The sequence below is a fragment of the Miscanthus floridulus genome, chromosome 7 (assembly GCF_019320115.1).
Source record: "Miscanthus floridulus cultivar M001 chromosome 7, ASM1932011v1, whole genome shotgun sequence".
Taxonomy (NCBI): domain Eukaryota; kingdom Viridiplantae; phylum Streptophyta; class Magnoliopsida; order Poales; family Poaceae; genus Miscanthus; species Miscanthus floridulus.
Window position 1 is genome coordinate 48,896,534 of NC_089586.1, and position 72,089 is coordinate 48,968,622.

The following is a 72,089-nucleotide window of genomic DNA, read 5'->3' on the forward strand; positions in this document are numbered from 1 at the left end:
AACAAAAATTTTTGGCCCAACTAGGCTATCCAGGGTTCGAACACGGTCATGGGGTCAAGAGTGCGGTGCCTTAACCGCTTGTGCTAGTTGTACAAGTCCAAAAGGAACTTAAAACTAAATCTACTTAACGGGTAGGTGGTACCGGCACTACTGCAGCTCATCACTGTCGGTTCTAGGCCAACACCGGCAGTGATGAGCCCTCATCACTGTCAGTTCTAGGCCAGCACCGGCAGTGATGAGCCCTCATCACTGTCAGTTTGGCTTGGCCACCGGCAGTGATGCATCATCACTATATAAACCAAGTGCGCGCTGGCGAATTATTTGACTTTTTTTGAACGCTCGTGCTGCTCTCGTCCTCGACGCTGGCGAAGCACCGCCTCCACTCGTGCGCCCCCATCCACCACCCTCGAGCCCTCCTCTTCCTCCATGCTGATAGTCGTGCTTCACGGTGCGCCCCGCCCCAATGAGGAAGTCGCTCGACACCATCCCTCACCCCGCGGTCCACCACACCAGTGATGCTCAACGCCACTGGCCTCAACACCCGTGGGCCTCCATGCTACCATCCCCCATCTAGTGGTCCCCCATCCCATGGTCATCCACGCCAGACATTCAATGAACTTAGGAGCGAGCGGAAAGTGACTTCTCCATGCTACACGGTGCGCGCCGCCCTCACTGCCCCACCTCAGTTCGATGGAATGCCCATGAGGATAACATGCTCCTTCTTCATGTGGCGCGGCCTCTTCTCTCCATCACTGGCAGTGAGGAATGTTGCTGCCACCATCCCTGCCACGACTAATACCATTAGCCGTGCCCGCACCCTTGTCTTCCTCGACGCCATCGAAGCACCGCCACCACCCGTGCCCTCGTCTTCCTTGTCCACCCCCACCACCACGCCTGCATCTGCTAACTGCCGAGGCCCTCTGGAGCGTGTGGAGAGCTGCTACCGCACCCCCCACAGTGAGTGCATCTGGCACTACAACTTAGGTGTTCATTGTAATACCCGTGAGGATAACAGTAGCCTGTTTATCCATTTTTCTCTACATTTCGTGTAGAAACACTTCAAATTTTCTTAGTAGAAAATGTTCTTTGATCTATGGTGAACAAATTTGCTTAAAATACTATAGTCATTTGTAGCATGATTGAAGACATGCTAGTGCTCAAAGTGGGATTGAAATGAGTTAGATGTTGAAATTCATGAGTTAGTTGTGTTGGAAATTGAAGTTTGAATATTTGAATATAGTCTACAACTTTGCTTACTCTACAACATGTTTGAATGACATAGCACTATCAAACTAATTTGGTTAAATGTATAGGCAACCATGGCATGGTATGTAGTGCATATTGGTCGGGTGCCCGGGATCTACCTTACCGGGAAGATTGCTATGCTCAAGTCAATCACTACCTAGGGAATTTGTACAAAAAATACAATACATAAGTTGAAGCTTTTAGGGCGTCTATGGTGCAAGGAGTGCAAACCATGGCCATCAGCCGACACTGGAGATTGAAGAGAAGCCACCCGCCAGAGATATGAAGATTAGGAGAATTGCTCCTTGGTCTTGGAAAGATGTCATGCTATTATTTATGGCTATGGTCATTACGTTTCTTGTTTGGAAGTTAATGTAGGCTTAGTTTCGTAGAACAATAGGTGGACTTTGTTATATGCAACCAATCAAACAATAAATTTGTTCTAGGCAAATAGTATTTGGACTTATTATTAGACTTTGCATTAAAGCTCTATTAGTTGGGTAATATATATATGCACAAATGCTACTAGTAGTTGTACGCAGCCAAAACTGACCACGATCATGTCACAGCCATGACTCGTCATCGCCCATTAATCTATCGCCCAAGAACTGATAGGCAACAAGAAGCATCTGATATCGGTGGGATGGAAGAGCAGCATGATGCGACAAATGGTGGCGGTAACAATTAGGACGGTGAGAATGAGGTACCATGGACCCCTACCACTCTTCTCAAGCTGGATCAAGATGACCAAGGTGACCAGGTAACTTAGGTATCATGTGACTAGGTAGCCACACATGCTAATTAATTGAGAGTCTATTAGCTTACTTGGTGTCTCCAGCAGGAGGTTCAGCTGACCGAGCAGCCAGATGGTTCGGGTAGCAGCAAGGCCAGAACCAAGCGAGGTGTGTCATAGCTTCCTACTGGTAGGAATGCACACTAGGCACATCACTGAGTTTGACCAAGTCGGTGAGCGCCTCGCACCTCAAAAAGCTATGGCCAAATACAAGACTATCATCGAGGCACTTGTAAGGGACTACATCCCGATTAAGTACAGAAAGTGGATTGGGAAAGATGATGACCCATGGAGGGTTCCCAAAAGGGAGAAGGATGACATATGGGAGAAATGGATTCCACAGTATTTCACTTTCCCACAGGACTATGCCAAGGAGCAAGTTACAAAAAAGCAAAAGAAATCATGGGGACATGCTTCAAGACTTTCAAGGGGACATTGTACAAGAAATTTATCCTCAAGGATAAAGAGCCAAATTGGGATGGTGGAGAGTACACCAAGCAGAAGGACTTCTGGCAGGAATTCAAGCAATACAGGCAATATGAGGAGTACTTAGAACTAAGCAGGAAGAATAAGGAGAACTTGCTTAAAGCGATGAATCCTCATAAACTCGGCTCTCGTGGCTACGCCAGTAAGATGGATGCATTTGAAAGGGAACTTGAGGAGGTGGAAAGACATGGCATTGAGCCTGAGACTGCCAATTGGGAGCCTAGATCAATATATTTCTGTATGGCGAGGGGGGTACACCATGGCCTGGACGGGAGCTTTAGCTCCACAAATTCAGCCATGAGCAACCTCGTCCAGAGGATCTCCAAGGTAAATGATGAGGTGAGGAAAGGGACCCACAATACTAATAGGGAGAATGACGTGCTCACCCAAGCACTCAAAAATAAGGAGCACCCTGGTCGCACCAGAGGTGCCGGCCTTGTTCCTTGGAAAATAGCATTTGAGGAAGAATCTTCCACTTATTAGAGCCGCTCAAGCGGTAGAGCGGCACGAGAGGCAGGGTATATGAGGGTTCTAAAAGAGATGGACGACAAATTCAAAAAATTAATTGAGGAGAGGGTTCAAGAAAAAGTCAATGTACTTATGGCATCCATGGGATCAGGAGTAGTACCACAAGAACCTCTTCTGACTAGCTTTCGTCCATAATTCTAGGGTCACAGCAGCTGCGGATCGACCTCGCTCGACAATGAAGAGGCGAATGTGCCTCATCTGGTGGACACCATCACCGAACCCATCCATGTCAGGCTGTACATCCATTAGCAATAGACAACTAACAAGGTGGTGGTCGATGAGGCCTGGCCTATGGGAGATGGGACCATTAATGGCCGCCCAATTCCAATGGGGTATGCCCATGTCAGCATTGATACTATACTTGATAAGAAGTATAACAAGATGCACATTGATTACCTCGCACGAGAAGACAGGCAATGCCTTGTTCAGAACAAGGGCGCTCATGTGGCCTGGTGCAAGCGCTTCATTAAGCTTGATCACTAGTTGTCTTTAGATGATGATGAGGACGATGGTGAATCTTCGCCACCCAGAGATGATCACTCACCATCTCCCAACAGAGGAGATCACACTACCTTCCCTAGTTCCTTGCCATCACCCCCGAGAAGACAGAAGTCTCCTTCTATTCCTCCTCGTCCTCCATCTTCATTAGGCCCAAGAGAAGAGAAGACTCCTCCTCCTCCCTCTTTATCACCTCCGAGAAAACATAATTTTCATCCTCCTCCTCCACAATAGCCCAAAACAAGATCTAAGGCATCCTCGTAGTCACAGAAAAGGTCCTTGGATTTTGTCGCTAATGCTCCCAAAGTGGACCAACAAAAAAAGAAAAGAACGATGAGTGGTAGCGTTACAAACTTGATGAACCAACAAAAGCCAGAAGTAGTCTCCAAGGAAGACAAAGTTAGATTCTAGAATCTATTTGCCTCATTGCCTAAATGGAGGGTGCAGTCCGAATTCAATAGAGAAATAGAGAGTAAGCACAGTTAATTTAGAGTCGAAGAAATACACCATGAAGATCATAGGAAGATAAACAAGATTTCCGAAGACAACCCTAGATTAAGCAGGGATGATGCCGCGAACATCTATTATGATTCACTAGCATATGAGACGACAAGACCGGTAATGCAGTTTCAAAGAGGTAATTTCTTGGTGGACGAGGAGGAGTATAAAAATTTGACAACATATATGGGTGACTTCCATGATTATTAAATGGCCCAAGCACTTGAGACGCGGCAGGCGGGTTTCGAATATATTATCCGTCCACCGCATGTTTTCCATTATCCTAATGAAGAGAAGCACTTTGTCGGTTGGGATTATTTGTTTCAGCTATTCTAGAGATGCAATCTCGATATACAAATGTTGATGTTGTAGACTATGTAAGTACTCTACTCGCACAATATTATAATTAACTACTCTCTCGATACATAAATAGTTAATGACTACACATTCTCCATGAATTATGTAGGTGTATAGCAAAATATTGCTTCAAAACAAAGTATGCTCATATGTCTTTCTTGGACCCCAAGCTAGTCAATGAGAGAACATACAAAGGCATGCATGGAAATAAAGTGGAAGATCTGATGGAGACACTAACTGCTATTTTCAAAAATTTCAAGATGAGTAATAAAACTGAAATACTTCTAGCCTACAACTGCGAGTAAATATTCTCTGCTCTTATTTTAATGCTTGTTTTTTGTAGTTACGATTATTCATTAACTAGGGTTTTGTGATTGCAGCAACCATTTTGTCTTCATTGTTGTCAATATTAAAAGAAATCGTATCAAGGTGTGGGACTTGAAGAAAAAGCCACTTTCTTTGCTCAATCCCCTAGTCGAAGTGCTTAATGCTTAAACGAACCTAATAACATATTATTTTCTAATCGCACATAGCATATTCTAATGTTGCCCCTTTTTCATACTTTATAATGTGGCACAGTGTCCAGGCAAGAATGGTTGGTGGGACGAAGGTCCCATTCCAGGTTGCACCAATACAATTGGAGACCCTAGACCAGCCAGCGAGAAACAATGAATACGGGTTCTATGTAATGTGGGCAATGCTTCGCTACCCCGGCGTAAAACCAGAGGTGACAAATACTTTGGTGTGTATAATCTCCGTTTCATTTATATCTGTTAATTCAACAAACGATCTACTTATTTCTCTAACATTTCTGCCTTTCGAAACTGGTTTTTTAAATGATAGCGCAAGAAATTTAAACATAATAGGTTGTTAGAAATGGAGGTCATAGCACTGTCATTGGAGCTAGCAGCCTTCATCGTATCAGAGTGCTTGAAAAAAATGAACATTCTCCATTACACAATCTGTGAAGTACAAGGCGCAGTACGGGCCAAAATGGCTCACCAGACTATTGTAATTTCTTTTTTATTTCAAGGGATCGAGAACTTCATAAGTACATTTGAACTATAACCATAATATTTGTAATGTTTAATGTTGATGGACCTATCGTCTACGTAGCAAATATAAAGCGAACCCCGATTTCACCAATAAAATAAAATAAAATAAATTATAAAAACAGTAAAATACAAAAAAGAGATCACTGCCGGTTAGCATAAAACTGGCAGTGATTGTAAAGAGGGCACTATCGGTTCATGGCACAAGCCGACAATGTTGGTTGAGCCATCACTGTCGGCTTGAAATCCAAACCGGCAGAGTTGCTGAAGACAACACTGTCGGTTTGAGCCACCAGCCGACAGTGATGGCTTGACCAACATAGCCGGCATGAGCCATAAACCGATAGTGATGGCTTGCTCAACACTGCCGGCTTAAGACACAAGCCAATAGTGTAGGCTTGCTCAACAGTGCCGGCTTGAGTCAAGAACCGACACTCTTGAAGCAACCATCACTGTCAGTTAGGTCTACAAACCGGTAGTGTTGTTCAACTGGACACTGTCGGGTGGAGCCAGAAACCGACACTATTGCCTATAGATCAGTGTCAGTTCTTAGAAACCAACAGTGATGTCAACCCCATCACTAGTCGGTATGCCACTGTCGGTTCAAAATCCGATAGTGGAGGAGTTTTTTTGAACTGACAGTGATGGCCTGATCTAGGATTGCGTGAGAAGCTGACAATGAAACACTAATGTCAACACTATAGATTTTCCACTGGATCAAAATCTGGTAGTGCAAGCTGGTTTTGAGGCCACAATGATTGCTAGATTTGGGACAGTGGTTCCTATTTTGAGAAATAGCATCGAAACACAGATGCAAAAATCAATCAAAATTATAGATGTATAAAGGATGTAGTGATCTATATATGTTCATAGAAGATTTAAGATTGGAGAAGGTTTTTTGTAATAAGGAGAAAAAAGGACAAAAATCAACATTCACTCGACCTGGAATGGTTGCAGATGTAGAAGAAAGTATGAGTCTAGTTATGTGCTGATATTATCTTCTTATTGTTTCGCTTTAATTTTCCTTTTGAATCTAAAATTTTGCATGATGAGCACAGATCATTGCATCATTTATCCATTATATTTTTCGTTCATGTTTCATACACATTTTGGTTGTTGAAATGGGAGTAAGAGCATGTGATAGCTTGGCAGCACATGATACACTCTCTCCATCAAATACAATATGTTACATTCACCTATATAGAGGTAGTACTTAGTTTAAACAAGTTAATATTGAAAGTTTTGCTTTCCTAATGGAAGGGCTAGTGCACGGACGTCCAGACGGACAGCGCATCCGGACAGCTCCCGAACCTCCTCTGTCACGCGCCTACAGAAAAAAAAGGCTCACTCGCCCACGCCGTGGGGATCACCCGAGCCTGCTTTGCTTTGACGCGCCTGCATGCACACATAGCAGCATCAGCACTAGCAGGTGGCCTGCACATAGCACCAGCAACACCAGCAAACAGCACAGTGACCCACACACAACAACAACATACTTTTGAAACATGCAGTGACCCCACGGCGACCCACATCCGCATGCACACATAGCAGCAGCACCAGCAGGCGGCATGGTCACGCGCCTACATATATGCATGTCGCATCAGGCGGTGTAGTGACCCATGCAAGCAGCAAGCAGTATACTTTTGAAACATATGATGACCCAAATTGTAGATAATTTCTCCTGAATATCGCCTTCAAAAATGACTCACATTCATGTGATGTCATCTTTCAAGTGGTATTTTTTATTCTAAAATCAATGTGCATGTTTCTTACAAGTATTCCATACTTGTGTGCACAAATTTAGGGTGAGGTTACTCTTTAAGTTGGATGCTTTGAGACTAACAGCTTTTCAAGATTATCATGTGTGTAGTAGTCTCATTGCAAGGAAAATGGAGTCCCTGGAGTTAAGCATCATACTTCAAATATCCACCACCTATTTCAAGTGGTAGAAATCAAATTGGTTTCCACATGTGGTATTTCTAAACCGATATCATCATGTTGATTTTATTTTGATATTTATATGCTTTCTCCATGCATTCTGTAGATTAAATTCCTTTGAGCAATAATTTACTAATTATACATATGCTTTGCCTTCTACCAAATGTATGCATATATTTAGGGGGAGCTTAATCTATATAATGTGACAGTCAAATTTTGTGACCTATTCCACTCTACACACAAAGGATCACAAAGTTTGACCCTCCCTTGTGCTACTATTTTCTTCCTTTTTGGTGTTTGATTCCAAATGGGGAGAATTTAGAGGACCAAAAGCAAGCATTAATTTGTAGGACCAAAAGCTAGATCATAATAATTTACAAGTGGTAATAGTCTACAAGTGGTAATGGTTCGAGAAAGGGATGATAGTGGATTATGGATTAGTCTATGTAATGGGGAGAATTTATAGAAAGCAAGGCTTAAATCCATAATACCACATGGGGACATTTGCAAGGGCAAGATAAGTTTTCAAGTGGTACTTTCTAGTCTTACAAGTAGTATCGTTTAGCATCATATAACCTTGCCCTTTTGTATTACATCCTAGCAAGTAGATAGTTTTTAAATTTTAAAATTTTATTATTTGCTTGCTTTGGTCATGTTGTCATCAATCACCAAAAAGGGGGAGATTGTAAGGAAAATGGACCCAAGGCCCATTTACTTTGGATTTTGGTGTTTGATGACCAACACAACTAAGTTGGACTAATGAATTTGCAAGGGATTGTTTTGTAGTTCTATAGGGTGCAAGACGTGACTTGGACAAATGTGACGTGATGATCCAATGATCAACACCACAAGCAAGACACTAGGAGCACAAGAGAAGACCCAAGATATCAAGCAAAGTCCAAGCACGAAGATAGGAACCAATCCATACACAAGATCATGAAGAGACAAGCTCATAAAGGTGACCGGACACTGGATCGGACGTTGGCAGAAAGTGACCGGACGCTCCAATCAAGAGGCTTGGCAACAGTAGGCGTCAGCAGCAGCGACCGGACACTAAGTACTAAAAAAGATTGGATGCACCGATGGTACTGTTAATCATCACTAGCAACATATTCAGTACTGACCGATCGAGTACAGAACTACAGCGTTTGATCAAGTATAGAAAGGTTCCAGAGCGGCGAAATTGCGATCGGACGCGTTCAGTGGCATGTGATCGAACACTGGCAGCGTCTGATCAGTTGATCATGGCTCTAATGGTCAGGATGACCGGACGCGTCCGGTCAAGACGTGATCAGCGTTCGGTCAGTAGCAGAAAAGCGAGATTTTGTCCCCAACGGCTACTTTCTCAGTGGGGCTTATAAATAGACCCCCAACCAGCCATTTGAAGAAAGTGGAGCTGAGGAAACATATCTTGGGTGTTGATACATCATTTTAGTGATCTCCACTTGCATAGTGCTTAGTGATTCATTAGGTGATTAGCGTAGGTGCGTAGTTTACAGTTAGAATTTTAAGTTGCCTAATTCACCCCCCCCTCTTAGGTGTCATGGTCCCCTTCAGAAGGGATCTGGTAACACAAAGAAGGCGACTATCGGAGCAAGTTGTGATAATGAGTGGGTGTTGTCGCTCATGGGAGAGGCGGAGATCAACAGGATGGTGGAGGAAGGTGTTCTTCCAGACCATGTCACCTGCCGGATGGCGGCCGGCCAACTGGTGAGCCCTACCCAATGCCTCATACCGACGAAGCTATAGTTTTTGAAGATTACTTCTAGCACAGATTGGGAGTTCCTGTTCATCCTTTCTTGATGGATCTGCTAGAGTTCTAGGGAGTTAGACTATGCAATCTCCACCCAAACACTATCTTGCACATCTCGATTTTTATCCATTTCTACGAGGCATATCTCGGAATTCTTCCCCACTCCAACCTCTTTTGGCACCTGTTCTGGCTGAAGAAGAAGGGTGGCTGATAGTTCTAGAGTGGTCGGCGGTGTATATCTGCAACTCCATGATGGGATGGTGGGCGAAGGAATCACTGTACTACTGAACACTTCACTAAAGGGGTGGAACGCTAGGTGGTTCTATAAGAAGTAGAGCCATCCTGCCATCCACTGTGACGTCGACCACATTCTGGAGAACTAGAGGAGCTGGTTGGAGAAGCCAAGCAGTGCTAATATGGAGCAGGTGAGGGAGCTCCTCGGCTTAATAAAGGGCATGAAGATGAATGGCACACTAATGGCGGCAAGCTTCATAGTGCGCCATGTCTAGCCCTGCAAGGAGAGGGCTCACGTTGGCTTTGACTTCAAGGGGGACATTGACGGCATATGGGAGAAGATGGAGAGATTGTCGAGGGACGATGTGATACACCGAGCAGCTGAACTATTCGCTCTGAATGCATCATTCAGCAGTGCAAGGGTAGACAAGAGCCTTCAACTGTACGAACCTACCTCCTTAGGTAAAAGTCTCAACTGTTTGTTCTGTATGCTTTTTATCCTGTACCATTGCTGAGCAGTGAACTAATTCACTTGTGGAAAAATCCATTCGTAGGAACGAGCGGCGTACTTATCGAGCATGCCAAGGAGCGATTGGCCGAATGCAGTGGATGCCCGACCAACAACTCAGCTTAAGGAAGGTGCCGTTAGTGCCTCGTTGGAGTCCAGAGGCATAGACGCTGGTCGGACGGAGAGTCCCCCGGTGTCGAAAAAGTCCACAGAAAAGGGCGGTGGCAGATCAGTCAGCCTGCAAGAAGGGGAAGACGGCGGGTGTCGCTCCCCGTAAGCCAGGTGGCATCTCGCTTGGCGGCGACCAGGCCACTCGAACGCAGAGTGCGGCGATGTCCGAGTGGTCGAAACGACGATGGGGCTCCGATAGCTCCTCCTCAAGCACTGAGGCGCCACCACGCAACACGTGCGCGGAGGTGCGATCGAAAGGAGGGGAGGGAGTCCCCGAACAACAGACGAAAGGAGTCCCCAATTAGTAGGCATAGGGAGTCTCCAAGCGACAGGTGGAGGAGAGGCTGACGGCGGGGGCCGCGAGACCTTAAGCCTTGGGCACTGCGGATTGACCCCAGAGCCATGCCCGAGGGCTCGAGGGGGGGGCAGCGCCAGGTTTAGAACCTTGTACCGAGAGGCCAACGTGTCAGTTTCCTTTGCCTTGGATTCAGTTTGCTGTCAGATCCTTATAGTTGTGGTGATTGACGAGCTAATCTGATGCAGAGCGAGGCATTCAGATGATTTGAATCCATCTGTCTAAACTAGCGAACAGCCGGGGGCTGGTCCCACCATGGAGGCAATGCCAGTAGACCATGTCCTAGAGTCATTGGGCTCTCAGTGGCCTATGGAGGAGTTAACCACCGCTGCTGATGAACTTGGTGGCGGAGAACGATTGGCGTCGATGGTGGATGAGTCGGCAGCGGTGCTTGGGGCAACAGTGGGAGCCACCAGGTCTTCGAAGGCAGATGCTGGAGTCGTCGACACCATGCTGGAGTCTGGGGCAAAGGAACCAGTGGTGCTAGAAGAGCAGGTGCCACTCCCTAAGGTGTCAAAGTGCGTGGTCGGCCACGCTATGCGGCAACCGAGCCCCTAGGTGGTGCCACCAGTTGCCGAGGAGGATGAGGTGGAAGATATTGAGCGTGAGGAAACACGGACTTAAGCCGTCTAGATCCTCCATAAGCGGGGCGATAAAGTGGTGGTCGTGGAAGAGGAGGACACCACTAGGGAGGTCAGGAGGCTAGAGTCCACCCTTTTCACATCAATGAAGCATATCAAGGTTAGTATTACATCATCAATGTTCGTCTTTGACGTTGGAGATTGGAGTTCTTCATAATCTTGTTGCTTTTGCTGGGCATAGCATGAACTACTGAACAATGGCGATAGCTAATCAAGAGGATGGAGCCCCTCACTGAGGAGAACACAAAACTGAAAGGAGGAGATGAAGCTTATGGAGAAAAACATCTAGAGGGCCTAGCACGAGCGGGATCTTGCCGAATCTAACGCGCAGGACCTGGAATACCAAAAGCGGGCCTAATCTGAGAAGCTGGCGACCGTGTCGAAGCAGTTGCACGGTAGCTCCAAGCAGCTAGACCGTAGCTTCAAGCAGCTGAGAAGCCTCTCTGAGCTAAAAAAGGTATTATGGATTGGTGAACTTGTTCTGTATTGCCGAACAACTTTAATATTGCTGACGGTCGTCACTTTTGTAGAGCAAGATGTGGAGCTCACCCAGTTGCATCAGGTCATTGGCCAACTCCAAGAGGAGGTGAAGAAGGCATCTGGGCGAGCAGAGAAACTGGCCAAGGAGCTAAAAGGTGAGTAGTTCATGGTCGGAGTTGTTGCTTAAGTGACTTATTCGCTTGATGGATCTTCTCGGTGCTTGTAGAATACCATCAAAGGACCAAGGCCCAGTTCAACATGCTAGAGCTAGAAGCACAAACCTAGAGGTGAAAGCTCGACACCATGGTGGCTAGAGTCAGGCCAATGCTTGACTGCATCGACATGGAGGCAGCTCCTTAGCCCAACGATAGGCCGCCTCATCTGGACACCATCATCGATAGGTGCAAGGCAGCATGGGAGAACTTCAAAAGCTTCAACTGTGATGCCACTATCTCTGTCGTAACCCATGCCCTGGCGGTAGTCTAGTCTCATTACCCTACCATCGTTCTATGAAGTGATAGGGGCCGGATTCACTAGAGGGACTAGAGCGACTGAAGTAGTAGGAGCTAGAAGATGAGGTGGAGGACACGGCAAAGAGGCTGGCCAGAGACGTCGACCTATTCGGCGAGGTGGATAGAGAGGGCCAAACATAATGACCTGCTCGGAGAGTAATCTGTAATAGCTAGAGAGGATAGTTAAAATGTGTGAGGGCGCAGACAAACATTCATGTATGTGTACAAATGTTGTAAAGTGACATGTGCATGTTTATGCAGTTTGCCAGTGTTTCGGTGAAAAATTGTTGTAGTGTTAACCCTAACGCAATTATACATGGTATAAGTAGCATCTGAGCATTTAGTTCATTACTGAGCTCTTGGCCTTGGCTAGCCCATATTCCATAACATCAAGCGCGGAGCCCGTGCACGTGTAGGAGGAACAAACGTGATCAAGGAACCGCAACCAACCACCCATAACGCAGAGCGCAGAGCCCATAGCACGTGTAGGAGAGATCGGAGACTAGGTTTTCTCCAAAGAACATAGAGCGGAACAGTGTGCTACTTGGCGGTTAGTGAAATATCTTGGAGATATGGAAGAAACGTGGCGGAGCGTTTATGGAGATCACGTATTGGAGTTTGTTAGAGTAGCTTGGAGCTGGCGACCACAAATGGAGATTAAGCTATAATGGAGAAATAGTCGAGACAAATTATGGCGACAAAAACTTCATTCATCATGGAGTGGAGAGTACATATCTGGAGCGTTTCAAGGATAGAAACATATAAGGTGCTCGATGTGCCATGAATTTGGGATATCAATTTCATCCAAGTCACATAGATGGTAAGACCATGGTCGAATAACCTCTTTGACCATGTAAGGCCCTTCTTAGGGGAGGAGAGCTTATGCCTCCCTTCGGTTTTCTATTTTCTATGGAGAACGAGATCGCCGATAGCAAATGAACAACCTTTGATGTCGCGGTTGTAGTATCTTCGCAAGCCTTCAAGATATTTGGCTGTGCGGATGCAAGTGATTAGGCATTCTTCTTTGGCCCTATCAACATCCTCTATCTAAATAGCTATGTCTTGCTCTTCATTATAATGTTCCACCCTAGGTGCTCAGAAGGCAATGTCCGCTGGAAGTATGGCTTCTGAGCCATAGACCAAAAAGTACAGAGACACACCGGTGCTACGACTAGCTTGAGTTCGTAGTCCCCAGACCAATGCTTTTCCTCTTTGATCCATCTGCTCAGATGCTTTTCCCCAGACCACAAATGGCATTATTGTTGTTGTCCCAGGTGGCCGACAGCCTCTTGCTCCATCGTTGTTGTCGTCGTCTGGCTTTTTAGCCTGGAACTCCTTAGCCAAGCCGAGGCAGTCCTTCATCTTGTGCTTGCTATTCTTGTGGAGGGGGCATGGGCTGTCGAGGATCTTCTTGTACTACTTGTTGTAGTTGCGCTTGGCTTGAGGTTCATCAATGGTGGCGATAATGTGGTCTGGTCGGCGGCGGTGATATTGACCAGATTTGGATCCTTCTGGCTGATCACGGCCACTGTCCCGATGGTGACTGTGGTCGTCGTAGCGGCTGTCTTTGTGGTGTCGGTCATTGGGTCACTCATCGCTGCGGCGAGTTGGGCGATGAGTGCCCGCATCCTCATTGAAGCGTACTTTGGCCTCTTCGGTGTCGGCGTACTAATCAGTGGTCATAATCATCTCGCCAATCCCTTTTGGCGGCTTGCGATTGAACTTGGATCGAAGGTCACGGTGATGGAGTCCTCGAATGAAGGCGATGATCACCTCAGCTTTCTGTGATGTTAGGAATATAATTCCTCATCTTAGAAAAGCATCTGATGTAGCTACGGAGGAGCTTGGATGGCTTCTAGTAGATGCAGTTCAGATCGTGCTTGGTGCTTGGCCGAGTACACGTAGCCATGTAGTTGTCGATGAAGACCTTCTTCAGCTCTTCCCAGGATCCGATGGAGTCCGGGGCAAGGCTTGTGAACCAGTTCATCACCGTTGGTGTGAGCATGATGGGAAGGTAGTTTGCCATGACGCTGGTATCTTCCTCGGTGGCGCGCACAGCAGTGGCATAGGCTTGTAGCCACTATGTGGGGTTCATCCGTCCCTTGTAGGGATTGACCCCAGTGATTTTGAAACTATGGGGCCACTAGAGTATATGGAGTGCCCTTGTGAATGCTCGGGGCCCTTCGGGATCATCATCGTCGTGATCTGTGGTGTTGCCAACATTGAGTGGCTAGAGGACTTAGTCCGGATTATCAAACTCTTGCTCGTATTCTTGACGGCGGCGCAGTTCTTCTTCATGGCGAGAGAAACGGTGCTCATCGATATGACGCCGTGCGTCTCAAAGATTGTTGATGTGTGCTTGGACATCCTGGTCGACTTCCTGGTCATGTTGGCGAGGGTTGTCGACGCGGTTGCCCCTAGCTCCCCCCTAGAGAGGTTGTCCATCGTCGCGGTGCTGGTCGGTGAAACGACTTTGGCTGTGGCGGTGATTAGATCTTGGCACGGCGGATCGGTGAAATGAGCTTGTCGAGTAGGAAGGTCTCTAATACTAGCGTATCTCATTGACCTGGCAGTGCGCTTCTTTAAGCATGGCAGCAACCTTGGCGACCTCCGGTGTTTGTGGGAGCCGACGAGCTCATTGGCAGCCATAGCCAAGTTGGCGCTTAGGGTCTTATAGACGTTGTGGCTATCAACATGGACAAATTCGTCGTTGAGGTTGCATTGGAGTGGGCATGGCCTTCCTTACGAGTTGAGCTAATTATTGCGGGCAGCCTCGGCTAGCACAAGGGCAGCCTCATTTGCTCGGCACTACGCATGGTTGACGTTCCTGTTGACGCAAGCAGCGTGGTCCTCCTCGGTTTCCCCATCCTATGGGGGGCTATCGACGCTGACATTGAAAATTCTACCTACATGGAAGGGAGGGAAAGGAGGTTGTATGGCGGTGGTTTCAGCAACAGTCTCCGTAGATCCCTAGGACTCGAAGTCTAGATTTTCATCTAGGATGGTTTGGAGGGATGCTTCGGGGCGTTGGATGACATGTAGCATATTGACAGTTGGCAAAAGCTGGTCGTTGATCTGGTCAGCAAGAGGATGGATATCTCTAACCTGGTAGGTGGCATCTTGGTAGGTGGCAGCGACGCTAGTGAGCCTGAAGGGCAGGGCCATAACCCTTAGCATTTCCTGATCAGTCTCTGATAGATCTAAGTTGGATGGTGGTCGGCGTAGAACCAGAGTGGTCAGAGCTGATTCCACGATGGAGAGGTTATCGGCGAGCTTATAGCCAACCTGATTGATGGATGCGATCAGATTGTCGTTGTTGATTTGCATCCTCAGGTAGCAGGGGAGTGGGTGGCGAATTATCGATGAAGACAACCTCGGAGGTGGTTCCAAGATCGAATCTGCAGTCATAGGTGTTGGGGTGATTAGCGCAGAATCGATCTGCACTGGCTCGATGAGCTCTCTGACTCTGTCAGCGTTGATGATCCAGGAGATATATCCAACCATGAAGATCTGGCCGACCTATAGGAGGGACGAAGAGCATGCAAAGCGTACCATCTTGTTTGACATGGAAATAGCATGCATACCCCTACCTGGCACATCAACTATCGACAGAATATCGTCGACAGTCCTCCGAGGGGTATCCCACGAAGGTAGATTGATTAGCAGAGATGTGTGTAATCGAGAATAAGAAGGCAACAGAGACACAAGAGTTAGACAGGTTTAGGCCGTTAGCGCGACGTAATACCCTACTCCTATGGTCTGTTGGATTGTATTGGCTATCGTATGATATTGCGTGTGTTTGGAGGGGGTCCCTACCCGCCTTATATAGTCCAGGGGCAGGGTTTCAAGTCGGTTAGATCTAGGAGATAACCAGAAAGTAATAACAGATTACTAGGAATCATGGGATCATACATATCCTAATAGATCTCATAGTATCTTTAGGATATCTTTCCAGTGTCTTACAGGGCGCGTCGAGCAGCGCCGTGCTCCGCAAGGCTTTGTCTTGTGGGACCGGGCCACCCCTGGGGGTGCATCCCATATGGTCTGTCAGTGGGTATCTAGGGTCGTACCCCCACACGCTATCTACCTTGGCAGTGCATTGGCTCTATCCCTGGAATCTCATTTATTTTGGCTCCAACCCTTTCAAGTCTCTGGATGTTTATTAGTCTTGATCTCATATCGCTGCTCGGCAAGACCAAATCTTATGTTAATCTTTGCCTGGTAATCACCTTTGTGGACACAAAGTGTATATGGAAATAACACAGGAGTCCCCTGCTCAGTTGTCTTTAGCAACTAAGCTATGTTCTCTTAGCGCTGTGTTTTGATCTTCAGATCGCATCCTTGTTGACTCCAAACCTAGTGACTACCTTTATTTCTATCCCTCCTTCTCATGGTGCTTGCTCCTATGCAACTAAATTTGTACCACGTGAAAATTCTTATGGGTTGTATGTTCAGTAATGGTGCCACGATTAGCGATCTATGGTGCCTGCATGAAATCGAGAGCCTCCTGTGGGTGCACACACAAGGTTGTACTACTCGGCATGCGCTGGTATCGAGGTTTCTAGTCATGATCCATTGCAGAACTGCACCGATGTGTTATTTTTACGTAAGCTCTTCCTTGGTTATCTCTCCTTATCTTGTCAGAAGATCTGTATGTTGAACTAGATACAATAGGATTTCCTTCTGGAGTCGTCCAAAGGATAACCTTTGAAGAACAGGTCACTGACATAAACATTAACAGACTACAAGATATGGTAGACAAGTGACTCTACTTGACTATCCCAGTAATGACGTCGGTCATTGAGTGAGCAACTTATGTCATCCCCGTTGGATCAAAAGGGCACACAACACTTAAAGTTGGACAAGTTATCAGTTGGATGATAAATGGACCAGGATATTATATCCTATAATAGGTCACCTGGTGCTCATGAGCTTCCTATCCAAGTTCTAAATCTTTAGGTGCATAAGGATCATGCAGACAAAAAAACCGACCATCTTCGGTGTGACCTCTTTCTGCTGACTTCAATGGCGACCATCTGTTTATGCTTTGAACACAATTCTTTTTGTCAAGAGTGAAGATTTGGAACCTTTTTAGGGTTGAGAGATAACCAATTAGTTACCAGTAGGAAGGTTAATCTCTAGCTAGGTAACGACTCTTTGGTAACCAAGAAGGCCAGATCTCATAGAACAATGTTAAGCAAAGAAACAACAAAGCCAGTCATCAATGCTAGTACTGCTTTCTTCTCCAAGCCCTATGTCATCAAGTCAATTCCATCTTGGACAATCACACAGATAGTGCATGATGTTGTATCAGGTAAGTAAAGAGCTAGAGAAAGCACGTCCCTAGTTTTGGTCAGCTTCATTATGTTTATGGTGCTTTCAAAGGATTGTTCTAGATTCTATTGGATGAAGCACAAAAGGATAATTAGATATGCTCCCTTATCTTTGTAGGACTGTCACTCCACGTGAAGTATGCATTGTGCCCTACAACATGGCCCACAAGTCTGGTGCCTGTGTATCATCGAGTTGGTGTCTAAATCAACAGTTGAGGTTGTTTCCTAAGAGGTATAAGGAAAACCCTAGCCTCCATCCTCAACAAGAAAGCTACCGTGGTTATAAAGAGAATTAGAGAGTGCAGAACACACTCCACAACGCGTGAAGCAAAGAAAAAGAAGAACAAGAAATCTATCAAGATTTCATGGCACTAAATTATTTATCTTTAAGCCGGTGATTAGAAGCTCAAACATGGTTGGGTTGCCACAACACTTGACAATCTCATTCCTCGCTTAAGGTACTTCGATGTCTTAAGTTGGTTTGAGGATTGGTTGAGTAAAGCATCAGATTTGAGAGATGTTTTGATAGTTTAGTCACAAACATTTCAGAACAAAGTAATTTTGGTAGATGATTTGTTGGGATAGCCAAACGGTGTCTGTTTGAGCTGAATTTTGGTCAGTCATTAAATGACTCTTGAATCTAAATGTCTACCAAAATTTGTGCACAATGGAGTAGTAGTTTGCAGGATATGAACTGATTACCGAGAGGTACAAAATCTGTGATTTCTCTGCTGACTACTTGCATCCCTCATATTAGTAGGTTGTGTTTGTAGCTCAGGTCATGTTGGCAAGGTGATGATTGTTAATACTTTAGATGTGCTAGAGACGACTCATGGCACCCCTTTGTGCCTTGCTTTTGCCCTCTCATATCAACATTGCTTGAGCAGTCAAAGTGTTCTACAAGTCAATTTGTGCCTTTGCGAGTAAAAAACAATTTGAAAAGTGTCAAACAATAGATTTTAGATTTTGCTTATGGGTTGTGGATTGACATTAGAAAGGAAGCCTCAATGTCAAATGTAGTCCCACAAAGGTAGTTTTGCTACAATGCAAGTCAATCCAATTTACTGTGCAACAGCACCATGAAGGAAAATTGTACTCGATCTTGGTAGTGTACTGTTTCTTCGGATGGTGAATAACTACAACCTGTGTTGTCCTCCAGACCTCGCTAACATCCTTCTTCAACAAGGATTTCCAAGGCAGACTTATCCTTGGTACATTCTATGTGTTTTTACCCATGAGGTTGCATCAGATTCAACCTAGATAACTGTTGCTGCTTGGATACAAGGATTCCCCCAAATAATGATCATCGAAAACACTGAGTCAATAGAGTCAGCTATCGCATTCCTTGCTCACTCAACAGAATCGGTTAATATAGTATTATCATTAGAGAAAGAGAACTACACACATGGAACATTATTCAGTTTTCTATCGGTTGGCATCTGAGTGATTGAATGGTCACGACCGGCTTAGATATTGTCTGTTGGTTACTCGGTTTCTCACAACCTAGGAGGATGTTTACCCCATCTGTGATCTCATCCCTTATGAAAGGTTGTACTCAAGCTACTTTGGTAGAGGACTGCTTTTCAAACTTTGTGAACGAACATGGAACCATTGTAATGAGTAGATTTTAGAAGCTTGTAGTCTAGTACAAAGTTCACATGGTCCATGCTATATTCATTAGGGAAGTAGAGATTGTGGGTAATTGGTTTATGCTCCGTAGTACACTCTATATCTCGAGAAAGAAGTATTGTGCTGTCTTGGATTTCCTCCCAAAGTAACAATACTTCATGAAAGCCAACGAAGGAAATTCTTCAGACAAAACTTACTACGAAGGGCAAGTATCAGAAAGTGTCTTGACCAAATTAGCCTCTCTAATACTCCAAAGTTAAGTAGCCTAAGGCTATCATTGATGTTGGAAAATGGATGACATGCTTCTCTTCCCTTAAAAGTCTTTCGCACCGAATTTTGGGGTGAGATTCTCATAAGGGGGGAGGGTTGTAACACCCTAGGTGTTAGGCTTGCATAATTGTACTTGCATTGCATGAGCATAAGCATCAAGCATTCCTATATGAACTTTCACATATGAAACATGCAATTGAAACATGTGAAACATGACTTTTTTTTATGTTTTCCCTATGTGTATGTTTATGATCATGTGTGATTGAGTGCAAGTGGTTGATGTTGGTCACTAAAATACCTTAGCTACACTTAGGATACTTAATGGAACAATGTTCATGTGGATCACTTTACCTAATTAAGCTCCTAAGTGAGGACATGCTTAGTTTGACCTAGGATTTACAAGTGAGCAATGCATGAAATGATTGTGGAACCTTAGGAGTACTTCAAACATGTTTAGAATGTCACTAGGAACTACTTTGGTATTCATGACTAAAGCTAGTTTGGTCTCTAAGTCATACCTATAGTGTTAAGTACCATTTTCATGAAGTATGTTTCACTGGAGTTGAATATCACTTTAGAAACTTTGCATGGCTGTGCACCCTAAAACAAAGTTGTAGAACTCAAGTAGTGTAACAACTTTTATTTTTTGGTTCATAGGCTAATTCAGCTCCTAACATGCTTGAATTTGGATCACAAAAATCATCACAGTGTTGTTTGAAACTTGAAAATTTTGTCTTAGTGTTACAATGCTTTATAGTGTTCGTGTAGTGTACTTTGGTGCCTCATAGTTTGAAAACCGTGGAGTTTTAGATGATGTGGATATTGGCAATGTTGGAGCTTACCTGTAGCTCTACCACTTTGATTAATGGATCTCTTGCTAATTCACCACGGGTTAAGATTTAGGAAGGGAAGAAAACTCACCGTTAGTCAGGTGATGCTGCATCTGATGGTTACCGAGTTCAGGTCGTCATGGCCGACCATTGTCAGGCCACTCGCACCAAGTGGAGGTCGTATGCCAGCATTGCCCCCACTCATCAGGCCATCGTGAACACCTCAACCCCACGCGTCTTCTGGTTCAAGTGCTGCCTTCATTTGTATCTCCTCGCCTCGCCACTGCACGCGGAAGCCAAGCGCCGCGCCTCCGCCATTGCTGCCGAGCGCATTGCCGTCGCCTAGCTCCCTTACCACCATGCCATTGCCGCCTCTAGCTTGCTACAAGCTCCGCCATATTCCTCCCTACCTGCTCGACGTGGTTGCTAGACCTAACAAGCTACGGTGAGGGTGAATTTTGCCATTCTTGCCTCGCCGGAGTTCACTGCCTCCATGGCCACCATCATGGCAAGCTCACTGCTGCTCCGCTCACTTCCCCATTCTCTTTCTTGCTTCATGTGAGCACTAGCTTAGGATGTTATCTTGCCTCGGTGATGACCTCACAGCGAGCCGTAGCTTCATCGGCGTCGAACACGACGGACAGTGCCGTCGCGCTCTCGCCGCCGCACCGCCGCACACGCGGGCAATCTCGCCAGTGCATCCACCCGAACCCTAGTGTAACATCCCGGCCCAGGGCTTAATAGGATTAATAGGATACTCATACCAATAAGTTGCAACTTCTTTTCCGGAAGCCCATCTGCAAATAACTCCGAGGTTAAGCATGCTTGGCCTGGAGCGATGGGTGACCGACCGGGAAGTTCTTCTCGGGTGCGCACGAGTGAGGACAAAGTGCGCAGAAAAGACCTATGTTGGTCTGTGAGGGCAGTCTATATCCTAGAGAAGCTGCCAGATGTAAGCGGGCCCGGCCTCGGAGAGGCGGGACGTTACAGAATGGTATCAGAGCTGACTCTCGCGGTTTCACGGGCGTGTGTGTCGCAGTTGCGCAGGCATGGTGCGCATGGCTGGTATGGATCCGGCGTGGTCACATAGCATGGCACATGCGCTGGCTCTGGACACACGGATGTGGCCAAGAGAGGACGCTCCTGGCTTGGGATTGATCGATGGGGATGTCGATCTCTTAAGGGGGTGAGGATGTAACATCCTGACCCAGGGCTTAACAGGATTAATAGGATACTCATACCAATAAGTTGCAACTTCTTTTCCGGAAGCCCATCTGCAAATAACTCCGAGGTTAAGCGTGCTTGGCTTGGAGCGATGGGTGACTGACCGAGAAGTTCTTCCCGGGTGCGCATGAGTGAGGACAAAGTGCGCAGAAAAGACCTGTGTTGGTCTGTGAGGGCAGTCTATATCCTAGAGAAGCTGCCAGATGTAAGCGGGCCCGGCCTCGGAGAGGCGGGACGTTACACCTAGACAGCCTAGGTAGGTCCGCGTAGTCACCTTGGTGCTATAGTGCCTCTCGCCTAGACTTGCCATGGCCAAAGATGGCTGGAGCAGCGCCGCGCAGCGCCGCCGTGCTGCCATGGCCAGTGATGACCTGTCTCCGGTGCACCTCAGCTCCCACCACCTACACGTATAGATGCGGGAGAGTGTGAGGATCATCATGGTGGGGTTGGTTTCACCGGAAAGTTCGCCGCCAGCGAGCTAGCGCTGGTCAAACCACCACCCCTGTCTCTATGTAACTAACCAGTGGGGCCCAATTGACTCTGGGTCCCGCATGTCAGCGACTGTAGTTCTAGGTTTTGTTATTTCTTTTCTTGATTTTTGTGCTAACTTTGGAAAATGATATCTAGGGCTAGGAGTATCCTATTTGAGTGAACCAAATTTTGTTGGATAACTCATAAAGTGTAGTATTTGATAAAAATATGAAGTGCACTATTTCTTGTATTTTTCTAGATGAATAAAATAGAGTTTGATAAATGCTTTTAAATGGTTTCAATCTTGTAAAATCTATAACTTGAGCTAGCAAAGTGCTAAAAATGTGATTCTGATTTTGTTAGTCTTGTATTGTCATGTACTACCTGGGAAAAATATTGTTTGCATGGAAATAGGAGTTTGCTATTTATCTTAAATAAATGCTAGATTCTTGTGCTATTTTTCACGGTAAAAATATGTATCCATTGAGCGTGAAACTATTTGTACAGTGCTTTTGTGATGTGATAAAGCTAAGAAAAATATGAATACTATTGTTTGACACCATTTAATAGGATTTCCTATTTATGTTATTTTAAGCATTGCTGGCTTGTCATTTTTGTGTAGGATATTATACTTGTTCAAATGATGTGAAATTTATACAGTAGCCTATTGTGGACATGTATAAGCTACTATAATTTTTGTGGAATTTTCTGTACACTTTGGCTATGTGTTTATTATTTCACCTAATTATCAAAATAAATTAATAAAGGCATGAAAAGAATTTATTTAGAAATGGCAACTATGTTTTCTAGTGTTCATTTGATGTATGTTAACTATTGGTAACATTGGTAGTGCTCAAAGTACTATTCTTGTATGCAGTGAAATATTATTTTCACTATAATTCACATATAGTGACTTTCTGGAGAGATTTTAGATTTAAGCAAATCACATAGTGAAGATGAAGTTTGCTATGAATCATGTCTATAACAAAGTTGTAGACAACTCACTTAACTAGCTTGTGTTAAATTTTCATGGCATTTGGCCAAATAGTTTGTGAGTTATGACTGTTCAAAGTTGGTCTTCAGAAATTGTAGTTCTATGGGATTTCTGGACTAGATTTGATAAATATGACTGTTTGACCCTTTTAACTTGGGATTCATGCTGGGATGATTAAATATGAATTGTAGACAATTTGATAAGCTTTATATATTGTCTTGTTACATGTCTTTTGGATTAGTACAACTCCAGTTATAAGCTTGTGAAATTGCATGGCAGAATCTGTTCAAGTCTGGACAGAGGTGGTCAATTATACTTGATTGAACTTGTTAATTGTGGAATCACCTGGTGATGATAATAAACATGTTTCAGATAATTTAATGAGCTTTCTAGAAAGTTTATGTTCATGCTTGTTTGATGTCTGTAACTCCAGTTATGCCTTTTTTAAACTACTTCTACTTTTCTGTCCTAGTTCTGTGTAGATCTGAAACATTGGCATGTTTGACCTAGTTAGCTTTGGAATAAGCTTTTTGTGATAATAACAATGTTGTAGGCAATTTCATTATCTTTGTAGAAAGTCTAGGATCACCTTGTTTGGATATCTAGATCTCCAGTTATGGATAAAACAAGTGACTGCTGTGCTGCTGCCTAGATTTCTATACATGTGCTAGGTGATTGCTTTAGCTTGCTCTTGTTTTGGCTAAACATGTTGGTTAGTTCTTGATCAATGCATGGGTGCAATATATGAACTTAATTTCACTTATGTGCCATGCCTAATATGCTTTCTATCCCTCTATAATAGGTGGCGTGATATTTAGTTAAATAACTCTAGGTGCCTATGTTTTGCATGATCTTATGTTTGCCTTGAATGCTATTATGTGATGCATCTCATATTACCATTCTTCTTATTCATGCACTTGCATCTTGCATCTCATCTAGGTATGCTAGATAAACCACGTGAAAGGACATGATGTTGGAGCCAAACCAAAAGACGGTGTATGGTGGACTAATCTCGAAGATGGAAGGACCCCTGGAGTACATGCCTGAACAGGAGATGCTCACCAAGCAAGTGTCGTCTAACAAACACTGACCTAGTGTTTGATCCCAGGCAAGCCCCGAAGTATTCTAAGCCTCCTATGTTTTTATAAATATCACTTTAGTCCTTTATGTTTGATGCATTAGGTTATAAGAGTTGATTGGAACCACTTGATGCATAGAACTACCTTGTCTAGAAATATACCTTGAACCCTATGTAGGTCTAGGATCAAATGTATGCTTAGCAATGCTTAGACCAGTAGAAGTCAGGTGATTTCCTATCACCTATGAGATATAGGTGGATACCAAAGCACGGTTGGCTATATTTGCTATCGTGGAAATAACCATGTGTTAATAATAAATGGAGACCGGGCAGGACATCAATAGAGAAGCAACAAGACATGGAGGTCTTGGGTGTGGATCTATCCCCATCTGTGTCATTTAAGGACCGATGCGCTGTACGTCCTCATGTCATGTTGAATGCATGCCTATCACTTAGTTGGTCGGATAACTCGTTCTGACCGTAAAGCCGAGTAGCTCAACTCAGGCAGGAAGCCGAGAAGTGAAAGTGCGCACTCTGGCGATAGTAAGGATGTGTGGGGAGCCATTGGTGTAAGTCTAAAGGTGAGATTGACCACCTAGTAGAGTGGATTCCCTGAGAGTGAGGAGCTGCTCGGACCTACGAATTTGTTCCTGAGTTGTACCAAAGGTGACCCGAGGCAACCACTGATCAGGTTGATTGGGTTTGTGTTAGGAATAATTCCCCAGCTGGGTAGGAATCGATTCGAATCGTTGTCTCTCCCGGATAGTGAGAACTTGACTGAGCATAGGCAACATAGAGACACTTAATTGAACTTGATGGTTATAATGATGATGATGATGATGTTACAACATTATACCAGCTATGGTTACTATTGCCTTTTACTAAATGGTATCCCGCATGTTTGGCACAGGTTAGTTGCTAATCTAGAGATGAATAGCTATAATTAACTTGGTTACTGAATTGTAAAAATGTATAGCTCCACTCTTGGCTTTTATGCAAAATGTTGTCAAGCTAGCTCCACCTATAAATCCTTACATACTCCTTGGTGTCACTTTTTTTTGGTTTATAACGGGTAAGTCTAGCTGAGTACTTTCGAGTACTCAGGGTTTATCCCACCATGTTGTAGGTGAAGTTCTTGGCCTGCTGAAGATGGTGGCTAACCGCCGATGGGCTCGGTGACTCTATATTTACTTCTCATCTATATGCTTTTATCAGAGGATGTCACTTATGCTAGCAATGTATTTGAAACTTATATTAATGTAATCATTTGAAAGCTATGTTGTTTTCACTAATCGGTTTTGAAACCTAAACTTGTACTATCATTTGTGAACCCATTTGTAATATTATTTCTACTGCAACTCTGTGTATGTGATGTGTATTTGCTTAATCATACGATCTTGGTTGTGATATTGATTTATCGAGGTCCTTCGTGACACTCGGCGGACTACCAGGTTTATATAAGTGAAAGTATGCATGTGTCAACATGTTAGCAGGGACAACCATACTTGATCTTGTATAAATTGGGCGGTTTTGTCCTAGATGGCATTAGAGCAAGATTAAGCATAATACTGTCATAAACATAGTTTTAAAAACAAAGTTTTTGTTTCAAAAAGCCTATTTTAACTAAAACTTTAGCTACAGGCAAATTTGTCAAAACTTATTTGCAAAACTATGCTAGCAACATCCTCCTTTATGCCTAGTTAAGGACTATTAGGTTGCTATCTAAGTACTAACTATGGGGGATGTACTTTATTGCAATTTTCACTTTCGTCGTCCATACGGCGTGCTATTGTATGGATGCCGTTCACTTGAATGGTAATGTATGGATCAATTGCCTCTATACCTAGGTAAGTGTGAGTTGTGAGAGCATGACCGTCCAACTGTTGGTCTAGGGGAGAGTTAGCTATGGTTACTAGAATATTTACATGTTGCCTCGAATGTTACACCCTGAGTATGCAAAATGTCGCTTTATTTCTAGTTTATGATGGGTAAGTCTAACTGAGTACATTCGAGTACTCAGGGTTTATCCCACCATGTTGCAGGTGAAGTTCTTGGCCTGCTGAAGATGGTGGCTAACCGCCGGTGGGCTCGGTGACTCTATATTTACTTCTCATCTATATGCTTTTATTAGAGGATGTCACTTATGCTAGCAATGTATTTGGAACTTATATTAATGTAATCATTTGAAAGCTATGTTGTTTTCACTAATCGGTTTTGAAACCTAAACTTGTACTATTATTTATGAACCCATTTGTAATATTATTTCTGCTACAACTCTGTGTATGTGATGTGTATTTGCTTAATCATTTGATCTTGGTTGTGATGTTGATTTACTGAGGTCCTTCGTGACACTCGGTGGACTACCGGGTTTATATAAGTGAAAATATTCGTGTGTCAATGTGTTAGCGGGGACAACCGTACTTGATCTTGTATAAATTGGGTGGTTCTGTCATAGCCTCTCCAAACTGATGGACATGCCGATCTTCATCCTCCTTCAGAGCTTCCGACATGGCAGTCTCCTGACTCTCTGTGGCTGCCGCACTGGCATGCTCTTCGAGAAGTTGCACCTGGAGAAGATCTCAGCTTCCTCAGCTCACAAGAGGCACTTCCTCAGCTCCGAGGCTTGCCAGTCATACTACTCATCCAAAGCAAGCAGGTACATGGTCAAGTGCACCACGGTTGTACTATCCTCTTGCACATCCCGCCCATGCAAAGCCTCCATGCGAGCCCTCCATGCCTGTTGATTCTTTTCCAAAGGTGGAAAGAACCTCATGGGGGTATGGGCAATGGGCTCTTCATAGATCTGGCAAAGGTTCCGCAAGGCTTTGCGAGCCACAACTTGATAGGTGTCGACAAAGCAAAACTCAGTTGTGGTCACATTCCAGGCTTCAGTGATGCCGGGGAACTCCTCACTCTTCCCAATGTAGACTGTTACCTCACACCGCTTAGTGCCATGCTTTTCATACTCACGGCCCTCATACTCGAGATGATCTTTGACTCTGAGCTTTTGCAGGGTGGCATGCAGGATTATGGGAAAACCCTCAACATTCAGGCAGTAACTACTAACCCAGGCTCCTGCCAACCCTAGTGGTGGTTGCAAGGAAGGACTGAGCAAAAAGCTTGCTTAAAAGAAAAGCTAGACGAGCTAAAGTGCCCCAAGTGGTGGTACCAATGGCTAAGCCAGACCCTGCTTATAAAGGCAAAGCGGTCAGTGGTCCTGGTGCAGTCCACTAAGGTTCCTGCGTGGGATCACTATGAATGAATCGACCAAATTTTTGCACGTTCGAGGCGAGCGATGTCTGAGTCCATTACTAACAAGTACGACTATAGGGAAAGTGTCCAACCAGAGCATAGAAAAGAGTACGGGGAGACGTGGGTCATGATAGGCGTGAACCACGGGCGAACATAGAGCATGAAGCCACAGTGCAGAAATAACTACAAAATAGGAATGAGTCAGTCGTGCACAATACGACACACATGACACCTATGGATGGCGTATCTGCAAGCAATATGGGCACTATAATGCACAAACAGGATCTGCATGAATGCACATCCTATACGTCCTTCTATTGTTGCCAACATATAGGGCAACCGTTCTCATATTTTTGGCACATCGTTCTCTCCCTGTAGCTAGTCGATACTATCAGACTATGCTAGGGGTTAGTGTACCTGTAGAAAAATTGATTAAGCCTACCTAAGTCAGTAGAGTGCCATCTATCCTAGATACATAACCATAGTAATAGGGCTACTAATATAACTTCACATGCAACGTCCTAACTTTTTGAAAAGAATTTGTTGTCAAGTTTTATTTTAGAAATAGGTTCTGAAGCTTTATTTCCTCATTTAGGCTCTGATACCACTTGTGGCAGAACCGCCTAATCTAATGCCTCCCAAGAGTACTTGTCTTCCATTAGACACTAAGTACTCAAGGGAGAACACTAAATTATGCAGTTTCATCGGGCATGCCCCATGGGAGAACCCAAAAATCCACATTTTCCATCAAGATCACAAATGAGAGAATAAAGCTTACAACATTTAACAATTTCTTACATCACTTTTTATGCAACATCAGAGTATAATATTTACTGTTGATAATAGCAGAATATAAACATATGATGAGAGTTACAGCGGAAATAGATATCTATTCATGACATGATAAAGCATTAATGTATAAACTATGACAACAGATTATAAAACTTCCATTTAGTGAGAGTTATAAATAAAAACTATGATCGCAGCGTAATGGGATCCTCTCTGAACCCACCAGAACGAATCCACACCCAAGAGTCAGCTCTAACATCCGCCTGTCACCTGTAATAGGGGGAAATAAAACCCTGACTACTCAATTATACTCAGCAAGACTTACCCGACAGGAGGAAGAAAAAGACTCCAAGGGTATGCAAGGCTATCTGGCTTGTGGATTTATTGCATCTACAGGAAGCATTACTAAGCTTACATCCTTATATTCAATTTTATTAGCAGTCAGCATTAGTTCATTAACTAACCATTCTATGTAAGCACATGTGCTACTTTCAAGCGGTGGTAAGCAATCAGAATCATTTTACCATCTTTCATCTTCCAGTTCTTACTACGGTGCTAGATTGTAGACAAGTCGTACCGGATCACCCGACGACTCACAAATCAATGTGCCCAGCTGGGTACCCTAAAACACACGCCCCGCTTGTACCCTAGGCACAAGCAGGACCAATCCACCACTCTCTTGTCATGGGGTCCAGGTCCCTGTCCAAACTTGGACTCTAAGCCCCCGCTCCTAAGTCCTGAACTCAGTGCGGTGCTTAGACCTCCACCATCCCCACCTCCAAATAGTGGGTCCAGAAAGAGCCAAAACCTATGACAAGAGAGCAACAAGCCTTCCCTGAGCCCATACACAAGTATGTGTTCAAGATAATAAGTCTGTGACCTGCCTAGAACTCAATGCAACGGCTGGTCCTTAACCGACACAGGCGGAACAAATGCAATCTGAGCCTCGCTCGACTGCCAAACCAAGTCCAGATCCAAAGTACCATTCCGCCCGGTCTCCAATTATCATTCATATATATTCTAGGTGATAATAATATAGTAACAACAATAATATATTTTCTATCTCTCGCGAGTGACAGCCAATCACTCGACTTCTATCGGAGTCCTGTAGCATAGCAATCTACACAGTCCTGCCATACTAGTAAGACTCATAGGATGAAGATATACATATGCAAGTGGGTTTCATTCAACTCCTTAAAACTTAATGCACAAACATATTATAAAGTGCAGAAAAGTAGGGGTTATGCAGCAGGGCTTGCCTGGGTAACATATAACTAAAAGTTAGTATTCCATCTTAGTGACACGATATCCAAAAGTACCATCTCACAAGCAACTCCCGATGACTCCACAATCCATCATCGCCCCTATTATGGTATGCAATGCGATGTAGAGATGATGCGACAGTTAATTAATCAAGGCAACAACAACTCTTAAAATAGAGTACATAGTACGAACTAACAAGCTAGCTCTAAGGACTAACGTACTAATCTATGTATCAATATCGTCGAGAAAGGTGTCATTTCCCAACAAGTGTTTTAGTTATACAATTCCAAGGTGTTTCTTTATTTCATTCTATCGATTTAATCTTTATTCGAAATAGGGCATCATTATCTATCTAGCAAACTAATTATTCTGGAGCTACAAAAATTACAGTGAGCAGCTAATAATATTAGGAATTTACTATAAAATTTTTAGAGTCAACACTATCACTGTTTTATCACAAAAATTCCCACAAGTTTATGTCTTAACAATGTTAAGCATGTTAAAATAATTACAGCAAACCCTAAAAACATACAGAACCTATGCGAACGAAATACACTATCAGATAGATCATGATTTTAGAAACTTAACAAAATTGGTTTGGCATTTTTATGATTTTTCTATGATTTACTATGAATTTTGTAAGATCCCTATTTTGGTAGAAAAAGAAAAAGACCAAGAAAAGGAAGAGGACCGCTTGGGCCAATACTGGCCCAGCTCAGCCCATGCGCAGCGTAGGCGCGACGGCAGACCGACAGCGTGGCTCGGCCCATAGGTGCACGTGGCCTACTAGCGAGGCCCGGTGGTAACAGGCGCGGGCGGCCCAAGCGGGCAGGCAGGCCACAGCCTAGTGCGAGCAGGCCGGCCCACGATGGGGAGCCCAGTGGTGGCGGCACCAATTTGCGCCGAGGCCCCTGTACTTCTTACTATTTCCACGCACGGTTCAAAGACACTATTTAGCACTATTTACTTGAGTCAAGAGATTCACATTGGGGACCCTAGAAAAATTCTATTCTTACCCCCACGGTCCTTCTCTTCCTCCTCACAACAAAGCATGGCAGGGGAACCGGTCGATGGCCGATTCGGCATGGTGGGTGGCCGACAATGATGGAAGCGGTGCGCAAGGGTAGCGAGGGTGTCTACCACTCCCATGGGTGTTGGCGACATGGCCAGGGGCGGCTCGAAGCACCCTGGCCATGCACCCACGCGGGTAGCCGCTTCGGCGACGATGGCGCGGCCACGGTAGGGCGCTGCAACGGAGATGGAGCGGCGCGGGGAGGTGCGCGGACAACAATCGGATCCAAGCCTAACCGCGGCATGGATCGAGGCGGGGCACAGCACGGTGGCCACACGCAGTCGCGACAGGAGAGGTGGCGTGCTAGACCCAGCGGGGAAAGATGGCCAACCACGACAGGGCATGAATGAATCGGCTGGCGGCAGCAGAGATGCTGGCGATGGCACGAGCCGATGAGAGGCGATAGAGCATCACTGGACTCGCACAGCTCCAAAGGGGCACAGTTCGGCCACACGAGCCCGTCGCGGTGGTGCGATACACGGCGGCTCGCCAGCACGGTGAAGGCCGACGAGCACGTGCAGGACACCGAGGAGAGCGAGGTAGAGGTGGTGAGGCAGGTGGTCGAGCATGGAAAGGCATTGAGAGGTGGTGAGCTCGAGCCTCACGGCGGGCATCAGCAGCAGGGCGGCCCGGTTGAGGCATTCGGGAGGGGCAGTGCTGTGGGGCTATTGTCCAGTGCAAGCCGTGGGGCTCACGCGTGCTTGCGTGCACACACGAAGGGCAGAGCGATGGTGGGTGGATCCATAGCGGGTGCTTGGCTCAGCAGAGACAAGCAGAGGTAGATAGAGGCAAGCAGAGGCAAACAGAGGCAAGCAGAGGTAGAGGCCGAGAGAGTGAGAGAGAGCAGAAGCGAGGATAGCAACTCGATCATGGCTTAATGGCGCACGAGGTTGCAGACAGGCAACATGGCAAGGACACGGACAAGAGCAGAGCCATGTGCTCCCCTCGGTAGTGGATGCAAGGACAGAGCAAGCCATGGTAGGTGAAATAAATGGCTCACGATACCACTCCAAAGAGCTCCCAGAGCCGCTCAACTGTGACCGAACGCGTCCGGTGTGGCTGACCGGATGCAAACCTGCGTTCGGTCCTCTCTGGACCAACACCCACGCCCCACGTCACCTCGACCGAATGCTAAACAATGATTACTCTGCGTCTGGTCACTGCTATGACCCAGAGTTCGGTCAACACTGCCGCGCCTAACCAGAATACCGGACGCATCCGGTATGGATATCGGACGCGTTTGATCACGATGGGAAGATACCAGACACGTCCGGTCACCCCGTGACCGGTGCATTGAACCCCTTTTCAATTCTACCATCTTTACCCTTGGTCAAATGTGCCAACCACCAAGTGTATCACCTTGTGCACATGTGTTAGCATATTTTCACAAATGTTTTCAAGGGTGTTAGCACTCCACTAGATCCTAAATGCATATGCAATGAGTTAGCATCTAGTGGCACTTTGATAACCGCATTTCGATACGAGTTTCACCCTCTTAATAGTACGGCTATCAAATCTAAATGTGATCACACTCACTAAGTGTCTCGATCACCAAAACAAAAAAGCTCCTATAAAGTTTCACCTTTGCCTTGAGCTTTTTGTTTTTCTTTCTTCTTTTCCAAGTCCAAGCATTTGATCATCACCATGCCATCACCATCATCATGTCATGATCTTCATTTGCTTCATCACTTGGATTAGGGCTACCTATCTCATAATTACTTTGATAAACTAGGTTAGCACTTAGGGTTTTATCAATTCACCAAAATCAAACTAGGGCTTTCAACAGCAGAAAGATGTTTTTTACACCAACGGGTAGTGGCTTGTGTGGGAGTACTTATACTTCCCCAACTCGTCCATTCTGGCTCTCTTGCTCATTTGATCAGTTGAGGCAACCATTTGGAGTTCAAGGGAGTGCAAGAGCCTAGTAGGGTGATTAAGATTTGTTAATCCAAGATTAAGGACCTCATTAGTGCATAGGTAGTAGCAAGTGTGCATCCACCTTTCTCATTAGGCTTTCATGGTCAAGTGAGAGTTTGTGCTTGTTACTCTTGGTGATCGCCATCACCTAAACGGCTCGATGGTGATTGGAAGCTTAGCAATCATCCGGTGGTGATTGTGGATGACCCAACTCGTCTTTGTGAGCGATTGTGGGCGATTCACCGCATCGGAGAGACAGAGAATCAGACCATAGAGAGCACTTGGTTCTTGCACGGATCGAGGGGGAGCTACACCCTTGTGCGGGTGCTCCAACAATGACTAGTGGGGAGTGACGACTCTCCGATACCTCGGGAAAACATCATCGTGTTCCTTTCCCTCTCTTTACTTTGAGCATTTATATTCTAGCATTTACTTCGTATCTTTGTATTCTTAGAATTACCATGCTAGAATAGGGTTGGAATTTAGGGTGTAAAATTTTTATGCGGTAGAACAAATAGAGAGCACTATTAGGCATAAGGGTTGAAATGGACTAAGCGGTAGAACTTAATTGTTGCGAGAAATTTTAGATTAGCCCAATTCACCTCTCTCTTGGGCATCTTGATCCTTTCACGGGAGATGTGCCCACGCCGCTGCCATCCACTAGGGAGAAGAAGAGGAGGCTCGCGCTCGCCCAGGACGAGAGGGAGGAGAGGAGAGAGGTGGGAGGGAGGCCGCTCACTAGAGAAGTGGAGGCTCACCGCCATCCTCTCGCTCTTACTAGCCAGGCAACCAAACAACAGATTTGCTATGCAGGCTTAGCTTAGAGCAACTCCAACTGTTTGGTTAAAATTACTAGCCAAATTTCATAGTTTAGCTGTAAAATAGAAAACTCTTCAAGAAAAGAAGAGGTCTGTGCAACAGCCTTGCTATTTCTCATTAAGGGATAGCCAACTTTCTATTTTACAAAACCAGATAACATATCTTTTGGAGTCTACATTTTACTATATAAATTCTAAAACAACCTCCAAAACAAGAATAGCCTAGCTGTTGGAGTTTTCTATACAGGCGAACCAAACAACAACAGATTGTGTTGCTGGAGCCAAACTTAGACTAGCCTTTTAAGCTAGGCAAGGCTAGCCCACATAACCAAACACACCCTATATTATCGGGAGAACTTGTTGAGACATCTAAACAAATACTTCCTCTATCACAAAATACATATTCTCTTTTCTTGAGAAGTCAAACGTTATTAACTTTGAAAATATTAATATTTATAGTGAGATGCAAAGAGGAGTAAGGTGCAGTGAGATGGCTGACGCACAAAAAACACGTAAGAGAATTTTTCCCTTTTTTTAATATTAGGCATAAAATATAGATTTAGCTCTACATGGATTTTGGTTGTTATTTGAACTGACAAAATTGTTCGTGTGTTGCAATGAGGTTACATATTTTGGTTCTATATATGACGACGCTGTTAGAAAAGGTTGTCACGCAAACTTATAAATTTGCATTGTTTTAAGTTGAATTTTGTATTTATTCATTGCCAGTATCAAATTGTCGCGCAAGAAATTGTACACGGACATGCTTGCTAGTACATCATGTAACATCTTATATGTATCGTCTGAACACTATGACAAACATTGCAAATACACCTTGTATATAACATGGTTACTTTGGAAAATCCATAATACATCATGAAAAATCTTAAAAATATTATATGAATATCGAAAATTTCAAAAATATTATATGAATAGTTTAGAATACACCATGTAATATCTCATCAATAATATAAAAATAATATAGAGATAATTTAAATTACACCTCATAAATATTGTGAGAACAACCTTATTAAATTATAGAAAAATAGTTCAAGTAGATATTACCGAAATATTATAGATACAAAAATGCTATGAGATATATACAAAAATACAAAAGACATGTTTTTAGACAGAGGAAAATAAGAAAATCTAGTTTCAGATGAATTTTATTCATAATATTCGTGTATAATAGTAGAAAAAAGAATACACCATGGATACCAATGAACAACCTAATTGCACCACGTAACATCTCATTATTACTATATGAACAATAAAAAATATATCATGGAACATCCCATGGATACTACGTGGGCAACAGAAAATATACCATGGAACATCTCCCAGGTATTATAGAAACATTACAAAACACAGAATATATGGAACTTGAATAATTTGGGGAAAAAACCTTAAGAATACTAGAGAAACAACCTGTAATACATCATGTAACATCACATGAATACTAGTATAACGATAAACAAGAATACACCTTATAATTACTATGTACTATATTGTAGAAAATGAATATAAAAAAATTCATGGATACAATAAACATATAATATGAAATAAAAGAAAAATATTAGCCAAAATTAATAGAAAACAAAACATAAAGAAAAAGAGAGAAGAAAAAAGAAAAATAAAAAAACCATGTAATAGAAGAAAATAAAAAAGGAAAAAACATTCCATGGATACTACACGGACAACTTAAAATACACCATATAATATCTCATGAATATTATGTCAACAATCAAAAATACATCGTGGAACATTCCATGGATTGAACAACCCATAATGCACATGTGACATGTCACGAGTACTGTAGAAACGCTATAAATACAGCATGCATCTAACATTAATACTTTGTGAAAATTTCAGAATACATCATGGAATATTTCAAGAATAATATGAGAACAATCCTTAATACATCGAGAAGCATCCTACAAATACTATAACGATAATTCAGAAAACTCCTTGTAAATACTATGAGAACAGTTGCATTATATTATATAAAAAATAGTTCAAGTGAATATAAAAAAAACCCAAGGATGCATGAGAATATGCTATGAAATAAAATAAAAAATAATCAAAAGAAAAAAGAAAACAAAATATAAAGGAAAGAGAAAAAAGAAGAAACCACATAATTGTGGAAAAAAATGAGGAAAAATCCCATAGCAATACTGTAATATCTCATGGGTGCTTAGTGAACCATCAAAAATACATCATGGAGCATCATATAGATACTAGATGAACAACCAGAATCATCCAATGAACATTTCACATGTATTATGGGAACATTGCAAATACACAATGTATGGAACAAGAATAATTGCAAAAACAATCTAAAACACATAATGAAACATCTTAAAATTGCTATGAAAACAATTCATAATACATTATAGAACAGGTTGTGGACTATAGAAAAATAAATAAAAAATAAATGAGAAATAAATGAAATATTTAATTAGAGTAAAATAAATAGAAACAATAAGAGAATTTTAAAAATAAATTTTTTTCAAATTGAACAATGAATGAAAGAGGAAAATATTTCTTATAATGGACTAAAACATGCAGATGAGATGGGCCTTTGTAGCCCCTTACAATGACTAAAGGTCTGTTTTAGTAATGAAATCGGGCTGTAGCACTACTGGATCGAATTATATACGTCTAAAAAAGATTGTAACGTCATCGTCTATCCAGTGATATCAAGTCTTGATCTATGTTCATATGTCCGCGTCCGATATGATTCATCCTCTACACGGAGCTCATGAGTCCGTGTCCTACCGGATCCCGATACAAAGACTGAATCCACGTGCAAAGTCCTTGTAGCTTACGCGTCTGTTTCCGATTATGGAGATTCGGTTGAAAAGAAATTGTACCCCTAGGGGAAAAAAAATAGAACAGAACTGGGGTGGTCGGTGCGCTGCTGACTGCTGACTAGTCGGACGTGGATCCAAGCATCCAAGCAAAGTATCCAGGTGGAGAGTCTGACATGTAGGGTGGTTAGGCCCGGCCCACGAGTACCCGTATCGAAACGGGCTACGATTACCAAACCGACCTGGCTCGGCTTTGCTTTTTCCAACACGCGTTGGAGCGACGGGTGCACTTATCAGGAACGGACAGGACTACGGGGCCAATCCCTCCCGCATCTTCGATCCAAACCCTACCAAATCGATGGCCGACGGCGGCAGCGGAGAGCCGGGGGCCGGCGGTGGGTCGGCGCCGGTGTGCACTTTCGTGAGGAAACCACCCAAGAACATGCGGAAGCGCCCCGCCGCGCCCGCGGGATCTGATGACGACGACGACGACGGCGGCAGCAGCGCCCTCGCGGCTGCGCGCTCCAAGAAGGGGCCGCCGTCCTCAACCGCTGGCAAGCTCGTTTTCTCCACCGCCGACGCCTCCTCCGAGCTGCGGCGGTTCCAGTACGAGTCGTCCCGGACGATCCAGTCCACGGACAGCCGCGCAACCGCCGTGCTCGAGACGGAGACGGAGTTCGACCGCGACCCGCGCGCCATCCGCGAGAGACAGCTCAAGCAGGCCGAGGAGTTCCTCAAGAAGAATCCCTCCGGTGCCTCCGCCTCCGCCTCCGCCTCCGCCTCCGGGGAGGTGTACAAGGGGATCCACGGATACACGGACTACAAGGCTGGGTTCCGGCGGGAGCACACTGTGTCTAGCGAGAAGGCCGGCGGTTCGCACGGCCCGCTCCGGGCGGCCGCGCACATTCGCGTCTCCCAGCGGTTCGACTACCAGCCCGACATCTGCAAGGACTACAAGGAGACGGGGTATTGTGGTTACGGCGATTCCTGCAAGTTCATGCACGACCGAGGGGATTACAAGTCCGGGTGGCAGCTCGAGAAGGAATATGAGGAGGCGGAGAAGGCCCGCAAGCGGCGCATTGCCATGGGTGGTGGGGATGGGAGTGATGATGAGGCAGCAGATGAGGACGAGGATGATGAGGAGGCACTGCCCTTTGCCTGCTTCATTTGCCGGCAGCCATTCGTTGATCCAGTGGTCACCAAATGCAAGCACTACTTTTGTGAACATTGCGCTTTGAAGGTATGAATCAGTTTGGTTTGCTTCTTGTATGATTTCCATCTGTAGAAGATCTAGTTATCCACCTGCTTGCTTGGGTAGGCTAATAGTTTGTGGTCCCAATAATTCTGGACAAGAAACTTTTTGAGACTCAACATTTAGTTGAGCTGAAACTGAATTTACTTAAGACAATAGTCAATAGGAGATGTTTTCACAGGATGAGAATCACACATTGGATTGCGGATTGTACGAGTATATGAATTACTTTCACAAATTTAAGCAACTTTCAAGGATATAGTGAAGATAAATCTTTTATAAGGTATAATCTGCTTCATCATCAAACCACTCTCTATGGATTGATCATTGCTATTTGGTGTACTGGATGTTCCACCAAATAGCACGCACCCTTTGCTTCTTCACACTTCTGCACATGATTCCAGCAAGTTGTTACTCCTGCCAGATTGAACTTTTGAAACCATAATATTTGTCAATTCTGTTCTGGATGTCATTCCGGTTTCCTCTTGGAACAGAACGTGTCAGTACAGGTCCATTTCAGTGTTATATGTATTTACAAATTAGTAAACATTTATATGCACTAGTGAGCCTTTTGTGTTCTGAATCAGTCCAGGACTCCAGGGCCTGACCATTGCCACCAACATGGGCCCAGTAGATAGCATTGTAGCTGGTCCATGAAGCAGGCAAGCAAAAGCAACCGTAAATGCAAGAAGCTAATAAAGCATCGATCCTTTCCTTGTTGCCTTATCCACTTGTTCATTGTACCCAGAGAAACAGCTGAGGCTGTGCCACCGCAGCAGGTGTGACTGCTGCTTGGCTTCTGTCCCGCGCGGCCAATGCTTGGCTGGATGCGCTGTCTAGCTGCTATCCCATCACACCGTTCTTTGCTTTCAATGTCTATATACCACGAAAGCTCACTGATGCCAATGCCTTGATGTAGTTCCTTTTCCTTCATATGTAATTTCTTGTTCTTTTTCAGATCTTAAATTAGATGTTTCTTGATCAATATTCGTGCTCGAATAAACAAAGATTCTTGATATCTTCCTAATTCCTACTCAATGGATCCCTCTTTCTTGATTTCTTACCATTGGCGAAAGCTCTCATGATCTTCAGCCTCTGCTTGGTCATGTGTGGACTGTACCGGGACAGATGGTCTGTTGAATACCGTCCAGAATGGGTGAGATTGACTGGATTAGCCAGAATCGACTGAGATTAGGGCCGGTACTGGGTGATGTCTCTTCTGTGCCAGTTTAGGTGGCAGAACGAGATATACTGCCTGTTTCGTCTGGTATTGGAATGGAATTGTTAAGATTAGTTGACATTGCCCTTTGTATGGGATTTTCCCCCTCCCTACTTTTCATGACAATCCTATCCACTTCTGATTAGTTGACATTGCCTTTATTAGACCAACCTACATGAGCTTCCACTTTCTGCACTCAAGGGACGCATTTTTGAACTCCCAGAGGTGGTGGATCTTCATTATTTTCATGAGTCCAGTGAGTTAGCTTTGAGCTATCCACACAAGTGATCTCATGATCAGTGTTATCAAGTCGTCCGATTAATCACGATTACTTGGACTGATCGGTCCCATGACTTTGATTATGTCCACCAACTCGATTTGTCTGACCAGTTTCCATGTCGTCTGACTAATTGTTGCTTAATCGCGATTAGCCATCCAATTAGGATGGAAAACAACTAGCTTTCACGCTGTGTATTGGCTGCCTGAGCAACTGGGTTGCGGTTGGCGGGTAGGCTGGTAATTTGGCCCATTAGGTTTTAGAATATATACTGTTCAGAGCAGCCCAGGAGCAGGATGTTGTCTGTCGTGTTTGGGTTTACTTGCTTTCCAGCAGCTGCTGCCGCTGCCGCCACCGAAGCTTGTGGGCTGGTTCACATCCCTGCCCTGACCAGACCCTGATCCCTTCCACAGATCTCCATTGGCTCCTGTTGCTACCTGGTGCCCTGAGCAGACCCTGATCCCTTCCACAGATCTCCATTGGCTCCCGTTGCTGCCTGGTGCCTGCCTGCCTCTGCTGGGCGCAACCATTGCTGGAGGTCGGATCCTGTCCCGAAGGCCAGAAGCAGTGCCAGATTCTACCGCTGCCCATTGGGTCCCTTCTTCCAACATGAAAATGAGCTCCTCCACTGATTCTCTAGCTCTACTGTTGCTGCTCTAGCTCTACTGCTCCTGCTGTTCTTGCCTCATGCTCTGCTGCTGCTTTCTGCTTAGTGATTACATACACGTATACCTGTGTGGTTGTGATGTATGTGCAAGTGTGGATAAACAGCCAACTGGCCATCCAATCACACAAGAATCTGTGCCCTAGTACTTTTAGACTCTTGCTGCTTGCGTTGTACTACTATATAGTACAACGTTCCTGGAATATACAGGATGGCTATATGGATGACCAGGACCAACTGGCTAAACAGGCTGGTTGACAACTAATTGTGATTAGTCACCTGGTTGGTCCCATGTCAAGCCGACTAGATGATTTCACGATTTGATAACAATTGCTCGTGATGGCAATTCTTCCTAGTTTGGGACAATGCCTCATACATTGTTTTGGGTATGGAAGGAGCAGTGATCTGTTTTCAAACGGAAGGTTATGTAACCTCTTTTCGTTGCAGAAGGATAGAAGGACTTATAGTTTACAAGCAAAGGCTGGCTGGATTAGACAACAATGCAAGCCTTGAGACCTTTTGGGTCACCTTTCCATTAAAGACAGATGGTCCAATTGGCTGTGCAAGAAGCCACTGCCAATAATCTTAACCTGTCACTTGACAAGTTAAATCCATCCATCTGAATCAGAAGAGGCACAGGCAATCATGGCTACCATCTAAATGTTGCCCACTTGTGCTCTGCCTCCAAGCCTCTTTCCTATGCATTTCTGCAGAATGAGAAAGCCATGTTTTACTCTTATTCTTATGTTTGGATTCAGGAATAGTCTTGCTGATTGAGATGTACTGTTAAACCCTCAAATCACATGTTCAGAGGAACTCCAATTGTAACCATCTGCTGTCTCTGAAGTGCAGACCAAGTCAAGTGACACTTCAACATAGAGATATTTTATTTGAATCATGCCTGAGTGATATTATTAGAAACTAAACAGAATAGGGTGTATGAACATTGAAGGAGGTATACATTTACAGAGACTTCAAACATATTTTGTTTTCACCATTACAGAAAAAAACCTTTGCTCATTAAGGAGTCACCTCCTCATCCTTTTGTCTTATATCAATCCTGTACAAAAAGCACATGGAAGTTTATTAGGATGCACTTGTGTTTTTTACTCATATAAATCCCAATTGAGCAGTTGCACACTAATTGAAGAAGAAGGGGTACCAAACTAGCAACCATACGGTACAAATAATTAAGGTTTGAGAATCTTATATACCTTGCAAGGGCCAAGTGCAGAAGTCTCCATCTAGAGGGGTTGTGTGGGTACATCATGGGGGTGATGAATGCATTGTGGAGTGTATTTGAGATGTACCGTAGTATGTGTTTTGTTGGTGATGTGAAACAATTTGGATTTGTTAGTTTTTTATTTTAGAGAGCAGAACTATTTGCTTATTATAAAATTTGTATTGAGGTTACTGTAATTTTAGTTTCCAGGGCATCCAGTACAATGATTGTGGAATAGGCATGCCAGGTTTAGTGTGATTCAGTTTTTAGAGAACAGAGTATTTTGTAGCTCTATGGAGTGGGACTGTGTTAAGTGTGCTTGGCAATAAAACTTATTGGCAGAAGATATATGAACCAGAAACCATAGATGCCATTGTTATTACAAAACATAAGTCAGATGCCATTGTTATTGTTAAACTCCATTTTATGAGGCTAGAGTAGAACTGAAGATTGAGGATATAAATGATAGGTTGAGAATTCCTTATTGTATTAGTGCAGATTAGAGTTGAAGGTTTGGACTCTTCCAGAAAGATTTCTTTATCGAGAGTTCCAGACCCCTTGCGCAAACTGTAATGTGAAATATTTGGATATTGGATATGTGAAATTAGCTGTCGATCATGTTTTTGTTTTTGTTTTTATTTTTGGTTGAATGCTAGTTCCGATCTCAAATTATTGTGCTTCCTTGAGATGAGACTGACTTGTATATTTGTACATTATAGTTTTTTGATCATGTTCTCTGTGGTAGACCAAACTCTAACAATTTTCTTCAATATTTCAGCACCACTCGAAGAACAAGAAGTGCCACGTCTGCCTCAAACCGACAGGGGGCATCTTCAACGCTGCACAGGAGATCCGCAAGAAGATGGCACAAGACAAGAAGCAGCAGGAGTAGGAGAGCTCGAAACACCGTTGCTAATTTAGCTGTGTTGTACAAACGATGATTGGTGTGATAACTAAAGTCCGGTATTTTCGCCATCAGAAAAATGAGAAGAAAAGGTAGATCAGGACCCAGTTTTGAACGCTTACATGAATGAACACATTCAGATCCAGTCCCTAGTCCCTACCCCCAGCTAGTCCAACTTGCTGTTGTGTTCATGTCTCGTCGCCTGCCAGTTGGTTTGGTTCCTAGCGATGGGCAGAGCTCCAAAGGTACAGTGCTAGACTGCAACTGTGTTGTTTGTTGCAGGGCACCAGAAGATCTTACCTTTGATACAGCAGCAATCGTGTCGTGCAGCCTGGCTTTGAGAATTCCCGGTAGGCTTTGCAGCGAGCGTGCTGGGACTGCTGGCCTTGGTGCCTCTCTGGTCACGCCTTTCTTTCCCCTCGTCCCCCATCCGTTTTGTCGCCTTGAGACATTCGTCCAGAGACCCAGCGATTCCTCTTGCCTCTTTGGCTGCTGCCGCCTTGTTTCCATGCGTGATGATGCGTCCACGTCCTGTGCAGTAGGATCATGAGGTGACTGGCATGAACTTTGAGTGATGAGAGGAAAAAAAAATCCAATTTAATAAATCAATATTCGTCGGACACCTAAAAGTACCCAGTGCAGAGAGCTCCCGCTCTGTGCGGGGTCTGGGGAAGGATGTTAGTGGTAAGCCTTACCCTCGCATGTGCAATGCGAGGAGACCGCGACTCGAACCCGGAACCTTCCGGTCACAGGCGGTAAGACTCTACCGCTTGCATCAGGCCCGCCCTTCGTCAGACACCTAAAAGTATGTTGTCAAAATTTCCCCTCATACTCTAATTCGCCCCGACTTTTCGTTTGTGGCCGTTTCTCTCTTGCTCATGCACGCTCGTCCAGACTCCACTTAGCGGCTCATAGTTTGCTACCTTTCTCCTTTGAATCTGGTGGTCGCCAACCGTCTCCAATGCCCTATTACCGGGAGGCCATGACACCGGTCTGCATCCGCACTAGTTGTTTTCCCATCGGATTTAGCCATTTAGGGCACCCATGGAGATCTATGCCGGTGTGGGCCTATACTCCATGACTGGCTGAACTCGACCTACCAGCATCATGTTTGACCTTTGGTCGCTCAATCCCAATAGCGGGCCCCTTTAGGGTTTGTTTGTTGAGCTTTGGCTTCTGAAAAGCTGCTGTGAGTTATAGACGCTAGAGAAGTTGCTGTAGATTGTGAGCTCTGAAAAAACTATAAGTTGCTTGGTTCAAACAAGTATAAATCTTACCTCCTATCTCTATTTTTCTTTAAACAACTATGAAACAACTCTCTATTTTCACTATTTTAAAAAACAAAAAGCCAAAAGTCAAAAACAGAGTCCAAGTCGCTTTTAAAATTGTACTATCTAAAAGTAGTTGCTTCTGAAAAAGAAACGTTTAGTTTCCACTCCTTTTGATTAGCTTTCGACTTTTTAGAAGCAAAAGCAGCTCTCAAAAGCCCAACCAATGACACTTTTAGTGGCTCAAGCCCCGTCGTGTGCCCCTCTAGACGTCCTGCTCTAGCTGTGCCCCTCTAGCTTCCCTACCCCGAGCTAACCGAGCTCGTCCTTAATATGTATTGGTTTGTCGCTGTGCCTAGCCATCTTGAAGATGAAGAGGTCAGAGAAGGGAAAAAAAAGTTAGAATAAAATACTGACTCATTAACAGGTGGGTCTCACTTGTCATAAAAGAAGTAGAGGCTATGATTTGATAGTGAGTTCTGGTCAGAAAATAATGCATGTATAAATAGGAGGATCTGCAATAAAAAAAATCCAAGCTCTAATTTAAGGTGTTCCGTTCAAGTTGCTCCTACCCTTTCAGCTTTCCTCACCAGCTTACTTATAACCCGTTTATGTGAACAAATCCAAGTTCAAGTTGCTACTACGCTAGGTGAGGATTGGACTGGCAGAACATGACATGGCATCCTATCTCTAGTCTCTACTCGCCTACCACGTTTCCTCCTGCATCTGGTCGTCGTTCACCAGGACGACATCATGCGGTGGTGGTGGAAGCGGCTACCCAAGGTGTTGCGCCATGGGTTTGACTCACTCCTGCTCCTCGTCGGATGGCTCCTATGGAAGGAAAGAAACGCCAGAACGTTCAACTGTATCGCTTCGTCACCGGCGCAGTTGCTTCCGGCCATCGAGCAGGAGGTTACGCTTTGGTGCGCAGCTGGGTTTAGGCAGCTAGGAGCGCGTGACGAGCGGCGCCATTCCGCGTGAATACGTAGCTCCTAGAGTCACAGAATTAGTGCACTGTAATCACAATCACGTGCGAGATTACGAAGGGATAGGACAAGGGCTTTGGTAATCTTAGGTTTACCATATCCCGCACTTTTGTAAGAAAACTTCTTAATCCTGCTTAATGAAAAACGTGCCAATGCACGCTCTTGAAAAAAAAACGACCGCCACCTGGCAAACTAACAAAGGGCTAGGCGAACCGGTATATCAAGCTACAGTACGATGCCAAGGAGCGAGGAGCGGAAATAGACTTTATGGTGCTCCCGTATAGTACTATCATCCGGTTGATGCCCATGGGTGAAGTCATCGTTGCTAGCTATAGGTTATAGTGACCTAACATTGCAAGTTCTGCAATTGCTTCGCGTTAAGAACCGGGAGTGCTCCACACATTGTACTCTTCTGCAACATGACTGTCACGATTCCGCGAGGAACCGAGACGATAACTGGAATCGGAATTGAGACTGGGAAGAGCGAGAACAAAGATTGGGAAACAGACGAAGTCGAATTTGATTCAGAGAAAAGTTCAGGTTCTGTTTCGATGCCGTTTACAACCGGTTACAGGGCTTTATATACCTCAGCCCGGACACGTCGTTACAGGCGTTAGGCAGCCGCCTTAACTTCCCAAGCTTAGCCACTAATAGTCTTGCTAACAGAGCTAACAGAATCACCCGTCGCCGCGGCGGCTGTTATCAGACGCCCAACAGTAGTCGTCTTCCTTAGCTGTCGCTTGCTGATCCTGACATTACCTCCCCCTCGAAACGCAGCTTGCCCCCAAGCTGCACAAGTTGGAAAGCGGCGACGCAAATCTGAAGCTTCTTCCCAGGTCACAAGAGAATCAGAGATGCCCGACCATTGGACCTTAATCTGAGACAGTACTGATGCTCCTTTCTTCACCATTCTAGAGTCCAGAAAAGCCACCGGCTGAAGACTAGCCACTAGCAGCTTGTTCGGGAGGCCGTAAACGATCGTGGATTATTTACTGCTGGCCGGTTTGGTGTGAGAGAAAAACACTGTTCCCGGCTGGAAATTTACGATCGTTTACGAGCAAGCGAACAGGCTGTAGATTATTAGGTATTGCAGAAATATCCTCATCAACCATCACTGAAGCTGGAACGTGACGCTTTAGCTGTGAAATATGCACTACCGGATGAATTCTGCAATCATCTGGTAACTGTAAATGATAGGCTACAGTACCAATCCGAGCAAGCACTTTGACAGGACCATAGTACCGAAAACTAATCTTCTGGTTACTGAGAGGAGCAACTGATGATTGGATGTACGGTTGCAATTTCAGATATACCAGATCCCCAACAGCAAACTCCTTTTCAGATCGATTCAAGTCTGCATAATGCTTCATCCTGGACTGTGTCCGATGCAGATTGAACTGAATGACATCTTGAAGCAGATTTTGTTCCAGTAACCATTGCTCTAAATCAGGTGCGAACTTCATTAGTAATGCCAAAATGCCTAGGTGGATGTCCATACAATACCTCAAATGGTGATCTTCCCAGGGCAGAATGATAGGATGTGTTGTACCAAAATTCAGCCAAAGGCAACCACTTAGCCCATTGCTTGGGACAAGAGTGAACACTGCATCTTAGAAAGCCTTCAAGGCACTGATTTAATCTCTCAGTTTGGCCATCGGTCTGAGGATGGTAAGATGAGCTCATAAGTAATTGAGTATCAGTTAACCTGAAGAGATCTTTCCAGAGAGCACTAGTAAAAATCTTGTCTCTATCAGAAATGATACTCTTAGGCAATCCATGCAGCTTATACACATTTTCCATAAAAGCCTGAGCCACCTGCACAGCAGTAAAGGGATGTGCCAGGGGAATGAAGTGGCCATACTTAGTATATTTGTTAATCACCACTAAGATAGTATCAAATTTTGAGGACTTGGGCAACCCCTCCTTCGAAGCCTGAGTAGGAACAGGTAGTGGCTGAAGTAGACCAGCAGGCCTGCTATGTTCTACTTTAGCTTGTTGACAGACAACACAAGACTTGATGAATTCACTGATTGTTGATTTCATCCCAGGCCAAGTGAAAAGTTGCCTAATTTTGTAGTAAGTAGCTTGGAATCCAGAATGTCCCCCCCCCCCCCCCCCCACAACACTACTGTGCATAGCTTGCACCACATGTTGGTGGGCTATGGTATTGTTGCCCAACCAAATTCTGCCTTTATGCCTTACAATGTCATCCTGTAAAGTAAATGGACTGGCTGAAGCTGAGTTCTGAGATAATTCTTGTAACAACTTAACAGCCAAGGGATCCTCCAAATATCCTTCCTTGACCCTACTCAACCATTCTGGGTTTGAAACTGCTACAACCATCACAGACTCATGAGATGAACATCTGGAAAGAGAATCTGCAACTTGGTTACTAGACCCCTTCTTGTACTGAATTTTGAATTGCAAGTCCATTAACTTTAACAATGCTTTCTACTGGAGCTTAGTTGTTACCCTCTGATTAGCAAGATGGAGTAAACTCTTATGATCAGTTTTGATGATGAACTCCTGATTTTGCAGATAGGCTCTCCATTTCTCCACTGCCATAATAATGGCCATGCACTCCTTTTCATAAGTGGAGAGGGCTTGATTCTTAGCACACACAGGTTTGCTAAGGTATGCAATTGGATGGCCTTCTTGCATCAAAACAGCACCAAAGCCAATGTCACTAGCATCCGTTTCTAACACAAACTGCTTTTGAAAATTAGAAATTGCCAACACTGGGGCCTTCACTAGAGCTTCTTTGAGTTGCATAAATGCTATTTCAGTAATAGATGTCCACACAAATGGAGATGACTTTTTTAGCAGATCAGAAAGTGGCTTACTGATCATTCCATAGTGCTTGATAAACTTCCTATAGTATCCTGTCAACCCTACGGTACCCCTCAACTCCTTTAAGTTCTTTGGTCTAGGCCACTACTGAACTGTAGTAATTTTTTATGGTTCAGTGGCCACACCCTTCCCTGAGATACAATGCCCAAGATACTCAACCTCCTTTTGAGCAAAGAAGCACTTAGATCTCTTTAGAAAAAACTAATGATCTCTGATGACTTGAAATACTTGCTGTAGCAGCACTAAATGTTCCTCTAAAGTAGCAGAATAAATCAAAATGTCATCCATGAAAATCAACACTCCTTTCCTCAGAAGATGAGCAAAAATTTGATTCATTACTCCTTGAAAACAAGCTGGGGCATTGGTAAACCAAAAAGCCATCACCAAAACTCATAGAGCCCACTGTGTGTTTTGAAAGCTGTTTTGTGTGTGTCCTCTGGATAAATGCACAGCTGATGGTATCCAGCTCTGAAATCCATCTTAGAAAACCACTGTGCTCTTCATCAATTAACTCCTCCACAATGGGCATTGGGTGCTTGTTTTTCACAGTTTGAGCATTTAAGTTTCTATAGTCCACACAAAACCTTCAAGTACCATCCTTCTTCCTGACCAACAGTACTGGAGAAGCATAGGGGCTCTCACTTGGCTTAATGATGCCATTCTGCAACATCTCCACTAACTGTCTCTCTATTTCATCCTTTTGAGCAGGCGAATATCTATAAGCTCTCACATTCGCTGGTTGAGCTCCTGGCAAAAGAGGAATCCTGTGATCAAATGGTCTAGGTGGGGGCAGGGAAGTAGGAGCCTGGAAGATATCATCATACTGCTCCAACAATTGTTCCACCTGAGGTATCATCTCCTGATCTGAAATAGTAGCCACTGCCACACTGTTCTTGAACTGAATATATGAAGTAGGGTCCAATCTCAGTTGGATGCAATGGGTAACAGCTTGTCTGTTTAAGTAATCCTCTGAGAGCTCTACCAGACACTGCAGGGCACTGTTCCATATCATGATTCGACCCTTGCAAGGTAACTCTCTTCCCAGCCATTGTGAATCTCATGATTTTCCTAGCCCAATGCACCCACATAGGACTATGCTCCTCAAACCAGTCAGCCCCTACTATCATGTCAAAGCATCTAAGGGAAAGCACACCCACTGAAGACACAAAAGTATGACCCTGGGCAGTCCATTGTAAGTTGGGAATCTTCTGATCACATACCATAGGACTCCCATCAGCAGCCATTAGGCTCACTGAGGCACAAGACACAGTGGCCAGTTGTAGTTGAGCAGCCAACCTGTCACTGATGAAAGACCCCACACTAATCCACCAAGATAAGTACTATCAGTTTGCCAATATTGCCACAGATCCTCATAGTCCTCCTTCTGACATTCTCCAAAGAACTAGACTGAGACACTATTGCAATGATCTCTTCCTCCATTTCAGTGGGTACTTCAGCATCAAGATCTTCCATAGGTTCCAAGGCATCCAAGATTTCTTCCAATACATGTAGTGGCACCTGAGCAGGACACTTGTGATTGTGACCCCACTTAGCCCCACATTTGAAACACAACCCATTCTTCCTTCTTGTTTCCCAGAGAGAAGCTAGCTTGTCCTCATTCTCCTTAACTGTGACATCGGCCTTGCCTCTATCAGAGTCCACTGACTTGGCCTTATCAAAATTATGCTTGAAAGAATTCTTGCCAAAACTTCCCAACTTCTGTTTTCCTCGGGACAACTCCTCTTCTTGCAGCAAGGCCAAGGCACTAGCAGTGTCAACGTCCTTAGGCTGGTGTAGAGTGATCACCACCCGAATCTCTTCCTTCAACCCAGCTACGAACCTTGTCACGAAATAAGTGTCATCAAAGTTACTGTTGTATAACAGAATCCCTTGTGCCAATTTCTCAAACTCTGCCTGATAGTCGTCAACTGAACCCGTTTGTTTCAGAGCATCAAACCTCTTGAGCAATAACTGATACTGATTCTTGTCAAAACGATTGATCACCAGCTCACAGAGCCTATCCCAATCCAGAATCCTACCCTTCCTCTGCACTGTCTGCAACCAGGCCTTAGCTACTCCTTGAAAGTTCAGTGCCGCAAACCTTGTCTTCAACGAGGGATGAACCGCATACACCTCAAAGAACATCTCGCACTCGTCCCACCATGCACGAGGAAACTCACCATCAAACTTGGGAAATTCCAATTTAGGGAACGGAGGGGAACGTAAATTGGCATGCACAGAGTCATCAAGAGGAGGGGGTTCAGCGGAGATAGGAATATGTTGCGTACCCTTATTGCCGTACTGCGGCCGGGGTCCGAGGAGCCCGCCGCAGTCCTCGCCATGGCCCTTGGCCCGCTCCCCGTCCATTGAAGGTGAGCTCGAGGACGACCCGGGAGCCGCGTTGAGGTCCAAGTTACCCAACGCTGGAGAAGGCTAAATTAGGGGCGGCCTAGCCGTCGTGGCTAGCCTCGCCTCAATCGTGTTGACGCGCAACGCCGCGAGCTCCACCCGCTTGGTCACTGCGTCCAGCGTCGTCGCCGTACCTCGTGCCCTCTCGCGCAAATCGTCGAACGTCGTGTCCGCCCAGTCGCCTGCCAAGTCCCGATGGTGTCCAGCGAATCCATCTGCTCTGCAACATCTTCTGGAACCCTGCGAACTGCTTCATCATCTTGCCAAGCTGAGCAGATACCTCCTCCACCGACTACGCCGTGTCTTTCTGAAACTTCGATGGACCCCGCTTCGGCGCCAGACTCACGACCGATCACCGATTCCCGCCAGCAACCGCGATGTGCACCGACCCGTTCAACCTCGGCTCAGACCTATGGCGTCACACGACTCGATTCACCGAGGCAGTGGCGGAGCTTGCATGAATGGGGGGGGGGCACACGACTCGATTCACCGAGGCAGTGGCGGAGCTTGCATGAATGTGTGGGGGTGGGTGGGTGGGGCGTGGGGGGCAATTCAAAGCTGGGTGGGGTGGGTGGGGCGTGGGGGGCAATTCAAAGCTAGGCCATGTTTAGTTCACGTCGGATTCGTCATCGTCGGAAAACGGACATTGTAGCTACACTGTATCGTTTTGTTTTTATTTGATGATAATTGTCTAATCGTTGACTAATTAGTCTCAAAACGTTCGTCTCGCAAAGTACAACTAAACTATGTAATTAGTTTTTGATTTCGTCAATATTTAGTACTCCATACATGTACCGTAAGTTTGATGTGACGGAGATTCTTCTTTTTGCATAGTGCCAAATTCTGGAATTTGAGGGCAACTAAACATGGCCCTACACTGCTACAGTATTTACCAAAAGTAGTATAGACCATTGGAATTCTGTGGAAAATCTTTGTTTTTTCAAGTTCTATCTATATAGACTGCAATGAACAATTGGAATTCTGTCAAAGAATAATGAACAATGTGCGGATTTACATACTTGTAAGTTGTGATCCACTCATCAGCAACAACAAACATGGTACGAGAGAGGCAGGAATTAATTATATGCATGCAGCGACATGCAAACCTTCAGAGTGATACAGCCGAAGAAGGGGAGGCCAGGACCCAGTTTGGCCCCACATAGCTCCGTCCGTGCACCGAGGTGAAGAATCGCCGATGCCTGCTGACGGGGATTACGAACGCGATCAAGGCAACACGATCGACGGCTTTGATACCACTTGTCACGATTCCGTGATGAACCGAGACGATAACTGGAATCGGAATTGAGACTAGGAAGAGCAAGAATAGAGATTGGGGAACAGACGAAGTCGAATTTGATTCAGAGGGAAGTTCAGGTTCTGTTTCGATGCCGTTTACAACCGGTTACATGGCTTTATATACCTCAGCTCGGACACGTCGTTACGGACGTTAGGCAACCTCCTTAACTTCCCAAGCTTAGCCACTAACAGTCTTGCTAACAGAGCTGACAGAATCACCCGTCGCCGCAGCGGCTGTTGTCGGACGCCCAACAGTAGTCGTCTTCCTTAGCTGTCGCTTGCTTGACTAAATCAATTTGGAAAACTAATTCAACTTCTTGAACTAGAGAAGGGAACGGAGGGGATGGTGAAGATAATTAGGTTCATCAATAAATCGCGCCCAAACACACATAGAGTAAAAACACCTTATCAATCAACAAACACACATTTACATACTTCATAGTTGTCATATTACCTAACATAATAATCGAAGTCCATATTCCATATACTTGACCACCGCATATTGCACATCTCCAATTTCATATATAGCACGCCATCTATATGAAGTAACGCAAGTATATTAGTGTTGTTGAAGGGTCGAGATGACGGACTAGAGGGGGGTGAATAGTCTTTTCTAAAATTAATTATGTCGGCTAACTGATACAAATGCGGAATTAAAACTATCGGTCTAGCCAAGACTATACCCCACTATATATGTTCACTAGCACCTTGCAAAGATAACAATTATGCAACAAAGGTGCCGGGCTAGTTAGAGCTCTCCTAACCAATTCTAGAAGCAAGGTCACACAAACCTATGCCACTAGTACTTTAAGCTACAAGGGAGCTCCTACACATGCTAGTAAGCAAAAGCACAAATCTAACTAAGCTCACTAGCAATGCTCAATAACAAGGCAACCAATGCCTAATTAGAGAGCGCAAAGACTTAGCTACACAAACTAAGTAATATGACTAACAAGGTTACACAAACCAAATTAGCCACGCAAGGGAGCTATTTCTATGCTACACAAGCAAGAAAGTAATTAGCAAGCTACACAAGCTATCTAATTACAAGAGCAACTACACAAGCTTAATATGTATAAAAGTAATTTGCAAGCTTGTGTAATGGGGATGCAAACCAATGGGAAGAACAAGGTTGACACGATGATTTTTCTCCCGAGGTTCACGTGTTTGCCAACACGCTAGTCCCCGTTGTGTCGACCGCTCACTTGGTGGTTCGGCGGCTAATTAGCATCACCCGCTAAGCCCGCACGTCGGGCGCCATAAGAACCTACCCCTTGAGTGAGGGTAGCTCAATAACACGCTTTACTAGAGTTGCTCTTCGCGGCTCCCGCGGGGCGAGCACAAGTGCCCCTCACAAGCACTTCTTCAGAGCGCCGCACAAGCTTCTTGCGCGCTTCGACGGAGACCACCACCAAGCCGTCTAGGAGGTGGCAACCTCCAAGAGTAACAAGCACCACCGGCTTGCAACTCGATCACCTAGTGCCACTCGATGCAACCTCACGATGCAATCGCACTAGAATCGCTCACTCACACAATCGGATGATCACTATCAAGTATATGTGTGATGGAGGGCTCCCAAGCACTCACAAGCATGGACACTAAGTCCCTTGAGGTGCTCCACTTCAGCCATGGCCGAAGGCCACTTCTATTTATAGCTCCAAGGGCTAAACTAGCCGTTACCCCTTCACTGGGCAACGGTCGGGCCGACCGGACGCTCTGGTCATGTTGACCGGACGCTGGACCTCAGCGTCCGGTCGCCCGCAGACGGCCACGTGTCCTGGTTCCAACGGTCACTTGACTTGACCGGACACAGCAGCTTTCAACTGACCGGACGCTGAACCCCCAGCGTCTGGTCGTTTCCAGTAAGGTACCGACCTCGACCCGACGCGTTCGGTCACACTTGATCGGACACAGCCAGCGTCCGGTCACACTCTAGCTTCTGCGTCACCGTACGTCAGCCTGACCGGACGCAGCCTGCTAGCGTCCGGTGCATACAGATCCAGCGTCCGGTCAGTTGACCGACGCCAGCATCTTTGCGATTAACTCGTTTTCACTTCTAACTTCATCACCCTTGCTCCAATGTGCTAACCACAAGAACTTGCATCCGGCGCGATAGAAAATAGGCATTATATTTTCCCGAAAGCGCCGAATCCCCCCCTGCAAACACCTACCTCCTTTGTAAATGTGCCAACACCACCAAGTGTACACCACCATGTGTATGTGTGTTAGCATTTTCACAATCATTTCCCAAAGGATGTTAGCCACTCAACTTATCACGCCACTCGATCCTAGCGACAATGCAAAGTTAGATCACTCGAGTGGCACTAGATGACCGATATGCAAACAAGTTTACCCCTCTTGATAGTACGGCCATCTATCCTAAACCCGGTCATAAACTTCTCTACACACCTATGACCGATGAAATGAAATGCCCTAGGTTATACCTTTGCCTTGTGCATTCCATTCCATCTCCTTCAATGTTGATGCAACACATGCACCAACACGATCAACAATGATATGATCCACTTCATATCATCACATGATCATATTGGTTCATCGATCTTGACTCTACTTGCTCTTCACCGTTGTTATCGTCCATCGGCGCCAAGTCTTGCTCAAGCTTCACCGCCACGCGGTCCATCACTCCAAAGCCTTTGACTTGCCCTTCACGCTTGCAACCGGTCCATCAAGCCAAGTCTTGTCTTGATCTTCTCCACCTTGATCACATGACTCAATGTCATGTCTCATATGCAATAAGCTCCTTCATCATCACATGTGTGAGCTTTGCAACATCTCCAAGCCATTTTCACCTCCATGGCATATGTTGCTCATACACATGTACCTGTGGACTAATCACCTGTGTATCTCACATAAACACAATTAGTCCATCTAGGTTGTCACTCAATTACCAAAACCAAACAAGGACCTTTTAGTTGTGTGCTCCCCTTTGCTTCACAAGAACAAGGAATGATCTCTGCCATAGATGACATACGATGAACCATTTGGTCCTGGATTCGTATGCACATAGACCATATAGCCTACTCCCTATGTCAGTAAACACCTTCCACAATAAAAAGGGTCTATACGACATTTCCTTCACAAATTATGATATGAGGTGCTTCCCTACAGGATGCCAAAATATGTGTTCTAGAACTTTCTCCCCTAGCAGGCATGTTATTAAAGTATATAATGTCTGAAGGTATCTCTCTTTTGTGCTACACCAAAGACAAATACTAGCTATTGGCCTAACAATAATAATAGTGATGAGTGTATTCATCTCACCACTTGCATATTACTACCTTTGTTTATCAAAAGTCCTACACAGATCACAGTTAAGAATTGCTAAACATCGCATCATTGGGTTGTAATTGACATAGTAATTAATCATGGAAAAGAGTGATATGAACATTAGGTTTTCAAAAGAAACAAAACTATCATATTTTTGTGGTTGACGAACTAGCTATTGACGAGGCACATGCTAGCTATATGCTCATTTGCTTAATATATCCTAAATCTATTAGACATCTTATATTTTATAATGGATGGAGTAGTACTAAAATATTTTGTGATTATAGTTTATAAGGATCATGTGCTCTATGCATGATTATATATGGTTTTGGTGATTTAGATGAATACACAAGCACTGAGTCTAACATGATTGTTCAGATGTGTTAGATAGGTCATAGGTGAAAGTATCTAGGCCCCTAGTTGGGGTTCGATGATTAATGACTACACAATTGTGATTAACATATATTTTGCAGAGACAATTTGAGTTAGGTCACAATATTGGTGATTGTTTAGGCAATCGATGATTTTCATGCCCCTATTGATGAAATTCATTTTGGTTTTCAAAAGATGGACGGCAAGGTTAAAAGCAAACTAGTTCTAAGTGTCAATTAGAGTTGGGAGACACTTAGAGTAGTCTAGGACTATGTTTTCCTTTGGTCATACTATAAAGGAGGTATAAACTAGTAGCTTGATATATGTGAGTATAATAGTTTAGGTGTGGTGCACACTTATCAAACATAGCACTAGGTAGCTGTGAGAAGGCACAAGAATCAATTGAAGTCAACCTCATTCATAAAGGATTTGAATTGGAAGTGAATTGGAAGTGAACTGAGGGGTTGACTGAGCATCGGACCATGGTGTGACAGAGTCGTCGGACCATTGGCTTGGGTCCGACGCTTACTCGTGTCATTGCCAGGATGCAGCTATGGTTTGAAGGACTCAGACCTTGGCCCTTAGATCCATCAGACCATGCGCCGCTGGTTCTGTATGCTTGGGAATAGGATCATTCTAGTTTTTGTTTGGTTGGAGGGATAGAGTTATTCTAGTTTTTTGTTTGGTTGGAAGGATTTAACTAGTGGGATGGAGTGGATGAGAGTTCTTAACATCGTTAGACAAAGTAAAATGTGGGCCCACTTTCTGTTATCTCATATTGAAGTCACCATCCGTAGTTCCGCACCGAGGAGGTTGCCTGCGCTTGCCGACGGAGGCCGTGTCGAGGACCTACCACCGACAGAGGCTATGTTGGGGACCCCATGCTAGGGATGGCCACGCTAGGGGACCTCCATGCTAGAAGAGCCCACGTCTAGGGACCTCAGCACCGATCGAGAAGGCCACGTTAGCGCTGAGGAAGCCACGGCAGTGGAGCCTATGCTGAGGCCACGCTACGACCTCCGCATCGAGGAGGCTGTCTGAAAGGATCAAGATGCCCAAGAGGGGGGGGGGGTGAATTGGGCTAATTCTAAATTTCTTTGCAATAATTAAGTCCTATGGTTAGCCCAATTAACCCCTTGTGCCTAGAAAGTGTATCAATTGATCTATCACACAAAAGTTTAGCAACCTATGTTCCAATCCTACTCTAGCATGATAATTCTATGAATGTAAATGACAAGAATTGAATTGCTCAAAGTAAATGCTCAAAGTAAATAGAGAAGGAGGAACGCGGTGATGTTTTACCGAGGTATCGGAGAGTCGCCACTCCCCACTAGTCCTCGTTGGAGCGCCCGTGCAAGGGTGTAGCTCCCCCTTGATCCGCGCAAGGATCAAGTGCTCTCTACGGGTTGATTCTTCGACACTCCATCGCGGTGAATCACCCACAACCGCTCACAACTTGAGTTGGGTCATCCACAAGCTCCGCTGGATGATCACCAAACTCCCAATCACCACCAAGCCATCTAGGTGATGGCGATCACCAAGAGTTACAAGTACGAACTCTCACTTGACCATGACAAGACTAATGAGAAGGGTGGATGCACACTTTGCTACTCTTGATCTCACTAATGAGGGCTCTCTTTGGGATTCTCAAATCTCAATCACCTCACTAGGACCTTGCTCTTCTTGGCACTCAAAGGTGTTTCTCATCTGTTAGAATGAGCAAAAGTATCCCCACATACGAATGGAGGAAGTATTTATAACCATGGCTGAAAAACAAATCGTTATGTGCTTCTGCGGGGTGACCGGATGCTCCGGTCAGTTCTCCCCGAACTCCAGTGTTTAAGTGGTGAACGAACGCTGGACAACGTCCGGTCAGCACTGACCGGACGCGTCTGGTCATGATTTTCCCTCTCTGGAACCTTACTAGAGTCGACCGGACGCTGGGACTCAGCGTTTGGTCAACACTGACCGGACACGTTCGGTCGTGATTTTCCCTCTCTGGAACCTTACTGTAGTTGACCAGACGCTGGGACTCCGCGTCCGATCACTTCACCTCTCTGCATCTGGTCGCACCAGACGATTTCATCTTGATCAAATGAACTGACCGGACTCTGCGCCAGCGTCCAGTCACCCCGGAGCCAGCGTCCGGTCAGTATTTGATCCTCCATTTACTTCCAACTCTCGATCATATGTGAATGAAGTTCGCTCCAATGGATCTAAGGGTTTTTTAGGAGCTACCTAGTGCTAGGTTTAGCAAGTTTTGACCACACCTAACCCACTAGACTCACCTAGGTCAAGCTACATGTCCATACCCCCCTTAATAGTATGGCCAAAGGAAAAACAAAGTCCTAAACTACTCTAAGTGTCTCTTCAACTCCAATCAACACTTAGAACTAGTCCATCCTTAACCTTATCGTCCATCCTTTGAAAACCGAAATGATTTCCATCATAGGGGCATGACCATCATGATAGCCCAATCGATCTCCATTACCATGACCTAACTTAATTGCCTCTGCAAAACACATGTTAGTCATAGTAATCACGTATTGTCATTAATCACCAAAACCCAACTAGGGGCCTAGATGCTTTCACCATCCATGGTGAGGACCTTTGTGCTGGGTGGAGCCACGTCGAGACCTCCATGCTGAGGAGGTCACCTATGTTGGGAACCTTCATGCCGGGGGCATCACGCTGGGGACCTCCATGCTAGGGAGGCCGCTTGTGTGCCAAAAAGTTCGCTCGCACCTGGGATCTCCATGCTGGTGAGGAGCTCGCCTGCCTAGTCGTCAATTGAGTTTCCAAGAAAGAGTAGAGGAACAACAAGGTGAATGTGGGTTGACCTAGTCTGACCTTTTCGATGGGATGAGATTGCCCCTAGATTTGCCAAAATATTCCAAGTGGGATGTCCCTGGCTCTCTATGTCTCCCAACCAAACACCTACAAAACTGGTTCATCCCATCTCCATCCCACTTGATCCTCCCAACCAAACACTACCTAAAGGTGCCCACCCCTAGGTGTGGACTAGAGGCCCCTTTAGTTCTATTTGGTGTCCCCTTCAGTCCCGGTTGCCTAAACCAGGACTAAAGGGTGGGGCCTCTAGTCCTGGATACGCAGTCTTGATTGGGAAACCAGGACTAAAGGGGTTTCCAACCAGAACAATAGGCCTTTTCTATACTAGTATATGTGCTGAGATGGAGGAGAGAGAAGATAAACTAGCCACAAACTTACAGCCAACTAAGACTTGGACTCCAAGAGAAGGAGGTGGACCATGTATTAATGGTGGACTCCAATGGCAATCACTTTGACCAAAATTACTTGGGCACATCGCCATTTGGATCCCCAAAGTTGGTCATGCCGCTGGTGGCAACATCTCTAACCATGACTGCTTAGGCACAAAATCGTCAAGCTCCCTTAAGTCGGTCACGCCACCGATGGCAATTTCTTTGACCATAGTTGCTAGGGAATGCCACCACCGACAACTTCTCTAACTAGAACCACTCGGGCATGCCTGCAAGTGACATCTATGACCACGACTATGGAGGCTTGACACTACTAGGCTCACCTGAGTTGGTCACACCACCTATAGCAATGTATCTGACTACTACTTGGACATGCCGATCGACCCCTCTAGGATCTCCCTAGGGTCAGGGGCTATACCCATCGGGTACACTCGCGTGCACCCTTCGACGAAGAAACCTAACCAAGCATAGGCATGGCATGACCCCTGCTTAGGGCTTGAGGGCTCGCTCGGGCCTTAGGTTCCTGATCGATGACATGCTCAAGCTCTGGCCTTGGCTCCTACCTAGCTTACGACGCTAGCCAAGGCCCAGGCATAAGAAGACATGCCCCGAGCCATCTCAGCTCGGGGGCTCCCAAACACCGCACTCTAGGCGTGGCCTTGCCGGCCACTTCCGCGACAGGGTCATGCTTGGGGCGTGACACAAGAAGACAAGCTTCTAAGGGCCTCTAGGGGCTAGGCGGCTCCTAGGCCCGCGCGTCAGCCCTGGAGCCGACCTCCTTCGCCACCAAGAAGACTCTAGAAGGTCTACCTAGGGGAGGCTGGTCCAAGCTGACATAGCCTAACATGTAGAGTGTCAGAATAGAGTAGCCGGATGACGCCCAAGGCTTCTTTAGCTCCACACACCGCCACGGTCCACAGAGCGCCACTACAAGACCCTCCTAGACTCCGGTGCATGTAGACTGTAGACTCATCTCCCCAAACCATCATGTACTAGACCTATCTCGTTATATAAGGGATCAGGTCAGACCTAGAGGGGAGAGGCCCAAGAGGCCCCAAAGAGAAGGGGAACCAATCCAAGACATTCCATTCCATTCCATTCCATTCCATTCGCTCCTGCTTAGCATCGAGAGCAGAGCAACCTAGAGAGGGGCACTGAGAGCTCCTCCACCATATCACATCGTCTTCCTCCTCTCCGACGAGGAGAAGACTCCACCGGTGGTGAGGCAACCTTAGGATTAGCACCAAGCTAACCCCCTACCAAATCTCTCTCTACACTCTGTAGTAACCCCTGATTTTGGGTGCTTTTGAGTATAAGGATCATCAGCTACTAGGTGTAGGGTATCGATTGGCTCGAACTAGGATAAATCATAGCATCCTTTCTATGATTCTTGTATTCTTGAGTCCACCCGAGCCACCGGAGACCCATGCTCTGACACCGACTCGAACAACTATGCTTGTCGCGGTTCCAATCCTGCGACACCGCCCTATCAAGTGACCATGCAAAAACAGGCTCCAAGGGTCCAAAAGTTCAATTTGGAGTGTGGGTTATAAATAGATGGTGTGGCTAGCCTTGGCCACTCTCTTGACACCCATACATTTGTGCAAACCCTTTGAGAGCTAAAAAACTCACTCCACTCACTCTGACACTTGATTTCATCATTTTGAGTGGGATTGGAGAGCCTCTGGCGCATTGCTTAGTGTTCTTGCATCTTGTGACACTAGAAGAGCGCATTGGGCTAGTAGAATTCTTGTTACTCTTGGTGATTGCTGTCACCTAGCAGGACTAGAGTGTGTGGGATCGTTGAGCGACTATTGGTGATTGTTGCCAGCTTCGATCATTGTGATTGTGAGGGGTTCTTGACCTTGTCCCTGTAGGAGATCGCAATAGGTACTCTAGTGGATTGCTCATGATGCTGAGTGCCCTCATTTGTGTTAGTTCTTATGGCGCCCAAATGTTGGGCTAGGCATGGTGCCTATTAGAGCATGAACCACCAAGTGAACCAGCCGTCATAATGAGGACTAGCTTATCGGTAAGCAAGTGAACCTCAGGATAAATCATTGTGTCAATTGGTATTCTTGGTATTTATTTGATTGACGCTTGCCTAGTTTGGTTTGAACACCTCTACACTTGCTCTTTACATTACTTGTTTATATCTTGTGTAGAGCTTGTTAGTAGCCTTGCTAGTTGAGTAGCTTAGTTTAATTAGATGTATTTAGATCTTTTGTTAGGTCACTAGTGGTACAAGTAGTTGCAACATAGCTAGTTAGCTTATGCGACATAGAGATTATAGCAACTAGCATATTTGGTAGGTGGCTTGCCTATTTAGTAGAGCTAGAGCAAAATTGCTTAACGCCATCTTATTGTCTAACCTTTTGCTCTAGTGGCTGTAGAATTTTTAATTAGGCTATTCACTCCCCTCTAGCCATTTAGGACCTTTCAGATGTTTTGTCCATTTCTCTAAATCGCACAAAGGCCCGGGGGCTATTGTTATTGACTACATGGTACCCGAGTACCTTCACCTCAAAGGATATCGCCCAACCAGGTGGAGGTGGTTCGATATATATTTGACTACTTGAGAGGCTCAATCAAAAAGGTGTGTATCTCATCTACTTGGTAGACATGACATAAGCAAGATATACACAGAAGATTATCCCATCTTTTTGTAACCGACTAAGAAATTTGTAAACTGATCAAGACTCTATCTATGTAACCATATCCGCATACTATATAAAGTGGGGGTAGGGAGCCACTAATTAGGAATCACTAATAGATACTTAACCCATGGACACATAGTTTTTATCCTCTACTTGCAATCGATCCCTAGCACATGACGCACAAGAAATAAATAGCCCCATCTACACTAATCATAGGGTACCCTGCACCTATTAATCTATAGTATAAATACGTGTCTCCGGTTTGTTAACCCTCTTATCTGCTACATGTGATACACAAGTTACTAGTTGAACACAAAATCCACCGACACCCTCTCTAGTTGATGCATGATGCATCAGCACATAGGCGCAAGTGCACAACCACGCAAGGGGGCATTCCCCTCCTCCCCTAAACTACCCATCATCTTCTCAATTCTCAGGAAACGTGAGGCATTTTCTTCTCCCTAATTTTGCCCCGTTCTAGTTTCTACTCTATATTCTATTGGGTTGTGATGAGGACATCCCTTCCATTGATACAACCACACCTGCTGCACAACAAGGTCCGATGACAAGAGCTCGAGCACGATAACTTAATTATTAGGTAAAGTCATTCCTCGCTGTTCATACAAACTCGTCTTAGAATTGGATGCTACTAAATCATGGTGATGATTGTCTTATTCTTAGGAATGTTGGTCAAGACCCCATTGCCTCATGTTTAGACCCCATGATGAGGATGGAGCAGCCGAACAAGTGGGAATCATCATTAATGGGGCGCTCAGCTCATCTTGAGACAACAGGAAACACTCCATCAAAAGTACCATAACTCCTTGATACGAGATCCAATGAAGCTAGTTTTTGACTTGTTGGAAAGAGCGCATCGTCCTCTTTCAGATGAGTCCAACCCCACTATCAGAATCTACCGAAGCTGTGCGCAGCAAGCAAAAGGACGCATAGACCTATAGCTTGGGCCTAGGCCTTGTACTGACTACAGCCCATTGAGGGATGCCCAGATTAGGGTTTCCCACTCCCCCTTGTGCTCTCCTCCTTATAAATAGAACTAGCAGCCATCAGAATGAGGGTGGGTTTTGTTTAGATGCAAGATAGTTGTTGCTTCTTCCTTGTAAACGCGTGTGTTGACTAGACCACCCGATTTGCTTATTTCAAGACCCCAACTTGTGATTCAGATTCAGCCTTTGGCTTAAATCCGTGAGTTATTTGCTTGTTCATCTTGTTCTTGCTTATTCTCGGTTGCTTGTAGGTTCATGGTGTTCTTGGCACAGCAAGAACATCACAATCGGAGCCGGTGTACCTGTTGCTAAGGCGCAACAACCTTGTGGTCGTTGTAGTCGGACAGCCAACGCCGAATCCACCCCAAATCGAGTTTATCCACACTCACCAAAAGATCAGGAACAACCCCTTGTCCCATCATGTGGTAATCAGAGCAAGGTTCTTTGGTGAGTGATTTACCGTTCATTACTTTACCTAAAGTCTAGAAATATAAAATTAGGATAGAACTGAAATTCCAAACACACGTTTGAGCCTTTGCTGATCTGTTTAGTTCTTTGTTTGTTGAGTTTGTGGTTTACATCGTGGTGTCAAGTGCTGGTTCTTAGGTTCTAATCCTTTAGAGTTTTGAGTTCTTGTCACATTTTAGTCACCACACAATCCGTTGTTGCCTTTCCCCCCACTTCAGCCGCGGCAATCTCCACTAATACCACCACCACCACCACCACCAAAAGCACCACTGCTCTCTCAACCTTTTCGCTGAAACCCTCACCACCATCACCTTCAGCCATGCCTACACAAACACTACCTTATGCACCTGTCCTTTTGGTGCAAATTTGAGTACACTCAGTTTTGAAAATAAGAGAGTTCAAATTGCATATTTGTACTACTTGTTGCAATCCTTATCCCTAGTAAAAGAAAGTCTATGCTGCTTGCTGCATTCTTGTTATAATCATATTGCAAAAGTTCAGTTTGTGCTGCTTGTCGAAAAGAAAAGAAAAGAAAAAGAAAACACAATAGAAAATAGAAAAGAAAAAGAAAGGAAAAGGAGGAAAGAAAGAAACAAAAAAGAAGAAGGGTTAAGTTGATGCTATTTACTCTCATCATTTCCATTATTTGCTACTGTCCAGTGACAACATTTGTGTCTAGGCTCGTGTCTCTAGCATGGGTTAGCCTAGGACCAGCACGGTACTATCTTTGAACATTTATTCAATTTGCATTGACTAACGTGGTTCCAGCTGTACCTTGATTTTTTAAGCCACCTACAGCTCCACAAATTATCTACAACGTCATAGGGTTCTACTTGCTACTACTTGTGTTGTTCTTGTCGTCGCCAACACCATCTGCATAGCAAGGTAAGGACATGTAAGAACTCGGTTGCACATGCTGAGAGAATGAAAATTGTTGTCACCTAATTCAGTTAGTTGGTAGGACATATTTTCTTGTGATTCCCTTGCTACATACTAACCATGGCAGGAGAAGGTGAAAGGACCCCTCCACAATCACCTTGATCGAAAGCCTTGCTGCAACACATTGAACGCAAAGTGAGGCTCCGTGCTAAACACCTTGATGAGGATGTTCGTGTCACCAATGAGCGCCTTGGTCAATTGGAGATGGCTCAGATTGAGACCAACACCAAGTTGGCTTCCTTGGAAGGCACTCTTGGTTCTGTTAATACATCTCTTGTAGGTGTCTTGGAGCGATTGGAGAGGATGGAACAGAATCACTGTGATGGTTTCGAATGACGCAATCACAACAACAACAACACCATGGGCAGTGCTGTTGGCCATGATGAAGAAGAATATGCAGCGGACACTAAGCTAGATGAGGAGGTGAATGGTCATCGACGCATCGAACAATATCGCCGCCGCCATGAGACAGGTCCTCACCCACCATGGCAAGAGGTACATGCCAATGACTCATTTGGCAAGATTAAATTCACCATACCTGCTTTTGATGGCAGGTATAATCCTGATATGTACCTTAGTTGGGAATTAGCTGTTGATCAGAAATTTACTTGCCATGATTTCCCTGAGGACAAACGTGTTAGGGCTGCCACTAGTGAGTTTACTGACTTTGCCTCTGTTTGGTGGTCTGAATACCATCGTAAGAACCCAAATAACACACCAACTTGGGATGCTTTGAAATGGGTCATGCGGGCTAGATTTGTTCCTTCTTATTATGCCCGTGATCTTTTACATAAGTTGCAACAATTGAGGCAAGGATCCAAATCTATAGAAGAGTACTATCAAGAGCTACAAATGGGTATGCTTCGTTGTGGGCTAGAGGAAAATGAGGATGGTGCCATAGCTAGATTTATGGGTGGGCTGAACCGGGAGATTTAGGACATTCTAGCTTACAAGGAATATAATTCTGTCAATCGTTTATTTCACCTTGCTTGTAAAGCTGAACAAGAAGTGCAGGGACGACGAGCTAGCATGAGGGCTAACATTCCTGTAGGTCATGCTAGCCCGTGGACACCTTCCAATGCAGCTGCACCATCAACACGTGCTCCCACACAATCTTCCTCGACCATCAAGCCACGCTCCTCTACAACAAATTCTGTACCATGCCCAAGTGAACCAACTAGAGGAGCAATGGCTACATCTACCAAGAGTTCATCCTCAGTGGTATCCACGGGGAGAACAAGGGATATTTAGTGCCTACGCTGCAAAGGATATGGCCACGTACGCAAGGACTGCCCAAGCACACATGTGATGGTTGTGCGAGCTGATGGTGGGTACTCCTCTGCTAGTGATTTTGATGAAGAAACATATGCTTTGCTTGCTGCTAACAATGTAGCGGAAGGAGATGATTTCCAACAAGACGAAGAGCACATTCGGGCTGAAGCTGCTGAGCACTATGAGAGCCTCGTGGTGCAGCGGGTGCTAAGTGCCCAAATGGAGAGGGCTGAACAAAATCAGGGCCACACTTTGTTTCAAACCAAGTGTGTGATCAAGGAACGCTTTTGTCGTGTGATCATAGATGGAGGAAGCTACAATAACTTGGCAAGTGCTGAAATGGTGGAGAAGCTTTCGTTGAGCACAAAACCACACCAGCAGCCAAAGTTCCGCTAGGCGCTCGCCTAGGCACGCCTAGGCGCGATTAAGCGCTAATCGATGGCCCTCCGTGTAGACTAGGGTGTAGTCATAGTCCTAGGCGGGAGCAGCGACTAGGCGGTGCAAATCCGCGCCTCAGCGGCGATTCCGCGGTGCGTAGGCGCGCAAGGCGGCGCGTAGGCAGACAACCCGCTCATGGGCAAAATTTTTGGCCGCCACGGAAGCACGCGCGCGCTTATGGCGTCTGGCGCGGGAAAGGATGCGCGCGGGAAGGAGAAGAGGGAAAAGGTTCGCTCCTGCTCGATTCTTGCCTTCTAGGTCACAGATAGCCGCTCGGCCACTCCCGCTCGTCCTCTCCTCCTGCGAAGGCGCGCCGGAGGGAAGCTCCACCCGCCGGCCTCGACGGTCGCCCTGCTCCCTATGACCCCACCTGGACGCTTGTCCCGGTCGGCCTCCTCTGCCCCGCCTGGAACCTGCTGCCCCGCCTGGAAGCTGCCGTCGGTCTCCTCACCTAGCCGACAGCCTCATCCCTAAGCGGCGCAGCGCAGCACCAAGGTCAGGCCCCTCTCCTGCTCCTCTCCTCCATGTCCTCTGTTTTGAATGCATCCCCTACTTCTCTCCTCTGATTTGAATGCCTGTGATTCTGTGAATGTGAATGGATGAGTTGATCTGATTTTGCCTGCTGTGAATGCCCATTGTCTAAATGTAGGATGTCTACAACAGAGGGTGCACTAGGTGAGGGAGAAAATAGTGAGTCAGCGAATCTCCTGAAAAGGAATTCAGATGATGTTGGATGGGAGTATGGTGTTCTTGTTGATCCTTGGTGCTGCGAATATCCACTTGTATTGTAATTACCAGCTACTGATATGGTGTGCTTATGGATGGGAGGTTGCTGAAATCAATCAGATAAGTGACAACTTAGTGTTTTCTATTTTTTTGATGAACAACTTGCTGTCTATTGACTACTTAATACTAACTAGCTGTCAAAATGTGTTATAGGATCTTGGAACATGCAAGAATAAGCCACCGAGGAATCAGGTATGTCTACTGGCCCTCTTCTTATATTTACTATAACCTATGTATTCAACATTATTGCTATATATAGTTATATACATAATACATATATAAGTTATGGCTATATTGCCAAAACGCCTAGGAAAACGCCTAGGAACGCCTAGGCGCGATTAATCCTGAGTAGGCTCTAGGCTGAGGGTCAGCGCCTAGATTCCGCCCAGCGCCTAGCGAAACTTTGCCCGCAGCCTTACTACATTCAGTGGCTTAACAGCAGCGGCAAGGTGAAGGTAACACGATTGGTAAGGGTAGAGTTTGCCATTGGTTCTTATCATGATTCCATTGACTGCGATGTTGTGCCTATGCAAGCATGCTCTATGTTGTTAGGTAGACCATGGCAGTTTGATAAAGATTCCTTGCACTTTGGTAAAACAAATCAATACTCTTTTATGCATAATGACAAGAAGATTGTGTTGCACCCCATGTCCCCTGAGGCTATTCTAAGAGATGAACTTGCTAGAGCTAGCAAACTTAAGAATCAGGCTATTGCTAGTGAAAATCAGATTGTCGCTAATGAACTTGAGAAACATAAGAAGAAGTCTAGCAAATCTGTTCATCATAATAAAAATGAGATCAAGTTGAAAGGCTCTTGTTACTTTGCCACGAAATCTGATTTGGATGAGATTGATACTTGCAATACTATATGCTATGCTTTGGTTTGCAAAGAAACTTTGTTTTCACTTGAGGATACTCCTATTTCTTTGCCTCCTGCTGTCACTAACCTTTTGTAGGAGTACGCCGATGTTTTCCCAAAGGAGGTACCACCAGGACTGCCACCAATTCGGGGAATTGAGCACCAGATTGACCTCATTCCTGGGGCCTCCTTGCCAAATCATGCTCCTTATAGGACCAACCCAGAGGAAACTAAAGAGATACAGCGCCAAGTGCATGAATTGCTTGACAAAGGTTATGTGCGTGAGTCTCTTAGCCCTTGCGTTGTTCCCGTACTTTTAGTTCCTAAGAAAGATGGATCCTGACGCATGTGTGTGGATTGTAGAGCGGTTAATAATATCACAATTAGATATCATCATCCAATTCCTAGACTAGATGATATGCTTGATGAATTGAGCAGCTCAATTATGTTCTCTAAAATTGATTTGCATAGTGGTTACCACCAGATTCGCATGAAGTTAGGAGATAAATGGAAAACAACATTTAAAACCAAGTTCGGTCTATATGAGTGGTTAGTCATGCCTTTTGGCCTCACTAATGCACCCAGCACTTTCATGAGATTAATGAATGAAGTTTTATGTGCTTTCATTGGCAGATTTATGGTGGTATACTTTGATGACATTCTGATATATAGCAAAACTTTGGAGGAACATCTTGATCATTTACGTGCTGTTTTTGATGCTTTACGTAATGCTCAATTATTTGGTAATCTTGAGAAGTGCACGTTTTGCATAGATCGACTCTCTTTCCTTGGCTATGTTGTGACCCCGCAGGGTATTGAAGTTGATCAAGCCAAGGTCGAGGCAATTCATAGCTGGCCAGTTCCCACTACGATCACACAAATAAGAAGTTTTCTAGGACTTGCGGGGTTCTATCGCCACTTTGTGAGGGATTTTAGCACCATTGCAGCCCCGCTACATGAGCTCACCAAGAAGGGTGTGGCATTCACTTGGGCTGCAGCACACAGGAATGCATTCAACACGCTAAAAGATAAGTTAACACACGCACCTTTACTCCAACTTCCTGATTTCAACAAAACCTTTGAGCTTGAATGTGATGCTAGTGGAATTGGGTTGGGTGGTGTGCTGTTACAAGAGGGAAAACCTGTGGCGTATTTTAGTGAAAAGTTGAGTGGCCCTAGTTTGAACTATTCTACTTATGATAAGGAATTGCTTGCTCTAGTTCGGACTTTGGAAACATGGCAGCATTATTTATGGCCCAAAGAGTTTGTCATACATTCTGATCATGAATCTTTGAAACACATCCGTAGTCAAGCAAAACTGAACCGTAGACATGCCAAGTGGGTTGAATTCATCGAGTCCTTTCCTTATGTCATCAAACACAAAAAGGGGAAGGAAAATATAATTACTGATGCTTTGTCTAGACGTTACACCATGCTTTCACAACTTGACTTTAAAATCTTTGGTTTGGAAACTATTAAGGAACAATATGCACATGATAATGATTTCAAAGATGTATTGATGAATTGCCAAGAGGGGAAAACATGGAACAGATTCGTCCTCACCGACGGGTTTGTCTTTAGAGCTAACAAGCTATGCATTCTAGCTAGCTCTGTGCGTTTGTTATTGTTGCAGGAAGCACATGGAGGAGGACTCATGGGACATTTTGGTGTGAAAAAGACAGAGGACATCCTTGCTGGTCATTTCTTTTGGCCCAAGATGAGGAGAGACGTGGAGAGGTTCGTTGCTCGCTGCACAACATGCCAGAAAGCTAAGTCACGCCTTAATCCTCATGGTTTATACATGCCTCTTCCTATTCCAAGTGCACCGTGGGAAGATATTTCAATGGACTTTGTTTTAGGACTGCCTAGAACAAAGAAGGGGAAGGATAGTGTGTTTGTTGTTGTGGACAGATTTTCTAAAATGGCACATTTCATACCATGTCATAAGAGCGATGATGCTACACATGTTGCTGATTTGTTCTTTCATGAGATTATTCGATTGCACGGTGTGCCTAACACCATTGTTTCTAATCAGGATGCAAAATTTCTTAGTCATTTTTGGAGAACTTTGTGGGCTAAGCTAGGGACTAAGCTTTTATTTTCCACTACTTGTCATCCCCAAACTGATGGACAAACCGAGGTTGTCAATAGAACATTATCTACTTTGCTTAGGGCTGTTTTGAAAAAGAACATAAAAATGTGGGAAGAGTGCTTGCCTCATGTTGAGTTTGCTTATAATCGTTCATAGCATTCTACCACTAAGAAAAACCCTTTTGAGATTGTTTATGGGTTTGTGCCACGTGCTCCTATTGATTTGTTACCTCTTCTGACCTCGGAGCGAGTGAACTTTGATGCTAAACAACGTGGTAAACTGATCTTAAAATTGCATGAAACCACTAAAGAGACAATAGAGTGCATGAATGCGAAGTATAAACTAGCTAGTAGCAAAGGGAAGAAACATGTCATTTTTGAACCAGGTGATCTAGTTTGGCTCCATTTGAGAAAAGATAGGTTCCCTGATTTGCGAAAGTCTAAGTTGCTGCCTAGAGCCGATGGTCCTTTTAAAGTGTTAGAAAGGATTAATGATAATGCATACAAACTTGAGCTATCTGCAGCTTTTGGGGTTAGCCCCACATTTAACATTGCAGATTTGAAGCCATATTGGGGAGAAGAGGATGAACTAGAGTCGAGGACGACTCAAATGCAAGAAGGGGAGGATGATGAGGACATCCCTTCCATTGATACAACCACACCTGCTGCACAACAAGGTCCGATGACAAGAGCTCGAGCACGACAACTTAATTATTAGGTAAAGTCATTCCTCGCTGTTCATACAAACTCGTCTCAGAATTGGATGCTACTAAATCATGGTGATGATTGTCTTATTCTTAGGAATGTTGGTCAAGACCCCATTGCCTCATGTTTAGACCCCATGATGAGGATGGAGCAGCCGAACAAGTGGGAATCATCATTAATGGGGCGCTCAGCTCATCTCGAGACAGCAGGAAACACTCCATCAAAAGTACCATAACTCCTTGATACGAGATTCAATGAAGCTGGTTTTTGACTTATTGGAAAGAGCGCATCGTCCTCTTTCAGATGGGTCCAACCCCACTATCAGAATCTACCGAAGCTGTGCGCAGCAAGCAAAAGGACGCACAGACCTATAGCTTGGGCCTGGGCCTTGTACTGACTACAGCCCATTGAGGGACGCCCAGATTAGGGTTTCCCACTTCCTCTTGTGCTCTCCTCCTTATAAATAGAACCAGCAGCCATCAAAATGAGGGTGGGTTTTGTTTAGATGCAAGATAGCTACTGCTTCTTCCTTGTAAACGCGTGTGTCGACTAGACCACCCGATTTGCTTGATTCAAGACCCCAACTTGTGATTCAGATTCAGCCTTTGGCTTAAATCCGTGAGTTATTTGCTTGTTCATCCTGTTCTTGCTTGTTCTCGGTTGCTTGCAGGTTCATGGTGTTCTTGGCACGGCAAGAACATCATAATCGAAGCCGGTGTACCTGTTGCTAAGGCGCAGCAACCTTGTGGTCGTTGTAGTCGGACAGCCAACGTCGAATCCACCCAAATCGAGTTTATCCACACTCACCAAAAGATCAGGAACAACCCCTTGTCCCATCAGGTTGAAAGTTGAATATTTGTGCTCTATTTTGTACCAAAATTATAGATTTAGACTTGCAATACAAACTATACAAAATAAGAAGGACCAAGACTTTGGCATTGTATCCCCTTGTGTTCCTGTAAAACAAAAGAATGAACCCCCACTCCACTTCCCGCTGTGGAAAATGAAAATTTCTAAGGATAAAACCAAGGGCGTGTTTGGGATGGCGTTTGCAAACCGCACAGTGCGGTATGCGTACCATGGCACGGGAGACGTGGCTCTAGTTCATTTTGCAGTGCGGATGCCGTGTGAGGAGAAAAGATCGCTCGTGACGCAGGGCGTTTGGCGCGATTCTTTGCTTGTTTTGGCCGCCACCACAGAAAACGCGGCCCCAAACACGCCCCAAGTCGATAGACGATAGATATTACACATCACTATTCAGAGCAGGATAAGAACAATGTTGAACATGTTGGGTGTTCACACCCATCCCATATACATATTAGAAATCTGACTTTGAGTATTATATCCATTTAGTATTTGAAGTCTTGTTTCATCCCTAAAAATCTCCCTTTAACTTTGAGCTATATTTCACCACTAAATTTTGGTCACAGTCTCTTTTAACCAATTCCTAGGTCGGCCAATACATGGTATCTTATAGAACCCATATTTATTGTCTTGATATATGCCATAAGAACAAGTACAACAAGATACTATAAGTAGAATGCATAAGTTGCCACTTTAGATTTATATTGAGATGAAGGAGAGAAAATAAACAAGCTACAAACTTTACAATGAACTAAGATACTCCAAGAAAATGAGATGGACCATATATTAATTAATGGTGTAGTATAAGGCACGTTTGGATGGCGGTGGCACCTCACCGCAAATTTCGCGCCACAGTTTCGGTGACCATTTGGTTGGGTGCACGACACTTGTGGCGTGCCGTGGCGTGAAGACATGGCCCTAGTTCATTTTCTACGCCACACCTTGCCAAAAGTGTGGCAAAGGAAACATCCACGGCACTCTTGGCGCCGCTCTTACTATGGCTCTGCAATATTAGACGTAAGCTAAACAGGTCCTATACAACACTATCTAATTATTATATGAGTGAATTGCTAGATTGGTTATATATACGACAGTAACAAATAACTAGCAACCCGCTAAATTATTAGCCATCTTCTAACGTTGCTCTCCAGTAGCTTAAGAACACCATTATGCGACATGGGACCTAGTTTTAGGAAAAAGAAACATATCTGCACCTATCTCCAAACAAAAAAAGAAAAGGCAACGAGATAATGCCGTCCCTCATGTCATGGGGCCACCCATCATTTTCACGAGCGACCTTGAACTGAAGCAAAAGTGGTGGAGGGCATATCTGGCATTCCTAATTCTTGTAGGCCCTTGCTTGCAAGCGCCCAATAGCATAACAACCACACCTGAGGCTGCGGCCGCAGTGCCATCCAGGGGTCGTCGTCGTTCCTCCCCGCTCAGCCTCTCTCCCTCTCCCTCTCCCTCTCCCTCCCTCTCGGGCTCGTCGCGGCATAAACAAACCAAGCCAAGCAAAGCAAAGGCAAATCCCCACCTCCTCCGCACCTAAGCTCGTCGTCTGCTTTTGCTCGTTGCGGCACAAGCCCCTGTCGTCGCCTCCATTACCGGGCTGTGCGAGCGTGGTGGCTGTCTTGCTTGCGGCGGCGGCGGTGATGGTGGAGATGGACGGAGGCGTGGGAGTAGTAGGAGGAGGAGGGCAGACGCAGGAGCCGCGGCGGTGGCGCCTGGCGGACGAGCTGCGGTGCGACCTGCGCGCCATGGAGACGGACTACGTGCGGCGGTTCCACCGGCACGAGCCCCGCGACCACCAGTGCTCCTCCGCCGTCGCCAAGCACATCAAGGCGCCCGTCCACCTTGTGAGCGCCTGCCTCTCAACCCCTTTCTTTTCTTCCGTGCTGCTGAATCAAATAGTATCAATCTCGGCTATTGCTGCTGCTATGCTTTTTCTCCGTGCCGTGCTGTTTCCATGTTCCATGGCTAGCAGGTTGTTGTTGTGTTGCCCAGTCGATCCGCCGCAGAGACATCGTTTCGATCGGTTTCTTGATTTCTCCTTTTTGTTTGGCCCCGCCCGGTTTTGGAGTGCTGATGCGCCGCTCCTCGATTAGGAAAGATGCCGACTTGTTCCGAGTCACCCACTCGTTTGGCCCATTTCTTCAGTCGGGAACATGGATGCCCGATTTGGAGAGAGACCGTCTTGAACCGGCCCTGCTCCTTCCTGCTAGTTTCTCTCTTCGCCCTCCTTTTTTTTTCATGCGATTGGTCGGAGGACCCACGTCGTCGCTTTCGCTGGAAGCTATGATTTCCGTTTCCAGCCAAGGAACCTGTGAATTTTTCCTGTATCGTTCGTTCGTCGTCCAGCTTTTGCACCAGTCCAACCAAGGCTTTCTCTTACAAGAAAGAAAGATGAACATGAGATGCATGATTGGTGCTGTTGGCAAAGGCAAATGATACACACAAAGCCTCGAGGATTTTTAATTCGCCTTTCTGAACCTCCGTCTCACGTGGGAAGATGCTTCCCCCACCCCCCACCTCGAGATCCCCGCTGAATCTGCTTTTCGCCAGATTATTTTGGGGTTTCTATCTCGGTGTTCATGCATTGGCTGGCCTGCGTTAGGCTTTGAAGTTTTGTAGCTTTATTCTGCAAGTAATCTAATAGAGATTGCGGTGGTGGAGGGAGATATGCTTCACTTGGACTCCACTCCTTTGGATGTGGGTTCAGCACAGCACTCGCCAGGAGATTAGATGCAAACTAATCTTGCAAAAAAAATATCAGCTTTTGCAGAATTATGCGATGCACTAGAGTTGATTATTTCGAAGGAAATCATCATTTTTGGCCGACTTTCCTGCCCAAGTTATCAGCATATTCCAAAAGGATGCTGCCTCATTTCCAAATGTGAATATGTGTATACACGCTCCATAGCAACCTCAAGGGCTCTAGGCCTCATTTTATAATTGTGT

At 45.1% G+C, this 72,089-nt stretch overlaps 2 protein-coding genes across 3 annotated transcripts in view; both read left to right on the forward strand.

The window, feature by feature from the left end:
- Window positions 1-36,011: 36,011 nt before the first annotated feature.
- On the forward strand, window positions 36,012-42,914 carry LOC136466965 (zinc finger CCCH domain-containing protein 15-like). The gene is made up of 2 exons (XM_066465508.1): window positions 36,012-37,039; window positions 41,212-42,914. The coding sequence occupies exons 1-2, from the start codon at window positions 36,158-36,160 to the stop codon at window positions 41,323-41,325; spliced, it is 996 nt and encodes a 331-aa protein (XP_066321605.1). The 5' UTR covers window positions 36,012-36,157; the 3' UTR covers window positions 41,326-42,914.
- Window positions 42,915-70,523: 27,609 nt separating this feature from the next.
- The window catches only part of LOC136466968 (abscisic acid receptor PYL3-like), a 3,822-nt gene continuing 2,256 nt past the window's right edge, over window positions 70,524-72,089 (forward strand). Inside the window, exon 1 of one of the 2 annotated variants that reach the window (XM_066465509.1) lies at window positions 70,524-70,987. In XM_066465509.1, the coding sequence (XP_066321606.1) occupies window positions 70,784-70,987 (204 nt within the window). In that variant the 5' untranslated portion in view covers window positions 70,524-70,783. The remainder of the gene's footprint in view (window positions 70,988-72,089) is intronic. The other variant, XM_066465510.1, reaches the window with a different exon arrangement.

What these genes read in the sequence shown, in the direction of transcription:
- LOC136466965 (XM_066465508.1), top strand. Translation starts at nt 36,158, where the DNA reads ATGGCCGACGGCGGCAGCGGAGAGCCGGGGGCCGGCGGTGGGTCGGCG. An exon ending in GTGAACATTGCGCTTTGAAG is followed by an intron (nt 37,040 to 41,211) that starts GTATGAATCAGT and finishes TCAATATTTCAG; the next exon opens with CACCACTCGAAGAACAAGAA.